Source organism: Theropithecus gelada, chromosome 2 (assembly GCF_003255815.1).
Source record: "Theropithecus gelada isolate Dixy chromosome 2, Tgel_1.0, whole genome shotgun sequence".
Classification (NCBI taxonomy): domain Eukaryota; kingdom Metazoa; phylum Chordata; class Mammalia; order Primates; family Cercopithecidae; genus Theropithecus; species Theropithecus gelada.
The window spans coordinates 89,912,405-89,969,737 of record NC_037669.1 but is presented as its reverse complement, the minus strand read 5'-3'; the positions used below and the strand labels follow the sequence as shown (position 1 = coordinate 89,969,737).

At 57.5% G+C, this 57,333-nt stretch overlaps 3 protein-coding genes and 1 long non-coding RNA gene across 11 annotated transcripts in view; 3 read left to right on the top strand and 1 right to left on the bottom strand.

Annotated features, from left to right (window-relative positions):
* The first annotated feature begins 6,076 nt into the window (after positions 1-6,076).
* On the top strand, positions 6,077-35,489 carry GNAI2 (G protein subunit alpha i2). 4 transcript variants are annotated; one of them, XM_025376705.1, is made up of 9 exons: positions 6,077-6,297; positions 27,930-27,972; positions 28,229-28,370; positions 28,854-29,014; positions 32,374-32,502; positions 32,871-33,000; positions 33,085-33,238; positions 33,651-33,865; positions 34,508-35,489. In XM_025376705.1, the coding sequence occupies exons 2-8, from the start codon at positions 27,968-27,970 to the stop codon at positions 33,839-33,841; spliced, it is 912 nt and encodes a 303-aa protein (XP_025232490.1). In that variant the 5' UTR covers positions 6,077-6,297; positions 27,930-27,967; the 3' UTR covers positions 33,842-33,865; positions 34,508-35,489. The 4 variants fall into 4 exon arrangements, with proteins under 4 accessions (XP_025232490.1, XP_025232488.1, XP_025232491.1 ...); XM_025376703.1 differs by lacking the exon at positions 6,077-6,297 and adding an exon at positions 11,385-11,889; XM_025376704.1 differs by lacking the exon at positions 6,077-6,297 and adding an exon at positions 22,332-22,513.
* Positions 35,490-42,675: 7,186 nt separating this feature from the next.
* On the bottom strand, positions 42,676-43,399 carry LOC112618990. The gene is made up of 2 exons (XR_003118154.1): positions 43,310-43,399; positions 42,676-42,918 (listed from the first exon to the last, which is right to left on the bottom strand). It is a non-coding gene; the product is annotated as an uncharacterized LOC112618990 (long non-coding RNA).
* Positions 43,400-43,596: 197 nt separating this feature from the next.
* Positions 43,597-53,189, top strand: SEMA3B (semaphorin 3B). Of its 4 annotated transcripts, none has more exons than XM_025376701.1 (18): positions 43,597-43,801; positions 45,197-45,385; positions 46,161-46,318; positions 46,472-46,534; positions 46,928-47,047; positions 47,126-47,219; positions 47,410-47,529; positions 49,321-49,466; positions 49,558-49,669; positions 49,782-49,851; positions 49,938-50,079; positions 50,383-50,602; positions 50,863-50,954; positions 51,034-51,075; positions 51,324-51,481; positions 51,585-51,640; positions 51,729-51,868; positions 52,322-53,189. In XM_025376701.1, the coding sequence occupies exons 2-18, from the start codon at positions 45,277-45,279 to the stop codon at positions 52,724-52,726; spliced, it is 2,247 nt and encodes a 748-aa protein (XP_025232486.1). In that variant the 5' UTR covers positions 43,597-43,801; positions 45,197-45,276; the 3' UTR covers positions 52,727-53,189. The 4 variants fall into 4 exon arrangements, with proteins under 4 accessions (XP_025232486.1, XP_025232484.1, XP_025232485.1 ...); XM_025376699.1 differs by having other exon boundaries at positions 49,935-50,079; XM_025376700.1 differs by lacking the exon at positions 43,597-43,801 and having other exon boundaries at positions 44,729-45,385; positions 49,935-50,079.
* Positions 53,190-55,359: 2,170 nt separating this feature from the next.
* LSMEM2 (leucine rich single-pass membrane protein 2) overlaps positions 55,360-57,333 on the top strand; it is an 8,139-nt gene continuing 6,165 nt past the window's right edge. Inside the window, exon 1 of one of the 2 annotated variants that reach the window (XM_025377560.1) lies at positions 55,360-55,504. In XM_025377560.1, coding sequence (XP_025233345.1) covers positions 55,447-55,504 — 58 coding nt within the window. In that variant the 5' untranslated portion in view covers positions 55,360-55,446. The remainder of the gene's footprint in view (positions 55,505-57,333) is intronic. The other variant, XM_025377559.1, reaches the window with a different exon arrangement.

Genomic DNA, 57,333 nt, shown 5'->3' with positions numbered 1-57,333 from the left:
AAAAAAAAAAAAAAAAAAAAAAAAAAAAAAAAAAAAAAACATTGACTGGACATCAAAGTGGAGATGCCGAGTCAACTGCTGGGTGTATGTGTTGAGTTCAGTAGAATGGCCAGTGATGGAGCTTTGGATCTGGGAAGCAAAGCAAGTGGTGTTTAAAGCCATGGGATGGAAAGAAGCTAAGTTTAGACAGAGGAGGGCAGCAGTAAGCATTGAGCCCTGGAAGACGAGGGAGAACCAGCAAAGGAGCTGGTCAGGAGTAGCCAGGAGGTGAGAGGAAAACTGGGAGAGCATGGGCACCTGGAGCCAGGTAACTGTCAGATGCTGCAAAGGAGGTAAGGGTACAGGACGGACCACTGAATTCAGACACCTGTGGATCCCTAAGGACCCTGACCAGGGCACTTTTGTGAGGGAGGGACAGGCCTGTCTGGAGTGTGCAGAGAAGAAAGTGAGGTAGAACTGGAAAGAGCCAGTGTAAACAACTTGTGTGAAGTGAGAGGGGCAGAGCCAACAGTGGCTCTTAAGAAAGACTGAAAAGTTGGCCGGGAGTGGTGGCTCACGCCTGTAATGCCAGCACTTTGGGAGGCCGAGGTGGGCGGATCACAAAGTCAGGAGTTTGAGATCAGCCTGGCCAACATGGTGAAACCCCATCTCTACTAAAAATACAAAAATTAGCCAGGTGTGATGGCGCACACCTGTAATCCCAGCTACTCGGGAAGCTGAGGCAGGAGAATTGCTTAAACCTGGAAGGCAGAGGTTGCAGTGGACTGAGATCACACCACTGCAGTCCAGCCTGGGCAACAGAGTGAGGCTCTGGGGGCAGGGGGAAGAAAGACTGGAAAGAAGAAGGTACTGAGGGTGAGAGAATGGAAGCAGCTGGTAGGAGGGTAGGTTGGAGCTTGGTGAACGACTTCCAGGATCAGGGTGCTGGAAACTGAGCTGGAAAACAGTAGACAGAGATTGGATAGTGGAGGTCTGCATATCAGGGAGTGTGCAGGGTGGCCACTGATCTGCCTGGCCAAGTGCTGGTGGCTAGGGACACAGCAGGTCCAAGACGCAGGCAGGGATGGTAAGGAGCCGTGGAGAGACCCAGGGGACCATTCAGATGTTTGCCTAGGCCAGGTGCGGTGGCTCATGCCTGTAATCCCAGCACTTTGGGATTCACTTAAGGTGAGGAGTTCAAGATCAGGCTGGCAATATGGCAAAACCCCGTCTCTACTAAAAATACAAAAAGTAGCCAGTCATGGTGGCACACACCTGTAATCCCAGCTACTCTGGAGGCTGAAGCAGGAGAATCGCTTCAGCCTGGGAGGCGGAGGTTGCAGTGGGCCGAGATCGCGCCATTGCACTCCAGCCTGGGCTACAGAGCAAGACCCTGTCTCCAAAAAAAAAGACAAGAAAAAAGATGTCTGCCTGGACCCTAGTTTAAAGTCACCCAGCAACTGACTTTCCAACAACTCGGAGCAGTAATGATTGACTGAGAGTTACTTAGAAAGAAGAGCAGCCCTGGAAAAATCTGAAAGCATAAAACTACTTCCCAACCACGTAAATCTGCAAACCGCCTGGCTACACACCGGATTAGCCAGCCACCTAATCCGCCGAGCTATGCAGAAGGAGGCCTCTGCTGACCCCTGGCGGTCACCAGCCGGAGTCTGGCTGCGCGGGGACCCACCGACACGTTGCCCAGCCGTGGGCGGTCACCCATGGCCGTGCGGTCGAGCCTTGAGGCTCCAGGACAGTCCTGGAAGGCTTCCTGGCAGATCCGTGGGAGGAAAGCAAACAGAAGGGCGGGAGGCGGGAGGGGAGAGATCCCCCGGGATGGGTAGGGCCTCGACGCTGGGCATCGTGCGCAGGTGTGTACCGTAGGGAGCCAGCCAGACCCCCACGGACTGCCTGACCTTGGGGGAAGCCCGGCGTAGAGGAAGGGGCTGGACCCCGAGAACCGCCCTTGACTATGTGTTCTGAGAGCAAGTTTTACCCAGTTCCTCTCTATCCTCCCGACGACTCTGGGGTCAAACTCAGCAGGGCATCCGAGCCCCCACGGCGCAGCGGGCCTAGGCTGGCATGGGCGACGCGGAGCTACGCCGCCCTCAGGAAGCAGCGGAGGTGTCCAGCGGGAGAATGACCCAAATCACCGTCTAATCTCTGCTGTGAAGTGGAAGCGGGAGGAGGGAGCGTCTCATGACGGAGGGTGTGAAGACGCTAGACTGGAGGAAGCAGAAAGGCGGGTATCACTGGGGACGTTCTGAAGGTGAGCCGAGGGCGGCTACCGCGGAGGAGACCCTGGCGAGGTGGGGCCCCGCGCGGGGCAAGGGCGATGGGGTGCCACAGAGGGCTCGTTGCAAGAGGACGCGGGACGGCTGCAGCCCTGCGGAGACCGTGCCTCGACGGCCAAGGAGTGGCAGGTCGGCGGAGGCGGGAGCCAGGACCGGAGGCAGAGCGAGGCAGGAGACCAGGCAAGGTGGGGGCCACAGCGAGTAGGGGCCGCCAGGCGGGGGCCGGTGTGCGGCTAGGTGCTAGGTCGGCCTCGGCTCCCGCGCTACACCCCAGGCCCGCCAGGAGGCGCCGCTGCCCCACGAAGCCGTTCCGGCCTCTCCCGGCCACCGAAATCCCGCGCTCCGGCCTAGAGAGGCCCCGGAAGAGGCGGTGCAGCGCACTCCGAGGCCGCTTCCGGCTTTGGCTCGGCAGGAGAGGCCAGAATTGGGGGAGGACGCTGAGGGCGGGGCGTGGGTGAGAGAACCTGGGGGAGGTGAAGAACTAGGAGATTGCCCTGGGAGTGGACAAGGGGGAAAATAAGAAGAATTAGGGAGGGGCTGCGGTGGGCAGGGCCGAGGGCAGGTGGCACCCTGCAAGGTTGCACCCTGCGCAGGTCTCGATCCACTGCTGGGCCTCCTGTCTTTTTACCTCGCAAAATGCCGTCCTGGTGAGGTCCCTGGGGAGCCCACCGCTGGCCAAGACCCGGGGCAGGGCAAGGAAGGCTTCCTAGAGGTAGAGAGGTGCACGAAGGCGGGAAAGCAGATATGGGGACATTGGGAGCCCCTTTAGACCGATCTTTAGGTGTCTGAGCCACGGCCATTTGGAGGGAAGGCTGAATGGGGATCAGCCCGCCCAAACCTGCTGGAGGAAACAAAAACTCACTCCCGTTATAATTGCTCCCCGCCCCCCCCCCCCACCAGCTCTCTTCTCCCAGGAGACAGGACAGCCCTGTCCCCACAGGCTTCACTCCATTTCCCTCGAATGGTGCCCACCTCCTATCCTCCCATCTCTCGTATCCTCAGGTTCTACTCCTCATAGCAACCAGAAGGAACTTCAAAAATCAGATCATGTTGGCTGGGCGTGGTGCACGGTAGCTCACGCCTGTAATCCTAGCATTCTGGGAGGCTGAGGTGGGCGGATTACCTTAGGTCAGGAGTTTGAGACCAGCCTGACCAACATGGCGAAACCCTGTCTCTACCAAAAATACAAAAAAATAGCCGGTGTGGTGGCGCGCCTTGTAATCCCAGCTACTCGGAGGCTGACGCAGGAGAATCGCTTGAGCCTGGGAGACAGGCTGCAGCGAGATGAGATCGCACCACTGCACTCGAGCCTAGGTGACAGGGCAAGACTCCATCTCAAAAAAAAAAAAAAAAAAGTCAGATGATGTCATTCTGCCTTCAACACCCTCCAGTTGTTTCCTTCATACTTGGAATGCAATTTAAACTTTCTTGCCCCATGGCCGGGATGATCTGGCCCCTGCTGACCTGTGCCCCTTGGTGCTAACCCACAGCCTAGCCTGTTGGCATGGGACGCCATGCTGGCCCTCACGTTAGGGCCTTTGCCCTGGCTGATGGCTTTTTTTTTTTTTTTTTTTTTTTTTGAGAGGGAGTCTCGCACTGTCGCCCAGGCTGGAGTGCAGTGGCCGGATCTCAGCTCACTGCAAGCTCCGCCTCCCAGGTTTAGGCCATTCTCCTGCCTCAGCCTCCCTATAGCTGGGACTACAGGCGCCCGCCACCTCGCCCGGCTATTTTTTTTGTATTTTTTAGTAGAGACGGGGTTTCACTGTGTTAGCCAGGATGGTCTCGATCTCCTGACCTCGTGATCCGCCCGTCTCGGCCTCCCAAAGTGCTGGGATTACAGGCTTGAGCCACCGCGCCCGGCCGGCTGATGGCTTTTCAAAAGCTTTTTCTCCAACAGCCTGAAGTCACTCCTGACAAGGCCTACTTCCCTAACTGTCTGCTTGGCCTTGGTCACAGTATTTGCTTCATACGGTACAGGCAGAGCAATGCTTGTGCGTCCAGAACTCAATGACCAGCTTCCCTCCCGCAACAGGTCCCTCCTCCCCTATTACTCCCTCGCTCCTAGTCACAATCTACAGGAAGCCCCTGAGCCCAGCTGGCAAGGTGCACCTTGCTTGGCTGCTTGCTGTTGCATCACCTTCATTAGGGCTGTTTTTGCTCCTTCATTAAATTAAATTCCAGGAAGCAGTGCTAATGACAGCCCTAACGAGTCGCCGGAGAGGCTCCCAGCCCCAGCCTTTGGAAAGCATGGCAAGGAGGACTAGGCAATAACATGAACAAAGCAGTAGCTCCTGGGAATAGAATTGATTATCATTTCCCAGGCCCTCCAAGGACCCTGGGCTTCCCAGGGTAGGTGGCCTTTGGAGACTGCCTATGCAACAGGCACAGTGACAGGTTGTACCATGAACTCTTCAAGGACAAAGAGAAGGAGGGAGGTTAAGTTTAGTCCTTGGCCCCAAAGCCCTGAGAGCTCCTGAGTTCCCTGCAGGGCCTGGGTAGCTCCTCCCCCGTCATACAGGAGCACCCTGAATGCCAGAACCAGTTGGGTTTGTAGGGCTAGGCATGGATCACTGGCTTGGAGATGCTGATGCCCCTACCTCAGCATCCCCTGGAGACTTGGGAATCCCCTGTGTGGCTTGTTCCTCCGTGATGCCTCATGGCAGTCCCGTCTCACACCAGTGTTTTCTTGCTCTCACTATTGTGGCCAGGCTGGGCTCCTCTCTGGTTCGGGAGCATTCAGCTCCTTCCCAACACAGGGCCCTTGCACTTGCCGCTGCCTCTGTCGTCACTCTCTTCTGGCTTGTTACAAGACTGGTCCTTCCACATGATTCAGAGATCCCCTCCTCAGACTGTCTTCTCCTGCACACACCTCCCAGTGGCTGTAGAGTCACCCTATTGATTTCCTCTGAAATGGTGAAATTTATTTCCCTGTTTGTTTGGTGTGTGTTCCTCAAGGACAGGGCCCAGCTGCCTCTTTTACCATAGTGTTCTCAGCACATTGACAGGCAATATGTTCAGGGAACAGTGGTTGAACAGATGACCCCTTCCTCTGGATCCTCCCGCACTGACCCCCAGCCTCCACCCCTGTGTCAGGTTGGGCCCCCTTGCCTAATCCAGATGCCTATGAGGAAGGGGTGCTGGGGCCTGAATTCTCCAGGTCAAAGCCAATGATCTGTGAAGAGGGTGGATGACCACTGGGAAGAGGGGTCTGCCAGGGAGCAGGGAGGGAGGGCAGGATGGCTGACTCGACTTTCAGAACTTCCACTGGGCTAAGAAGCAGGAAGGGGAAAGCGCAGGAGATGCACCAGGAAGTGGAGTCTGCCCCAGGGCAGTAAGGAGGGAGCAAGCTGTGGCCACCCAGGTCTAAAAGCAGTAGCTGCAAGGCTGTGATTGAGTTGGTCACAGGTCCTTGGCGGGGGACTCCCTGTCACCTGAGACCCATGGAGGTAGGGTGGTCAGGATCCTGAACTCCGGGCATCCCTGTGGGGTCCTACCTGGTCCTGGACTCTGGGCAGGGACAGGCACACCCACCCCGAAACTGCCTTTGGGGAAGTGCTAGCAGCTTCCCCTTCCTGGAGCCTGCAGGCAAGCATGTCACAGCCCACTGAGAGGGTCTTCGTTCCTCACCCTGCTCAGGGCTACTGCTTGATAGGAACTCAGGCCAAACTGGACCTGCCGTGCTGCCCGTGGTGAGCCCCAAGGCTATTCTGGTGGTAGGGGTGAGCCAGCAGCTGCCACTTCTTCATTTCAGCTGAGATGCCACCCTCATGTCATTGTATTGTCCTTTATGGTCTCGTCCAAGTGGTGCTGGGCCTGGTGGCCATGGGGACAAGTCATACCTCCCCCGGTGCTCATGAGGCCCTGGCTAGGCAGCTTCCCTCTGCCCCCAAAATGACCTCTCCTGAAAGGACTCCTGGATTCCTGAGTATGAAGAAACCGGGATGCCCATGATGTACCTCACCAATGACTGTGACTGGGTCCTGGCCCACTCTGGACCTCAGCTGACTCAGCTGCAAAGCAAGGGGTTTGTTTCTCCAGCTCTCAGCCTTGATTTTCTCACTGGCCCTTCCCCAGACCCCTGCCTCTCAGTCCTACTGCCCTTCCTTTGCATGTACTCTTCCATATTCTTGCAATATTCTTCCTCACTGTTCTTCTCCCTCTAGCACTCCCTGCATCACCTCCTCAAAGAAAGCTTCTTGACCTTCCCAGGCACCACTGGTTTCTCTCTTGTCTGTGTATACAGCTACATGAATATTTCCATAGGGGCAGCAGCTCCCAGCTCCAGGATGAAGAGACTGATTGATTGATTGATTGATTGATTGATTGATTTTGAGACGGAGTCTACCTCTGTTGCCAGGCTGGAGGGCAGTGATGCGATCTTAGCTCACTGCAACCTCCGCCTCCCGGTTTCAAGCGATTCTCCTGCCTCAGCCTCCCAAGTAGCTGGGATTACAGGCATGAATTGCCATGCCCAGTTAATTTTTGTATTTTTAGTAGAGATGGGGTTTCACCATGTTGGCCAGGATAGTCGATCTCCTAACCTCATGATCCTCCCACCTCAGCCTTCCAAAGTTTTGGGATTACAGGCACGAGCCACCGCACCCGGCCTTATTCATTTAAATTGACATGTATTTACCTGCCACCCTGCAAGAAGCCTGGAATTAGGGATGTGAGTGGGATAGACCCACCACCAGAATAGTGGGATGTGGCTGGGGAAGGGGAAGCCCCAGGACAATGGGACTCAGAGAGGCCCAGCTCACAGCCAGGAAATGAAAGGTGGGGAGGAGGGATTAATTTAACAGGGTAGAGGGATGGGAGGGAAGATCCAGGGATGGAGAGAGCAAGGGAAGCCAGATGGTTGGAGTGCCAGTGTGTTGCACGTGGAGGGACATGAGGTGGACCCTTGAGTGGAGACAATCATAAAGCCTTACAGAAATCGCTATTATTGGGCCAGGCACGGTGCCTCACGCCTGTAATCCCAGCACTTTGGGAGGCTAAGGCAGGAGGATTGCCTGAGCCCAGGAGTTCAAGACCAGCCTGGGCAACATGGTGAGACCCCATCTCTATTTAAAAAAAAAAAATGGGCCGGGCGCGGTGGCTCACGCCTGTAATCCCAGCACTTTGGGAGGCTGAGGCGGGTGGATCACGAGGTCAGGAGAACGAGACCATCCTGGCTAAAACGGTGAAACCCCGTCTCTACTAAAAATGCAAAAAATTAGCCTGGCAGTGGGCGCCTGTAGTCCCAGCTACTTGGGAGACTGAGGCAGGAGAATGGTGTGAACCCGGGAGGCAGAGCTTGCAGTGAGCTGAGATCCGGCCACTGCACTCCAGCCTGGGTGACACAGCGAGACTCCGTCTCAAAAAAAAAAAAAAAAAAAAAAAATGGGGGACGGCGCATGGTGGTTCACGCCTGCAATCCCAGCACTTTGTGAAGTCAAGGCGGGCAGGTCACCTGACATCAGGAGTTTGAGACTGGCCTGACCAACATGGCAAAACCCCATCTCTACTGAAAATACAAAAATTAGCTGGGTGTGGTGGCGGGTGCCTGTAATCCCAGCTACTTAGAAAGCTGAGGCACAAGAATCACTTGAACCCGGGAGGCAGGGATTGCAGTGAGCTGAGATCGTGCCACTGCACTCCAGCTTGGGCAATAGAGCAAGACACAGTCTCAAAAAAAAGAAATCGCTACTATAACACCTCACCCTTATTGAGAGCTTCCTATGTGCCATGTACATTCTGTATGTTTTACATGTTTCCTCCTGAAGTCCTGTCCTCTGCCTGTGCTTTGGGTATGTGTAACCATCAGGCCCATTTTACTGATAAGAAAACCGAGGCACAGGGAGTTTCTGGTACTTGTCCAAAGTAACAAGTAGCTGGCAAGTTTGCAAACTGCTCCTCAGAGTCTTTGCTTCCAACTGCCAGCCTACAGCCTCCACCTGCTGCAGAGTCCAAACCAGTGTGTGTGGGGACTTTATCTATCGTCAGGGCATTGGGGAACCACAGAAGGTTTCTGAGCATGGAGGTGATGTGATTTCTTTCAGTAGGATGCCCTTGGCTGCCATGTGGAGGATAAATTGTAGGGAAACAGGAGAGCCAAGGAAGAGGCTAGAGTCCTAAGCTGGGAGATAGTGGTGACAGAGAAGAAATACAGATTGAAGGGGAAATTGAGGTAGGGAAGAGGCTGGCGGCATATAGGGGTAGGGGAGGGGAGTCATTGCTGTGGCTGGTGGGGGGACCATGAAGTGGTGGAGAACCTCGGAACAGGGGCCAGTGGGATAGGATGTACCCAGTTCTGGACAGTGTGGGTTTGAGGTGCCTAGATGTCTCGGGGAGGCTTCAGAGCAGTGGTGGACATGGGGTTGGCAATCAAAGAAGTCAGGCTGGAGAGGACCTTGTGGGGTTCTGAGCCCCCGGAGTGGGAGGTGTATGACTGGAGTGGCAAGCAGAGGCCTGGCCATAGCCTTGGGGACCCCATGGAGATGGAGAGGGAGCAGCTAGCAGGGTGGAAGCAAGGGTTGCTGGGCTCCCTGGGAAGAGCATAGGACTGGAAAGGAGCAGCTAACTGGTGGGAAGGGTGCCATAACCACAGGACCTGGCCTGGGATGGGGGAAGGCCATGCCTTCCAGTGGCCGCATCCTGCCCTGCCTCCATAGATTGGGGTCTGTGTTGTGCCCACCTACTGAGAGCAGGGCCTCCAAGGGGCTGACAGTTTCTCCCTGTTGCCTGGCAACTGTGAGAGCTGTTGGCTGTTGCTAGGAGCAGGCTAGAGAGGCCAGAGGAGCGAGGATCAGCTCTCAAGCCTGGGGTGGGGTGACGGGTGGAGGGAAGGGGAGGGGCCCACCTTGGAAGCCAGTCTGTGCGTGGACAGACTGTATTCTTGGCCATATGTACCCATTTTTGTAGTGAGTTCTGTGGATCTGAGGCACGTTGGAGGCTGACCTATGTGTAGGTGTATACAGCGTATCTGTGGCCCTGGTGGGCGTTATGTGTCCTCAACATGTTGCACACCCATGGCAGGGCCTGCTTGAGCTTCAGAGCAGTGGTGGACATGGGGCATCATATCCCATGTCTCAGGACAGGAGGGAGCCCTGAGGGAGTCATTGGAGGACTTCCAGGTCAATGACTCCTCAACAAGAGAGACATTCAGATAGGGATATGCAGACACTCCAGGGAGAACAGCCAGCCTGGGGATTGGGAGCTGGAACAAAATGTGTACCAAGGTTCTTTTTTTTTTGAAACGGAATCTTGCTCTGTTGCCCAGGCTAGAGTGCAGTGGTGTGATCTCGACTCACTGCAATCTCCAGTTTCCAGGTTCAAGCGATTCTCCTGTTTCAGCCTCCTGAGTAACCGGGATTACAGTCACATGCCACCACGCCCAGCTAATTTTTTTTTTTTAAATGGGGTTTCGCTCTTGTTGCCCAGGCTAGAGTGCAATGGCGTGACATTGGCTCACTGCAACCTTCGCCTCCTGGGTTCAAGCAATTCTCCTGCCTCAGTCTCCCAAGTAGCTGGGATTACAGGCACCCACCACCATGCCCAGCTAATTTTTTGTGTTTTAGTAGAGACAGGGTTTCTCCATGTTGGTCAGGCTGGTCTCGAACTCTTGACCTCAGGTGATCCGCCCACCTCAGCCTCCTGAAGTGCTGGGATTACAGGTGTGAGCCACCGCACCCAGCCTAATTTTTGTAATTGTAGTAAAGACAAGGTTTCACCATGTTGGCCAGGCTGGTGTTGAACTCCTGACCTCAAGAGATTTGCCTGCTTCAGCCTCCCAGAGTGCTGGGATTACAGGCATGAGCCACCATGCCCAGTCAAAATGTTTTCCAAGGTTCCAAGGACGGGGTCTATGCTAAACACCGGCCTGTTGGTGGCAAGCACCCTGTCTTGCGTCAGGGGACTTCCCTGTCTTTGGGCTGGGGCCTCCTGGCCTGATGGCACTGGGGCCACACAAAATGCCTTCGTGGTTCATCTTTGGCAGCCCCTTCAAATGTCCAGTCGAGGTTGGGGCTCTGGGCACAGGATCAGAAAGACTTGAAATGTTCAGCTAGAAACACTGCTGCCTCCACCCCACCTTTGCCTGGCCATAGGGTTGCAGCCATTGCCCAGTGGGGACAGGCCACAGGAGGGTGGGATGTGGGATCATGGCCACCTCCAGACGTGGACAGGCCATGGAAGAGACAGGTCATAAGATTGTGGCCACTTTTGTTTCTAGAAGTCCAGTGGCAACTCCTTCCTCTTTTTTCCCTCCCAACCCCCTCACCCTGCCTGCTCGCCCTCCCCTCTTCCTCCCTCTCTACCCTCTCACCCTCTCTCCCTTTCTCCCTTGGGTCCTGATTGCCTGGTCCCAGATTGGAGTCCAGGATGGCTGCCTACAGAAGAATGCCTCCTGGTAGGTTGGGGAAGGATGGATATGAGAAGTCACCCAGCTAAAGGAGACAGCCTAGGCAAAGGTGTAAAGATGGAAATCAACTTTTTTTTTTTTCTTTTTAGATGGAGTTTTGCTCTGTCGCCCAAGGTGGAGTGCAATGAATGGCGTGATCTCGGCTCACTGCAACCTCCGCCTCCCGGGTTGAAGCAGTTCTCTTGCCTCAGCCTCCTGAGTAGCTGGGATTACAGGCGCCCACCACCACGCCCAGCTAATTTTTGTATTTTTAGTAGAGACGGGGTTTCACCATGTTGGCCAGGCTGGTCTCGAGATCCTGACCTCAAGTGATCCGCCCGCCTCGGCCTCCAAAAGTGCTGGGATTACTGGCGTGAGCCCCTGGGCCCGGCCTTTGTTTTTTCTTTTTCGATTTGCTGCAACCCAGAGGGAGAAGGCGGTTTACCGCCTTAAGACAGAGAAAACCGCAGTCCAGAAAGGCTCCCGAGTTCTGTAGATTCCAAAACAAGTTTATTGGACTCATTAACTTTAACAAATGACAAAGACACGCCTCCTCCACCTAACTCGCCCAACTTGCAGAAGCTCAGAGCGCTGGTTCCTGCTCTGTCCTCGAGGGCACCGGATCCCCACCCTCGGGCTAACAGATCCGCCCTCACGGCTGTCCAGCAACTGAGCTCCCGGCGCTCCGCACCCAATCACAGCCCGGCCCCGCCTGCAACCCGCCCAGTGCCGGGTCCCTGGGTTTGGATCCACCCCTATTGCCTTTGCTCCGCGTGGCCACGCCTGCAGCCGAGGCCCGAGCCTGGGCTGCGCCTAATTCGCCCTTCGCCCCGCCCTCAAGCCAATCACCAGCCTCGAATCTCCTCTGGCCCCTCCTCCAGACCCGCCCCGGCCCAGTCCCGGGCTTGGTTAGCCCAGGCCCCACCCCCGGCCCGCCCCGCCGTCGGTGCGCGGCGGTCGGGAAGGCGCCTCCTGCAGACGCTCTGAACTGCCGACCCGAGAGCTTCCCGCAGAGGGCTGGTAGTAGGAGCGGAGCGGGTCGGGCGGGGCCGGGCGGGGCCGAGCCGGGCCGTGGGCCGTGTGGGGGCCGGGCGGCGGCCGGGCCGGCGGACGGCGGGATGGGCTGCACCGTGAGCGCCGAGGACAAGGCGGCGGCCGAGCGCTCTAAGATGATCGACAAGAACCTGCGGGAGGACGGAGAGAAGGCGGCGCGGGAGGTGAAGTTGCTGCTGTTGGGTGAGGCCGCGTCCCGCACTGGGATCCTTAATTCCCAGCTCGAATCCCCAGACAAGGACTTTGACCTCTCATACTAGGGCTTCGAACTCCCAGACTCGGGCTGTCTGGGACCCCACACCTGGGCCAGGACCAGGGTTGAAAACTCTAGGTTGGGCTAGACCTTCGATCCTGCCCAGACTCTAGACCAGACCCCTATCTCATCCCAGACCCCAGACCTCCAAATCCAGTCAACAGTGCCCCAACACCCGCGGTCCAGTGCCCTGCTTGGCCATCCCCCCTTGCTAACCAGCTTCACAGAACTTCAGAGACCCCGCCATCCTTCCTTACACTTTACCCAAACCCCCAGGATGCCCGCCACTTGTTCCCCAACCCTCAGGCTCCACTTGTTTTCCTCATCTGCGCCTTTTATTCCTGTTGGGCATGAGCATCCCGCGGAGCCCCTGCCAGGCCCCCTACCCACTCCCTCCTTCTCCCTCTGTGCCCCATCCCTAGTCTGGAATCTGTGTCTTCCACCTGTACGTTCTGACCCAAGGAACCTCTCGAATGGGAAACTGCTCTTGACCCCGCTCTCCAACTGGAACCCCTTCAGCGAGCCCTGCTCCCTGCTTCCTGCCCTCCAGATGCTTCTCTGCAAGCATCACTCCCGAAACCTTCTGCTGATCCTCCACTAAGTCCTCTTACACTCTGGCCTTCCCCAATCCTTCCACCTCTCCTACACCAAGTGCGCTGGGCTAGGATGAGGGAGCCCCGGATTGGAGAGGGCCTAGGCTGCCTTACGCAGAACCCCCACGGGGCTGGACTGAGGCTCCACTGGTCAAGCTGTGGGAGGGGTCCAGGCCTCAGGCTTCCCAGGGAGGCTCTGCGGGCTCTATGTTTTCCAGTTTCGAAGGCCAGTCTGGGAAGTAGGAGAGAGTGTGGAGGAGTTAGGGTTGTGGTCGCCTCCAAGGCCAGGAAAGATGGTGGCTGCTAGAGGGGTGGGGGGAAGTGGAAGTGGTGAGATAGCCGACATATTGCTGCCCCTGCGGGTGAGCCCAAGAGATCTGCTAGTAGGTGCTGGGCTGCCCACACCCCTTCTGGGCTGCAAGGCCTGGGATGTAGCCACTGAGAGTTCGGGGGTTTGTTGGATCTTGGGACACTGTGAAGGGGGATGGTGGACTAGCTGAATGAGGAGTTGAGGGGCCAGCTAGGGGTGGGCCAGGGTGCTTCTGAGCATCCTAGCTGGCCTTTTGCAAAGACAGTGGGCCTACTGGCTGTCCCCATCCAACCTCCCACTGGAAGTAGGGGTGGTGCCCAGTGGCAGTCTGATTTTGATTTGGGGGTTTTAGAGTTGGGGGAGGGAGGCCCTTGCAACAGCACAGCACTGTTGTAGGCTGAGCACTGCCTGGGGGGGTGTGGCCCCTCAGCTTCAGAACTGTCATGGGGCTCCCAGGCTGTGAAAAGCAAGGCTTTTCGTGCTGGGCCTGTGGCCGAGGAACAGCATGTATGTTCATTATGGGCCCATCTGTTGACTGTCCCTGCGGACCCAGCCTCCGGGGCACAGCCTCGGAGGTTTCAAAATGGCATCCGCTTCGCTGCTGCCTCAGGGAGGAAGAGAAGGGGCGGGAAGGGGCGGCGGCCCAGCCTCCTGGGCTGCTTTGCGTTGGGCGCTTGCCTCTTCCTGTCTCTGCTGTGAGTGCAGCAGCGGCAGTGAGTGGGTGTCGACGCGGCGGAATGCCCATCACTGCTGCTGCTGCCCGATGGGCCTGGGGAGGGCACTTCCGGTACCGCTGCCTCCCAGTGCCCAGCGAGGAGTCTCTAGCCAGCCTCTCCCTAGGCTGATTGCAGCTACTGTGGTGACTGAGGAAATGCAAGACTGGACCATAGAGCTGGGGGAACGTAGGGCTTCTGGCTAGTTTTGTGTCCCGACACTAGAAGGGTCCCCGATCCCACCAGACTTGCTCCTTGGAGCCCAGCTCAGCTTTTGGGCTAAGTCAAGTGAGACCCGGCAACTCCTCCCACACTGGGCTGGCAGCAGCCAGGGAGGCAGGGTCTGGCTTAGCACTTTCTAGCCTGGGGAGTTCACCCTGGGGTCCTGGCCTTCTGGCCTTTGCTTACTCTGTGAAATGGGCTTCCTGGGTTTGGGCCAAAGGAGTATCCCAGCTCAGGGTGGGGAGAACAAGAGCCTCCTGGTGGTTCTTGTTGGGGATGTGGGTTGGGAGTTAAGACCCTGCAGTGTGCTGCAAAGGGCTCTGACTAAGCTCTGCCCGATATTGACGACCCAATCTGCCATGGCTGCCTGGGGAGGGATCCTGGCTTGAGCCATGCCTTTCCCATTCAGGTGCAAGGTGGTGATGGGAGCCCAGCTGTGGCAAGTTCAGAGTTCTGGGCGCCTGTCCCATGTAGCGGGAGACTTTGTCCAGGCAACGGGACTCAGGTTGGGCAACTGCCAGGCTTCCCTCCCAGCCAGAACCACGCCTGCTGCCCCGCCTGCACACCACCTCCCTCCATCCTGGGTAGCTCTGCCAGCAGGCGGGCACAGTTCTTGTCACCAGGGTAGAGGCTGATGTGGTACACACAGGCAAGAGAGTATTTCCTGGCAGCTTGGTAGGGGGAGCAGATAACCAGTCCTGCGCTAGGGATGCTCACCACTCCTACCCAGCTCAATGTGATTGACCAGCTAGGCCCAGGTGGAATCTGGGCACTTAAGGGAAAGGAAGCCAGAGTGTGTGTGAGCGGGGAGAGTCTCTGATTTGGGATGGGCTTGTGTGGACGGCTTCACAGAAAAAGGAGACAGTGTCCACCACTGGCTCCATAACGGCTTCAGAATGTAAACAGAGCAGTTCTTTCTTGCCCCTGGAACTTTGCGGAACTGTTGTTCCCTACTTGATTGTTCTTTAAAACTTTACTCCCGGATCACCTCCCAGGATCCTTCCTGGACATCCTCCTTCAACCAAGGTGAAACATCTGGCTCCCAGCGCTGTTGTTTCCCCTCTCAGATGCCTGGAGACTGCAGGGCAGGGCTAAGTCCTCTTCATTTCTGTGCCCAGCATGGAGCCTGGCATCTACTGGGTGTTTCTCATCTGTTTGTTGAATGAAGGAAGTATCCTCTGAACCTGATTTTGGGTAGATGGAGGAGTAAACTGAGTGGCAGTTTGCGTACTGTGGGCAGGTGGCAAGGGCCCACAGGCCCACCGCAGGGTTGGTGACCAGCACTGAGGGGACCCTGAGAAAAGTTCTTCAGGCTGTTTCTTCCCAGCCCCGCCACAGGCTATGCTGGCACCTAAGAGACAGTTCTTACCCCACCCAGTGTGGAACTCCTGCTGAGCAGAGTGGCTTTGGATTCTTCCTTCCAACTCAGGCTGTTGGTGCGCTGCTAGAGGGCTGCTGTCTCTGACACTCCAGTAGCCACAGTTGAGCTTGAGCTGGCTGGTATAGCTGGGGCTGCCCTGCAGCCCTGGGGCTCAGACCAGAGTAATGCTGTGAGGGTCCTGGTACTGGCCAGCGCAGAGACTGCACATAGCAAGGGCTCAATGAAGTTTACCAAGAGAAGAAAGGGGGTTTTGTGACCTCTCTCCTGTCTGTGTCTCTTGCAAAGGACTAGCATACTGTAGATGCCTAATGATTGTATATGGACAGAATGAAGTGATTGAACATGTCCATGAACAGGGCAGAGCTCCTGGGAGAGGGGTAAGTATAATCCTGGGGCAGCCACTGGAGCCTGGTCTAGCTGGAGATAGATGGGAAGGGCTGGCCTGAGATTCTGGCTGGCTGGCTGGGTAATGGGTTAGACTCTAGTGGTGCCTGTGAAGGTGGGGGGGGGCTTCCTGGAGGAGGCGTCTGCTGGGCAGCTGTGAAGGATGAACACCATTTGCTGGGGCTAGGCACTGGGAGGCAGAGGGACCAACTTGACAAGAGCACTGCAGCGGGAATACAAGACTTGGCCTGTATTCCCAAGAGCTTGGGTGGGTGTTTCCTGGCCTGGGGGGAAAGGGCCACCCTCCCTGGACCAGCCCATGGGGTAATCCAGACCTGAGTTCGAATCCCAGTTCCACCTATGGCACTGGCTGAGAAACTCAGCATCAGGTGAAGCCCTGGCAGGAGTCCTGCTCTCCACTCATAACCTGGGGGCAGAGTGCCTCCCTGCAGCCACAGGTGTTACAGGGACAGTCCACCAAAGCCTGGAGGTATGAAAAGTGGGTGAGGAAGGCCAGGCGCAGTGGCTCACGCCTATAATCCAAGCACTTTGGGAGGTCGAGGCAGGCAGATCACCTGAGGTCAGGAGTTCAAGACCAGCCTGGCCAACATGATGAAACCCCATCTCTACTAAAAATACAAAAAAATTAGCCAGGTATGGTGGTGTGAACCTGTAACCCCAGCTACTCGGGAGGCATGAGAATCGCTTGAACCTAGGAAATGAAGGTTACAGTGGGCCGAGATGGTGCCACTGCACTCCAGCCTGGGGGACAGAGCCAGACTCTGTCTCAAAAACAAAAAACAACAAAGAAAGGAAGAAAGGAAAGAAAGAAAAAAATGGATGAGGGACCCACTGCTGAGAGTTTGGTGAGAAGGAGTCTCCCATCCTAGAGGCTGCCTGGCCCCGGTTTGCGGCCCTGGGGAACCCCCTCCTCTGGCCTCAGGCAGCTGTTCACAGCAAGTGGGGAGCCCAAGGCATGCAGATAGTTGGTGCCAGCAGGAGTGACAGACTGCCCTGGGGACCTTCGACCTCTGGGGGTCTAGGTTTGGAGATGTGGCAGGGCCCTGGGTGCCAGGTGGCCAGTACCCACCCAGGCTGGCCTCCAGCCCCTACATTCTACCCCAGCCTTCTCCTTCACTGCTGGAGCTCATTAGCACTTGAATGGGGGGCGGGGCGGCTTGGGCCTCTGAGTCTCTTCTTCCCACCCCTCCCCCAGGCTTGGCGGGGCTTTGTCTGCAGGAGCAGGCAGGGATGGAGCTCCCACACCAAGGAGTGAACAGGGGTCCAAGCCATAGCTGACCCCCTCTGCCTGCATCCTGCCCAGTTCTGCTAGGTTCAGCCCCTGCCTGTCACGCCAGTGTCAGCACAGCCAACATGAGGTCATACCTCTAGGGTAGGAGTGAGACTAGGTCCTTCAAGGGATACCTCTGAGCTGAGAGACTAGGTGAATCAGGGCAGCTGGAGCTAAGCTGGGGACATCCCAAACAGAGTGGGGGAGGGGAACCCCAGATGAGGGCAGAGCAGGTGTGAGGACAGAGGGAATGAGCTGCGCTGCTGTGGCTGGAGGTGGAAGTCAAGCCAGTTGCGGGACATGGGCTTCCATGCCAGAAGCCCTGAGGCAGCATCACCACCCACTATGTGTTGGAGCCTAGGCTGCCGGGTGGGGCCTGGGGATGGTCCAGGACCTCTTTGGCCCTGGGCAGCTTGTCAGGGGTTGGCCCTGGGTGGCCTGAGAGGTAGGGTCACTGAGTGGCATCACTGATGTCCCAGGCCCTTGAACATCTGTTTGCCTAGCAAGTGGCAGCAGGTAGTGCTGAAGGTGGGGTGTGGTCAGATCCCAGCAAGGTCCGTAGGCCTCCAGAACTGCAGGGGTGGGGCAGTAGGTGCACTTGGGGCTACTGGGGCCACAGGCAGACACACAGGTCCTGTATACTCTGCCCTTGATCTCAGTTCTTGGTCCCTGGCTGTGTCTCCTCAGTCTGTCTCTAAAAGCCAGCCATTCACTTGGCGGGAACAGGATGAAGGAAGCTTTGTCCACCCAAGCTCTGAGCCACTGAGGAACCAGGGACTCCCCCCACCCCACCCACAGCAGAGGAGGAGACTGTCACCCCAGAGCCTGAGTGCGGCCTCTCCTGCATCCCGTTGTGCTGTGGGGGAAGGCAGGACTGGGCAGATGGGGGCAAGGTACAGGCCAGGGAATAGTCTCATCTTCCCAGCATCTCAGGCCAGGAGTCTTGTCCTAGGAGTTCGGCGAGGAGGGGGAAGGGGTCAGCAGGTTCTGGACAGGCCACTGGTGATGCACCCAGCCTAAGAGTGCTCTGCAAGGTGCTTTGGGGAAGGCAAAGGATTGGGCCCTTTGATGGTGTCCCTGGTACCTGATGCTCTCAGGCAGCCCTTCCCTCAGCTACAGGTGCAGGGTGGGGCCCCATCTGCCCAGCCCCACCCGGCCCTTCTAGCCTGAAGCTCTTGTTCTTACTAAACTCCAACCCCACCCTCACCCTGATGTTACTTCTTGGGGCTGTGGCTGCTCTTGGTGGCTGGGGAGGAAGAATCTTTCTGGAATAACCAAACATTTGCTGGGCTGGTTCTTCTGTGTCGGCCTCTGTGCATATTTACAAGGCTTAAAAGGCAGCACCACACCAGTCTGAGCAAAGGCCTAAAGGTGGGGTCATCTCAGCCTTGTTGGGAGAAGATATCCTTATGGCTTGGAGGAATCTGGGGGCTCCAAGGCTGCTGATAGCCTCAAGATATGCAAAGGAGGTGTTGGTAGCACCTATTGTGTGTGCCCCAGGCGGGAAGGAGGAGGTAGTGAGGTCTGCACGACTTGGCAGGGCAGGGCTGGGCCTCTCGGGGAAGTGGTGTCCACACCAGAGGAAAAGGAGGAAGCAGCTGGGGGAGGAGGAGCCCAAAAGAGGAAGAGGCCAGAGGGCTGCCTGGTGCTAGGGTGGGGGTGAGAGCCCAAGGGCCCCCCAGGGCTTTGCCAACTGGAAGGGTCTAGGAGGTGAACACCTGCCCAGGCTTATCTGTGCACTCCTGTGCACTCCTGTGGGCCATTCTAGTGGCGGTCACTGAGTTGGAGCAAGTCCAGGTAGTTGTCCCCAGCAACCGTCAGGCCCAGGATCCCAGAGAAGGTGGTGCCTCCGAGAAGGATTCCAGGCCCCTTCTTTGGCCACAGGAAGTTGTGGCTGGGAGAGGGACGCTGGCGGGAGGGCTAGCAGGAAGGCAGAGGGCCGCTCTTAGATTCCCGAGCGGCCATTGCTCTCCAAAGCCGGAAGGCCAGCCACAGGCTGAGATGAATGCCTGGAAATGCAGCAGCAGCCCCGAGATGAGCTCACTCTGGATTTCCCCTGCTGGGGGCGGACAAAGGAGCCCTTGCCTCAGCCTAAGGATTCTCCCCTGACAGCACCCACTCACTGGGTCTAGGGCTGCATTTACTGGGCCTATTTCCCCTCAGGTGATAACCACAGCTGTCTCTGATTGAGCCTTGACTGTTGTGTGGAGCCGAATTGTTCATTATCTTGTCATATTTAATCCTGTGAGGCTGGGACTGACATTATACCCATTTCACTGATGGGCAAACTGAAGCTCAGGGATTTTACGCACTTACACAAGAAACAGAGACGCCAGGACATGACCCATGTGGTGGCCAAGCGCTTGCCTCCAACTGCCATGGCCCCTTGGGAGTCTGTGCTGGCTGGAAGTAACGGATCAGGCAGGACAGCAGGCAGACAGTGTGGGTGCATGTGTGTTCTGCATGTGTCTATGGTCCCTGGCTCGCAGGCCTCAATTCCTCTTTTAGGAGACAGAAAGGAAGCTGTCTGACCTGGAAGGTGGGACCGAAGACTGTGTATGAATCTTTCTACAGCCATGTGGTCATGGGGGAACCCCCCGCTTTTTTTTCTTTTTGAGATGGAGTCTCACTTTGTCGCCCAGGCTGGAGTGCAGTGGCATGATCTCCGCTCACTGCAACCTCCGCCTCCTGGGTTCAAGCGATTCTCCTGCCTCAGCCTCCTGAGTAGCTGGGACTACAGGCACACACCACCACACCCAGCTAATTTTTGTATTTTTAGTAGAGATGGGATTTCACCATGTTGGTCAGGCTGGTATCGAACTCCTGACCTTAAGTGATTCGTCTGCCTCAGCCTCCCAGAGTGCTGGGATTACAGGTGTGAGCCACCGTGCCCGGCCACAGCTGCACCTTTTGACTTCCCGCTTTTCCTCCTCCGTATCCCCTCACAGTGATGCTCAAGTTATAGCTGGCAACTTAGGACTTCATTCTTTCCCTAATATTATGCTTGTTCTCCCACAAGCCCCAGTCTTAGACTGAGACCAAGCCTGAGGAAGGTTCAGAAGCTACTGAAGTGCATGATGAGGGCCCCTGAGACTGGGAATTGTCCAGAGGAGTGAAAGGAAAGCATGTTCCTTAGGGCTGCACCGTGAGCACAGGCTCAGTGCTGGATGCATGTGTGATGCTGTGTGGCGGCGGAATGTGGCCATGGTGTCGGCTGATGACTGCATGATAGTTGATGAGGCTGGTTCCTCTTGCTCCTTGATCTCTGAATCTCAGTGTTGTGGCCTAGTGAGGCCTTGCCCTCTCCTGTAGGGGTTCCTAGGGGTTTTGCTGTGTTGCCAGGTCAGGCCTTAAGGGGCTGAGGGGGCTGAGGGAGGCTTAGGAGAGCCAGAGCAGAAGCGTCCAAGCCTCTCTGGGCCATGAGTGAGGCCATGCACAGAGTAGAGGCCTGTGCATCCTCATGGCCACCGAAGACTCTGGGTCCCAGAGGGTCCAATTCCTTACCGTGAGACCTCAGACTGGCCTCTTCCCTCTCTGTCCAGTACTAGAACCTGTGATGCTGTGATTCTTTTGTTGTTTTTTTTTTTTTTTTTGAGACTGGGTTTCGCTCTTGTTGCCCAGGCTAGAGTACGATGATGAGATATGGGCTCACTGCAACCTGCATCTCCCAGGTTCAAGTGATTCTCCTGCCTCAGCCTCCGGAGTAGCTGGGATTATAGACATGTGCCACTACACCTGGCTAATTTTGTATTTTTAGTAGAGATGGGGTTTCTCCATGTTGGTCAGGCTGGTCTCTAACTCCTGACCTCAGGTGATCCGCCCACCTCAGCCTCCCAAAGTGCTGGGATTACAGGCGTGAGCCACTGCGCCCCGCCAATGCTGTGGTTCTTAGCATGGTCTCCTGGCCTCTGGACACAGCTGCTGGTTTGGGTTGGGCCCTGAGGCAGTTTGAGGTGACTTTGAAGATCTGAGGGATGCTACTCAGGGCAGGCCTTGGGTTTGGCACCCTCCCTCAAGGGGTGCATTTCATAGATGAGGTCTAGGCTCCCGTTATCTTTCCCAGAGTCCACCGCTGTGAGTCAGAAGGGAAGAGAGGTCATTCAGGTGCCTTGGGAACAGCGGAGGGATGCCTGAAATGAAGAGGCCTCCGGGGAGACGGTGCCAAATGGCCCAGCTCCGCATGATCTGGGTCTTGTCCAGCACCTCCTGGCTCCTGCACAGAGCAGTACCTGGGGCCTGAGGGGCCAACGATGAACAGGTCTGGAGCCTCCTTTACATCAGGCCCGCCTTCCTCACCCGGTGCCTGAGTTTCCCTCTGCAGTGGAAAGGGCTCCACTGAGGGAGACACACCTTGCCCCAGAAAGCCTTTCCCATGTGTGGGCAGGACCTCAGGCTTCAGTTTCCCTAACACAGAGATCTCTGACTTGGCAGTAGCAAGCCAGAACCCGGTTGGTAGTGCTCCCCTTATGGGCACTGTGAACCCCTGGAAGCCGCTGGAGGCAGCCGAGTTCCAGAGACTGGCGGGAGGGAGGTGTGGAGTCCGCTGGTCTGTTCAGGCATCCGTTATAGGGCCATGCCACACACACGGGTGGGGGTGTTGCCGGTCCCTTTCAAGACCTCGAGTCCCTGCCTCCCAGTGCCGGACCGGGGCTGAGCCTCCTCGGAGGGAATGACTGGGGCCACAGAGCAACACCTGGAGGAAGGAAGAGACGCCAGGGGCGGGGCTCAGAGGGCCTTTGTCTGGCCGGGCCTCTGCCCCTCCCTCCCGTTGCCATGGTTTCTGTGTGTGCGGAGTCTGCAGGCTGGGGGCTTCCCAGGGACGGGCTGATGGGTGGGGCACCTTCCCCAGCCTCCCCTGGCTGTGGCTGCTTTTCTGAAACAAAACGCTCCCCGGTGTTTCCCAGCCCCCACCTCCTTCCATAGTGTCTCTGGCTGCCGGGCGCCCCCTGGTGGTGGCGGGACCTGGGTCCCTAGGACTGCGGGGGACGAGGGGGTGCGCGGGATCTGAGAACCACAGGCTGAGCTGGAGATGTGGCGCCTTCCTTGGATGACAGTAGGAGGTGGTGTCCGGGCTGCCTTTGTGGTGGGCTCAGGGCTACCCCCACCTGCCCCACCATGTCCCACTGGGATAGGCTGGGGAGTTGTGGCAGTGTGGGCGGGCCTGGTGCTGTGGGTTTGAGCTGGGCCGCTGCCCAAGTCTACCCTGTGGTCCCAACCGCTGCTGCTTCTGAGAATCTCTGCCCTCGGGCCTGCCACGTCAGCTGGCTGCTCTCCCTGGCCCCACGTGTTCCCACGGAGCCCACCAGTATGGGGGTTCTCTCCAGGGAGGTCTTCTGCCCGGCTTTCTGGGTGTGTGGAGCCAGGGAGCAATGTCAGCAGTGAGGCTCCTGGGCATGGAAGGAGGCCCCAGCTGTGTGGGAGTGCCCGGTTATACGGAAGGGAAGTGACGACACAGAGCGGAAAGCCAGCAGAGGAGCCAGTAGCTCTGACTCCTGTTCCAGGTTATGCTGAGTCCCAGCAGGGAACCACCAGAGCTCTGAATCAGCCTGTTAGCTGCTGTCCATTGCTCTTCATCTGCTCTTTATCTGAAAGCCTTCAGAAGCTCTCCTTCAAATGAGATGACCACAGCAGTCTTCTCTGCAAGTTGCAGGAAATAAGAGGTTTGGGGAAATCTGTACTCTTTCAAAAGGTAGAAAAATAGTGATAACTTTTACCTGCATGCTCACCATGTGCCCCACACTGTGAGAAGAGCTTTGCATTTAATCCTTACCCATCTCTCAGAAGGAGACAGTGTTGTCCCATTTCACAGATGAAGTGCCAGAGAAAGGGCAGGAAAGGAGCTGAAGCTCTTGGGGATCTCAGGAAGCATTAGAGTGGACATCCGGGCTGTGGCAAGTCTGGACCTCCTTCTGGGAGAGGATCTGAAAATGGGAGGTGGGCTGGCTGGCCATTTGAGGCTTGACAGCTCTGCCCAGAGGAAACTGAAGCCAGAAAGGACAGCAGCAAGTCCCAGCCTCCCAGCAGATCAAAGCCTATTAAGGAGTTAGAGGGTCCAAGATGAACAGATGCTGTGACTTGAATGCTGGGGCCTGGAATAAGCATCAAGCGACCAGACCTGTGGGCCTGTCTCTCCTGCTGCAGGGGCCCTGCTGGTCTTGTTCGCGCAGGTGGAGTGGTACTGTCTCCCTTCTCTCATCGGTTCCCTCCTCTGGGGCTCAGCACTCCCAAAGTGGAAGCAGATGTTCTAATGCAGAGCAGCTGCCACCACCCAGCACATCACTGCGATTACTGCCCACCTGCTGTGGGCCCAGCAGCTGCGTCACAGGGCAAAGGCTGCAGAGGTTTCTTCCTTGGTGGGAAGAGGTGTGACTCAGTGGGGATATCAAGGCCACCCCAGGAAACCTCTGCAGGCCTCTCTGGTCTTACCCAGCTGGGGATAGAGCACTTGGTGGAGCCCTCTGCGGGCAGGAGGGGCTGACTCATGCCACCTTCTATTGCCTCAGTTCGCCTACCCAGCATCTTTGCAGAAATCTGGACTCAGGCTGGACACGGTGGCTCACTCCTGTAATCCCAGCATTTTGGGAGGCCGAAGCAGGTGGATCACTTGAGGTCAGGAGTTCGAGACCAGCCCGGCCAACATGGTGAAACCCTGTCTCTACTAGAAATACAAAAATTAACCAGGCGTGGTGGCACATGCCTGTAGTCCCAGTTACTGGGGAAGCTGTGGCAGGAGAATCGCTTGAACCAGGAGCCAGAGGTTGAACTGGGAGGCAAAGGTTGCAGTGAGCCGAGATCATGCTATTGCACTCCAGCCTGGGCGACGGAACGAGACTCTTGTTTCAAAAAAAAAAAAAGAAAAACCTGGACTCAGCCACTCCTCTGAGAGGCAGGTGGGAGGGGAGCTGGATGCGTGCAAAACTCACAGATAATGAGTGGCGCGTTGTCAATAAAGCACAGCTGGCTGAGAAAAAAAAAAAAAACTCACAGATAAGCCTCATGCCATCTTATCTGGTAGGGGATATCCATCAGGTCCTGATGGAAAGAGGACCCAGCCAGAGATGTGGAGAGTGAGGCTACTGCCTCAGCTGCCAGAGCACTTAGCCTGTGGGCTGCCCAAGAGCTCTTCACCCCACCCATTCCATCCAGATGCCATACTCCACCCACCTCTGCTCCTGGCCCCCTTCTTTGCTGGAGCTGCTCCTGGGCTGTGCCCCTGCCTCTGTCCCGTTGTTCCCCCTGCTTCCTGCCTGACTGCCAGCACCACGCCCTTGTCCTGCCACTCACTACTTCCCGCCTGAGTCACAGCTGCTGGAAAGACAAAGAGACCAGCCTGAGTCTAGGGATAGAGGCTCCATGACCTTGATTTGCTTACCTGTCAAGTGGAGGTCTTTTTTCAGTGACCCCTGCTAGGGGTAGAGAATGTTCTCTTAACATTTAAGAGGCCTTAGGAGGGGAAACTGAAACTCGAGGGGGACAGGGAAGTGGGCCCTCCCAGGGCTGGGGCAGGGAGCAGATATCCTGGCTCCTAGCATGACTGGCTCTGTGCTGCCTACCTCATGTCTACCAGGTCTAGCTGCTGCTAGGAAAATCAGATGCAAAGCAAGTTTGTACCCTCATCACTGCCCCTCGGCAGGGTCACAAAGCGGCCCACATCACCTACTAAGAGTGGTCAAAGGGCCAGACTCCCTCTTCACTCCCAGTGGCCAGATAGGGAAACTAATGCCTCAAGTGGGCAGGAGTCCTGAAGTCACACAAGAGGGGGCAGCTTTCACCCTAGACCTCAGGTCCCCCATCCCCTGGGTAGCTTCCCTGCTGAGTCTCGGCTTGCCTCACTGGGGACTGCATGGAGACTCATGACTTGGCATCCTTGGTCTCTGCTCCTTCAGTTCCCCCTATCCTGGCTGTGACTGGCTCCTGGTTCTTCCTCCTGCTCTGGAGGAGCCAGTGGGGAGGATAGTCAGGTGGCTACTGCTGCCTTCCCTGCCCCAGTGGGTGCTTTGAGCCCCAGGGGGATGGGCCTTGGTGATGGGGCATCACTGTGAGGCTTTCCTGGGACCTTTCCCTGTGTCCTCATTGGCAGGTGGAGGAGTGTTAGTATGGAGATCCTGGCTGCCCCTCTGCCATGCACAGCCCAATGGGGAGGGAGTGGTGCTAGTATATACTCTGGTATACACCCCAGTGAAGATAGTGGGCCTGGCACCTGTAGTGCCCAGGGGCTAAAGCAATAGAGGGGATTGCTGCCCCAGCCTGCCCAGGGCCTGCACATTTGTATGTCCACAAGGTTGTGCAACCATCACTGCTCTCTAATTCCAGAATATAATCACCACCCTCAAAAAGAAATCTCGTACCCAACTAGCTGTCACTCCCCATCTCCCCACATCCCCTCCCCTCATCCTGGAAAGCAGGCCTGGGACAGTCAGAAGTTCAGTGATTGCAGACACCTGGTGGCATTTGTGAGGAGGGCTCAGGCCCTTCCCCTCAGGGTGGTCTCTGGCGTAGGGGGCTGAAGGTGGGCAGGGGCCTTGGCATGGCCTGCCACCATATCCCAATGCCTGCTGCTGCTTGTTGAGCACTGCACACATGGCCCAGAGTCTGCCTGGGGAGACAGGGAGTGAACCCAGTGCCAGGTGGACTGTGTGGCTCCGCTGCAGTACCAGGTACTCAGGACAGTTCTAGGAGGGACTGCATGGTGGACAGATGCGCTCCCTGCAGAGGGGACTCTAACCTGTGACCTCAGCCTCCCTGGACCTCAGTTCCTTCATTGGTTAGAGCGGGGTGAGAATGGAACCCACCTCCCAGGATTGCTGTGGAGGTGGCAGTTGGTGGGTGTCATTGATGTAGAACAGCATCCGGCACATGGTGGGCGCTGTTTTCATATAGCTTTGCTGTCAATATTGCCGATGTTATTGTTACTGCTTGTGTTTGTTTGTGTGTTAGCACCTTCATTCTTCTGAGGTAGTTTTGACCAGCCCCGAGGGATACTGGTGAGGTTGGCCCGAGTCCCCAAGTTTGACCTCTGCACAGACCGCAGTGCCCACCCAGCTAAGCTGTACAGAGGAACAGACGTGCCACAGTGATCAGAATTGAAACACTGTGAATGGGGCATGGGGCACATATTCCCAGCAAAGAGAACAGCATGAGCAGGGTGCTGGAGGTGGCTACAGGTAGTACCTGGCAGCTGCAGGTCTGACTGGCAGTGATGGAGCAGGAGCAGAGGGGTCTGGGAAGAACAGCAGGGCCCAGCTGGGGGCCATTCAACCTGGAGCTCAAGACAGCCAGCAGCAGGGGAGCAAGGTCAAGGTGAGGCCTTGCCTCCACTCCCTCTGGCCCCCAGCCAGGGAGTTGGGTGGCCCTCCTGGTCCTTCTTCACACAGACTCCCTGGGTAATACAGGCTCCTGGGCTGCACTCCTCAAGATCTGGCTGTTATCTGGGATGGGACCTGGGAGTTTGCTTTTTTTTTTTTTTTTTTTTTTAAGACCAAGTTTCGCTCTTGTTGCCGAGGCTAGAGTGCAATGGCATGATCTCAACTCACTGCAATCTCCACCTCCCAGGTTCAAGCGATTCTTCTGCCTCATCCTCCCGAGCCTCTGAGATTACAGGCACCCGCCACCATGCCCAGCTAGTTTTTGTTATTTTTAGTAGAGATGGGGTTTTTTTTTTTTTTTGAGACTGAGTCTGGCTCTGTCGCCCAGGCTGGAGTGCGGTGGCTGGATCTCAGCTCACTGCAAGCTCCGCCTCCCGGGTTCACGCCATTCTCCTGCCTCAGCCTCCCGAGTAGCTGGGACCACAGGCGCCCGCCACTTCGCCCGGCTAGTTTTTGTATTTTTTAGTAGAGACGGGGTTTCACCGTGTTAGCCAGGATGGTCTCGATCTCCTGACCTCGTGATCCGCCCGTCTCGGCCTCCCAAAGTGCTGGGATTACAGGCTTGAGCCACCGCGCCCGGCCGAGATGGGGTTTTGACATGTTGGCCAGGCTGGTTTCGAACTACTGACTTCAGGTGATCCACCTGCCTCGGCCTCCCAAAATGCTGGGATTACAGGCGTGAGCCACCGCGCCGGTGGAATCTGCTCTTTTAAACACCTCCCCAGGGCATTGTCCTGCAGGGTCTTAGCCACATTTTGAGAATGGCAGGGTGGACCTGGCATCATGGGTTCCCTCCACCCTCTTGCCCTTCTGAGTCCTGGCTACATTATCTTAGATCAATATTTTATTTTTCTGAGCCTCAATGTCCTTGTCTGTAGAATGGGAACAGAAACAATATCTTCTGTGACTAACACGAGAGAATGCAGCAAATCTCAGTACCAGCTAAGGAGAAATATGGGCCAGGGGTGTACCAGGCCAGGGGTGTACCAGGCCAGGGAAAAGCTTGAGTCAGTATGGGCGGGTGTGGGTGTGGGTGTGTGAAATACATCGCAGGTCTCCCAGATTCATGAGTCAGTACGTTTCTGTGTTAAACTGTAGGTCTCCCAGATTCTAGCCTTCTAGCCTCCATCTGCTCAGGGCAGACCTGGGTGCCGTGAGCAGAGGACGGGGCATTGGGCCACGTCCGGAAAGCTGAAGTGTGACGCTGTGCTCCTGCTTAGGGCCCTGATTGCTAAGGCTCAGAGTATGGGGAGAAGAAGGGCTGCTACTCTGTTGGATGGAGTATGCAGGGCATCTTCCTGCCAGCTCTGCCCAGGGTACCATATTGGCATGCACCAGCTGCACAGGTTGGTGAGCCTATGTATGTGAGAACAGGTTGACTCCTTCAGGTCTGGCCAAGTCTCCAGCCAAGACCCCTGAACTCAACCAGGACAATGGGGAGCCATGGTGGGCAGCAGAGCTTGTGGGAGGCAAAGGCCTGCAGAGAGTCTGCCTTGGGGCACAGGTGCTCTAGGTTACCTTGACCACTGTGGCCCTGCCAGCTGCATTCCTGGTAGCTCTGCTGCCCACCAGGCCCAGCTGCCTCCATCTCACGGTGCAGCTGGTAGGATGGTTAGTTCTGCCTCCTGGGCTACAGGTGTCTGGGCATTTGTTCTGTGCCTGTGGAGCCCCTCTGGGCCTGCCCCCTGACCACCTGTGCCCTCTGTTCCAGGTGCTGGGGAGTCAGGGAAGAGCACCATCGTCAAGCAGATGAAGTAAGTGCTGTATCCCAGAGGCAGTGCCCAAACTCCAACTTCCCCTCTTCATTCTCTGGGCCTGTACTGCCCCCGACTACAGGCCCAGCCAGTCTTAGCCAGGCCCAGAACCTTCTCAGAGGCAGTCACTTACCCTCAGGTCCCAGTGGGTCAGGGGCAGTTTTTTCTTCTCTGAAGCAGGTCCCAGCAGCCCCAGGCAGCTGTGGGAACTCCCAGTGCCCTGGGGACACTAACCTTCCTGGTCCCTGGCTATCAGGATCATCCACGAGGATGGCTACTCCGAGGAGGAATGCCGGCAGTACCGGGCGGTTGTTTACAGCAACACCATCCAGTCCATCATGGCCATTGTCAAAGCCATGGGCAACCTGCAGATCGACTTTGCCGACCCCTCCAGAGCGGTATGTGCCCTCCGCCCCACCCTCTCCCACCTCCCAAAAGGTTTCAGGGTGGCTGGGTGTGGTGGCTTATGCCTGTAATCCCAGCACTTTGGGAGGCTGAGGCAGGTGGGTCACCTGAGGTCAGGAGTTCAAGACCAGCCTGGCCAACATGGTGAAACCCCATCTCTACCGAAAATACAAAAATTAGCCGAGCATGGTGGCACATGCCTGTAGTCCCAGCTACTTGGGAGGCTGAAGCAGGAGAATCGCTTGAACCCAGAAAGTGGAGGATGCAGTGAGCCAAGACTGCCCCACTGCATTCTAGACTTGGTGACACAGCTAGACTCCATTGCAGAAAAAAGAAAAAAAAAAGGTTTTAGGGCAAGTCTCATCCTAGGGAATCCAAGAATACCCTAGCCTGGGCCCCATTCCAGAGGTTTCCCTGCCTCTGGCAGGGTGGGGGTACATTCCTTCAACTGCCTGACCACCCGCCGCTGTGCCCAGGACGACGCCAGGCAGCTATTTGCACTGTCCTGCACCGCCGAGGAGCAAGGCGTGCTCCCCGATGACCTGTCCGGCGTCATCCGGAGGCTCTGGGCTGACCATGGTGTGCAGGCCTGCTTTGGCCGCTCAAGGGAATACCAGCTCAACGACTCAGCCGCCTAGTGAGTGCTCTGAGGGGCTGGGCTGGGCAGGGCAGGGGCTGGGGGAGGACTAAAGGCTGGACTGGAGGGCCTGAGAACCCCCAGAAGGACACTGCTGGTCTTTGCTCATGAAACCGAAGACCATTAACCAAGGCCTTGGTGTTTTTTGGTTTGGGGGGTAGGTGGGTGACACGTTATTGAACGACCAGGAGGAATGACAGGCAGGTGGCTTATACAGTACATCTCTTCCAGTTGAGTCTGATCTGTCTTGACATACAGTCTTCTAAAGAACATTTGCAGCCGGGCGCGGTGGCTCACACCTGTAATCCCAGCACTTTGGGAGGCCGAGGTGGGCGGATCATGAGGTCAGGAGATCGAGACCATCCTGGCTAACACGGTGAAACCCCGTCTCTACTAAAAGTACAAAAAATTAGCTGGGCGTGGTTGCGGGCGCCTGTAGTTCCAGCTACTTGGGAGGCTGAGGCAGGAGAATGGCGTGAACCCAGGAGGCGGAGCTTGCAGTGAGCGGAGATCGTGCCACTGCACTCCAATCTAGGCAACAGAGTGAGATTCCGTCTCAAAAAAACAAAAAGAAGGCCGGGCGCGGTGGCTCATGCCTGTAATCCCAGGACTTTGGGAGGCCAGGGCGGGTGGATCACGAGGTCAGGAGATCGAGACCATCCTGGCAAACACGGTGAAACCCCGTCTCTACTAAAAATACAAGAAAAAAAAAATTAGCAGGGCATGGTGGTGGACGCCTGTAGTCCCAGCTTCTCGGGAGGCTGAGGCAGGAGAATGGCGTGAACCCAGGAGGCGGAGCTTGCAGTGAGCCAAGATAGTGCCACTGCACTCCAACCTGGGTGACAGAGCGAGACTCCATCTCAAAAAAAAAAAAAAAAAAAAATTTGCTGCCACCTGTTCTGTGCCAGGCCCTGTGCAAGGCTTCAAGGACACAGTGATGAGTGGAGCAAAGTCCCCATGCAGTGACAATTTAGGATGTTGGTGAAAAGGTTGAGGTGGGGTTGACCCAGAGGCAGGATTGCTGAGCTCTGAAGGAGAGTCAACCAGGGGAGGAGTGGATGAGGGGATTCCAGGCAGGGGCATAGCATGTGCAGCATCCTCGGGGTGGTGGAGAGCTGGCTGTGCTTGAACATAGGCTGTGGAGGCTGGCTGGCGGGGGCCACAGGGGAAGAAGTTATCTGGGAGGTGACAGGTGTGTGTGTAGGTCGGAGCCCCTGGACCTCACCTCTGACCCTCGCTGGCTCTGGGCTGAACCCAGGACTCAGCTGAGGAATTACAAGGGGTCCCAGGAATCCCAGAGGCATGACAGGTCTGCACCCTTTCCACAGTTCTGAACTCCTTCCCTGTGGTATCTGTCATGTACTCGGACTGGTGGAGGGTGCTGAGGAACCCACGGGGAATAGGACAGACAGGCTGATAGCCATTGAGGATGGCTGCAGGGGACATCCACAGGCTTTGGATGGTGTCACCAGATAGGCTGCTGTCCCTGTTCTCTAGTCTTCCCCGATCTCTGCTTAAGCCAATCCCCTCTGTCTGGAACACCCTTTTGCTCCTATTGTTCATCCAATCCTGAGCCCACCCAGAGGGTGGATTTCAGCAAGGGTAGGTGGGAGGAGGAGGGTCCTGAGCCCTGTCCCAGCCACATGAACAGCCTCCTCCTACCCTCCTTACATGGCCTGAATGCTATTGTGAATACGTACCCCCTACAGGAGCTATGCAGTCACAGTTAAATGCTATGGGGGCCCCAGGCCTCACCACTGCCCCTCCCTGAGATCTCTGGCCCAGCCACCAGCGAGCTTGGCGCTCAGAGCAGCAGGGACCTTGGTGCCCGTGATACTCAAAGGGAGCAGGGATAGAGCCAGCTCCAGGCCACCTCCCGCTTCTCCATCATTCTCTTTCTTCATTCTCCAGACATTAGGCACCCACTGTGTGCCCAGCACAGTTTTGGGAGTGAACACAGGCTCTGCTCTCCCGGGCAGGTTTATGCCTTGACAGTTCCCCCCAGGGATGAGTTGCGGATTGGAACACCACAGGAAGCAGGGCTCCTCCAGCCCCTCATCACAGCAACCCTCCAAGATTGCAGTGAGGCAGGGGGTCCCTGGGGTGAACCCACCTGTTGGGGAAAAGGGAGAGGCTGGTGTGGAATGCACCATGGTGCCTCCACACTGAGGGCTCTGTCAGTAGGGGGCGGTGCGTGGTATGTGGGTCACAGCACATGCGTCATGGTTCCCCATGGCCCTTCCTGTTTTTCTGTTTTGTCCCTGCTACTCTGAGATCATTTCCCTCTGGCCTGGTTTGGCCTGGTTGCTGGTGGGAGCCAAGGGCCGGCCCCAGCAGCCTTGCCCCAGGAATGAGAAGTCGGCTCTGGGCAGCAGCCTGGAGGCCTCAGACCAGCCTCCAGGGCATGGCAGGGATATTGAGGCAGGCAGCAGAGGTAGGACCCTGCAGGGGTAGCCTTGATACTAATTAAGGGAACCTGGTAATGAGGAGCCCCTGGGACCCTGGCCAAGCAGGTGTCTGTGCCCTCCCCCTGAGGAGCCCAGATTTCATTGGGTACTGGGCAAAGAGTCCACTGGGCCTGGCAGGCCCTAACCTGTCCAGCACCACATCGAGGGACCGCACCAGGCTGCTCTGCGGCTAGTGCCGTAATTGCGCCCATTAGCATCCTGAATCCTTCACTGAAGGACTAATTTGCCTCCTCCCACCCTCTTTGCCTATAGCCCCAACATCCTGGATCCTGTCCGAGGCAGGCCTGGCTCAGACCCTGAGTACTAGATCTTCACTGGCTAGCTGTCCACAGAGCTGCACCTCCTCCCATTCCCATTCTACAGGTGGGAGGCCGGGGGCTCTGAGTTCAGGTTTCTTCATTTGAGCAATGAGGTAATGCAGGCAGGGGTTAAAGAAGCAAGGGCTGTGCCTAGGCTGGGCACGGTGGCTCACGCCTATAATCCCAGCACTTTGGGAGGCCGAGGTGGGTGGATCACCTGAGGTGGAGAGATCAAGACCATTCTGGTCAACGTGGTGAAACCCCATCTCCACTAAAAATACAAAAATTAGCTGGGCTTGGTGGCTCGCGCCTGTAGTCCCAGCTACTCAGGAGGCTGAGGCAGGAGAATCGCTTGAACCTGGAAGGCGGAGGTTGCAGTGAGCCAAGGTCAGGTCACTGTACTCCAGCCTGGCAACAAAGTGACACTCTGTCTCAAAAAAACAAAAAAAAAAAAAGAAAGAAAAAGGGAAAAAAGCAAGGGCTATGCCTGAGAAATGGCATGGGAGGAAAGGGGCCTCTTCCAGCTGGCCCAGGGTCCAGGTAAGGTGGCCCCATATTGGCCCCCACTGACCCTCCCACCCCCCACCCCCAGCTACCTGAACGACCTGGAGCGCATTGCACAGAGTGACTACATCCCCACGCAGCAAGATGTGTTACGGACCCGCGTAAAGACCACGGGGATCGTGGAGACACACTTCACCTTCAAGGACCTACACTTCAAGTGAGCGAGCATATAAACAGATGGGAGGGGCAGGACCTGCCAGCCTTTGGGGTAGCAGAGGCAGGGGCTGGTTCAGGATCCCCCAGCCCCACTGAGGTTTTGCAAGGCTCACATGTTCTGGGCCAGCACATCCTCACCACCTGGTGAACCAGCAGTCAGGATCCATGCCACCTCTGCCAACTGCTCACAGCCTCTGCTGCTCCTGCCTGATGTGGCTGCAGCCTGTCTGCTCTCCAAGCCCCAGGCCCAGAACCAGGGGTGAGGTGGGCAAGTGTGGATGATTCCAGATGTCAGCCAACCTGGAAAATGGGGCAGAAAGCCTCCCCCAGCGCTCCCTTCCTGGAGCTAAAGTGATCCTATATCTGCAGGATGTTTGATGTGGGTGGTCAGCGGTCTGAGCGGAAGAAGTGGATCCACTGCTTTGAGGGCGTCACAGCCATCATCTTCTGCGTAGCCTTGAGCGCCTACGACTTGGTGCTAGCTGAGGACGAGGAGATGGTGAGAGGCTGAGAGAATGCTGCGGGTGGAGGCAGCGGGCTTGGGGAGTGGTGGCTAGTGTTGACCTCGATATTCTGCCCCTAGAACCGCATGCATGAGAGCATGAAGCTATTCGACAGCATCTGCAACAACAAGTGGTTCACAGACACGTCCATCATCCTCTTCCTCAACAAGAAGGACCTGTTCGAGGAGAAGATCACACACAGTCCCCTGACCATCTGCTTCCCTGAGTACACAGGTGTGGGGACTGTGGGGACAGGGCCTCCAGAGAGTTGCTGCTTGTCCCCAGTAGCCCCTGGTGACCAGGTGGCCCTCAGGCGCCCCCCACTGGACAGAAGTGTAGCCTTGGAACATTTGCAGGGGCTGGTGCCTCACTTAGGCTTGTATAGTTATGTGTCCACATGTGGAGCCCTTAACACACTCAAGCATGTACCCCTGAACATGTGCACCTGGGCATCCTCCTTCACACAGTAGGGTACCCCTTTGCACATCTGGCATATATGGGCAGCCACACACATTGTCATATTGTGCACATGTGTGCACAGGTTGTATGCCTGGCCATCCACACGCACAGACCCTTGCTGCACATGTAGGATGGGGCTTGCCTGCCGCATATGCAGCACAAGTCTTCACCATTTTCTCTTCCCCAGGGGCCAACAAGTATGATGAGGCAGCCAGCTACATCCAGAGTAAGTTTGAGGACCTGAATAAGCGCAAAGACACCAAGGAGATCTACACGCACTTCACGTGCGCCACCGACACCAAGAACGTGCAGTTCGTGTTTGACGCCGTCACCGACGTCATCATCAAGAACAACCTGAAGGACTGCGGCCTCTTCTGAGGGGCAGCGGGGCCTGGCGGGATGGTGAGCCAGAGGGGCTGTGGCAGGGAGCTGGGGAAGAACTAAGCAGGCCTGGAGCCCCAGCAGGGGGTTCTGGGGGTGGGTAGCGGCTTGAACCTGGAGGGGGAGGGGCAATAGGTGACCAGGGGACAAGGGAGGAGGAGGCACAGGGTGTGAATCAGGAGGTCAAGTGAGTGGGGTGCAGGGCATGGAGGAGGTCATACAAGCAGGCCTGGCCCAGTGGTCCAGACAGAAGGGCCTGGCCTTGCCCTGGGACAGAACCAGAGGCCATTCTGATGTTCCCTGGAGAAATCTCACCTCCTCACCCACCAGGCCATTGGCCCAGCCTGGGCCAGCGGAGCCCAGCCCTCCTGCCCACTACCACCAGCTCTGTGCACACCTCCAGCTCTTGCCCTCCAACCTGTCTGAGCTTCCTGGGCTTAGGCTGGCCCCACTGGCCCTGGTAGAGGTGGGGATGACTCTCCCAGTGCCACAGACTCCCCTCCCCCATGTAACCCAGCAACAGAAACTGGCTCCTGGGCGGCAACTGTGTCCCTGGTAACAAATGGGTAGGAAAAATGGAGAAGGGTCATTGTCTAGGGAGGTGGGAGAGAGGCGCGGCCTGGCTGCTTCCCGATCCATGCTCTGCTTTCCCCCCACCTCCAGGGCCACCGCCAACTCTGTACCCCCCAACCCTTGAAGAAGATGGGGGCAAGAAGACCACGCTCCCCGCCTGTTCCCCGGCCGCTTTTCTCCTCTTTCCTCTCTGTTCTCAGCTCCCCCTGTCCCTCAGCTCCAGATGTAGGGGAGGGGTTGCCACGGGCCTCCCTGTTTGAAGCCTGCCCTTTTCTGAGGTGCTGGTAATGGCCATGGTACCCCCTTTCTGGGCATCTGTTCTGGTTTTTAACCATTGTCTTGTTCTGTGATGGGGGGAGGGGGGCACATGCTGAGTCTCCCAAGGCTATGTCCGGAGGGGCGCCTGCTTCTCCAGCCTGGACCCCCAGCTTTGCCCAACACCAGCCCCTGCCCCAGCCCAAGTCCAAATGTTTACAGGGAGCCTCCTGCCCAGTCCCCTACCCCCCAGCCGCTCGGAGGCCCCAAAGGAAAAAGCACAAGAAGCGTGAGACACCACCATTCCTGGAGACCACAGTCCACCTACTCATTCTCGTAGCTTTTTAAAAAAAATATGAAAGTAAAGGAAAAAAAAAAAAAAGAAAACTGCAAATCTAGAAAACTTTTTAGAGAAAAACTATTTAAGACTGTCAGATCCTGACCAGCAACCCCTCCAGCCCCCCTTTCAAGTGACTCCGTGCCTTGAGTGTGTCTGCGTGTTTACACCCATCCCTCTGCTGGCCGCCCCTGTGCGAGCCGCAACCCTGCCCTGCCCTCCACAGAATTGGGTTCCGAGGGCTGTTCCAGACAACTGCCAACATCACTGAGGGCCCTGCCCCAGCGGCCCTGGGCCCAGGCTCCATTAACCTAAAATGTAGCTCCCTAGCGCTAACCTAGGAACCGCCGCTGCCTGCTGGGGGGCCACACCCCTCATTCCCTTGTCCCAGGCCCGGGGCCTTCAGCGTTGAACACTTCCTTGCTTTTTTCACATGTTTTACGGAATTGTTCACCTGGTTTGAAATAATAAAATGTAGAAAGAAAAAAAATACCGAGAACTGATGGGTATTCTCTCCCAGGGGCAGAGGCCCCGGCTAAGGTGTGCCAAGGTGATGGTGGTCTTAACCTCAGTCCTCAACCTGGGCAGGGCCCTGACTCAGCTTTCCGGGCCGTCCTGGAGCCCGAAGCTCTGGGTTTCATTTCTCCCACCTGGACTAGGCAGCATACATGTGGGGGCCGTGTGTCCCCGCCTTCCCAGCACTCTGCAGCTTTGGGTCTCTGGCAGCTGGACTGGCTTCTAAGGAAACTGTTGTAAGGTGCTCTTCCACACCGGGAGCAGGAGGGGTGTCCGGCACGTCTCTAACATGGAAGGAGAAAGTGACTTACGACTTAGGTACCAAAGCCCGGAGAGTGTGCGTTGCCAAGGCCACACAGCCAGGTGGGCCGGATGCAGTCCAGGCTTGACTAAACCGAAGGCCATTAGGGGCCTTGAGACGTATTCTGAAATTTCCCTGCCCCAGAGGGCCCCCGTCAAACCTGAAGGGTAGTGACAGACAGGCCCCGTATTACCATGTGATGGTTGCCACAGGCTGGGCCTGGGGGGCTGCAGATCATTGAAGATGGAAAGCTCCCTGAGGCTGTGGGAAGGGCCCGCGCGTTGCTGGGGAAGGGAACTGCAGATGACAAGGCTGGTGATGCTTGTGGGGCGGGCCCTGAGTGCCATCGAGGCGCCTAGACCTTCTCCTATGGGCAGCAGGGACAGCCGCGGCCTGAACGTGTCGGGGCGGGCTGGGGGAAAAGCCGGCCTCCACAGGGGGGGGGGCTCCGGGGTTAACGCCTCCGCCTCCGGCCGCCAGGGGGCGCCGCCGCCCGCGTTCGGCCCTGTCTGGCTGGTCACGGAGGCTGACGTCAGCGGGTCTCGCGGAGGCCGCTGGACACAAAGGCAGCTTTGTGAGGAGGCGACGGCTCCGCGGCCACCCCGAGACAGAGCTGCTTGGGCAGGGGGCGGGCCGGGGTCGGCGCCGCGGAGGCGGGGAGGGAGGGAGGGAGGGTTGAGCCACAGCCGCGGGACCCCGCCCCCGCACACCTGCCAGTGCCCCGTACCTTCGGCCCCTGGCACTGGCAGGAGATGAGAGGCTGCTGCCGCCCGGTCGGAAGGACATCGGCGCCCCCCAGGCCCGGTCCCCACCCCTGCCTGCGAGGGCCAACGACACGGAGAACAGGATCCCGCGCCCAACCCAGGTCCCCCGCCTTCTTTCAGAGGCCCAGGCCTGGACCCCGCTGAGCCGCAGATGTGCTAGCAGGAGCATCAGAGCCCTGATGCCCGCCCAGCAGGAAGCGGGCGGAAGATGGTTCCTTCCTTCTGTCCTGAGGGGGAACCCTGCACAGAGGGACCATTGAGGGACTGGCATTGTCTGCCTAACTCACCCAGTGCCTCCCTCCCTGGGTGGGCCATGCGGGGCCCTGGCAGGATGGACCTGGTGCCGTCTTGGCAGTGGGTCTGGGTGGGATCCTGGGGGCAGGGCTTCCGTGAGTGCAGACAGCTAGGCCTCCACCTGCCCTGGCCTCCCACCCAGGCTCAGATTTCCAGGGCATAAGGCTCTATTGTCCCAGCACTGGTGGAGGCGGCCTGTCAATTCAGCCTTGTGTTTGGTGGTTGGGAAATTCCCAGCTATAGGGGGCTGCAGGCAAGAACGGGCTGCCCAGGTGTCCTGCACCCCAACTGAAGGGACTCCATGAGGTTGGCTCCTGGGCATCACCTGCTGCCTGGAGCTGTCCCAGGCTGGACCTCAGCCATTCATCAACCCTCAGGAGCAGTTGGGTGAGGAGCACCAGAAATTCAATGCTTGCTGGCCCTGAATCCCCAGAGCCCTCCCAGCCTAAGAAGCCCCATCTTTCTGTCTCCACTCATGGGCAGCTGCAGCTGTGAGGCCCAGGATCCTTAGCAGGACATGCAGAGCTGGGCAGGGACCCAGGCTCATGCTCCCAGCGTGGCGGGGCGGGGGTTGTCTCCAGCCTGTGGAGACCGCCATGAAGCTGATCTGCCTCCCAGAGGGCCTGGCCCGTTTGAAATAATTGCTCTGGCTACTGATGTGGTGGGAACGTTGGTATTTTTACCCATTTGTGGGGTGGGGGAGCAGCTGGGAAGAGAGAGGCAAGCTTTCAGAGTCAGGCCTGAGAGAGGAGAGTAGAGGGACATTCTGTGAGGAGGAGCCAGTCAGGCTGCCTCTCAGTAGTTCCCCAGGCCTAGACACCCCCCGTCCCATCCCCTGTCCCAGCAGATAGGTGCAGACCCGGATGCCCGTTGCAGAAGGGGGAAAGGGCCCTCTCCAGGGTTACAGCAGGGATCACTGAGGCTGCAGGAGCTGCCAAGGCCTGGAAGAAGTCCCATGTTCCAGGGAGCCCCATGGCTTCTGATGTCAGGAAAACTTAGTTGTCTCAGTTCCCCAGAATCATTTCACCCCACCCCACCCAAACTGAGTGCCAAACCAGTTGGGTGGAGAATACAAGCCCTGACTCTAGCTGTCTGGTCAGTGGCATGGCCAGCCAAGTCCTAACGACCCTGGGAGTCAGGGAGGAGGCAAGGATAAGACTACAGCATTGTTTGGCTGAGTTCTGGGTCTGGCCCCACTCCCCAAAACTGACCCCAATCTCTGGGTCTGCTGCCCTAAAAAGAGACCCTGGGGCTGGGCGCGGTGGCTCATGCCTGTAATCCTAGCACTTTGGGAGGCCAAGGCGGGCAGATCACCTGAGGTCAGGAGTTCAAGACCAGCCTGGTCAACATGGTGAAACCCCGTCTCTACTAAAATACAAAAATTATCCAGGCATGATGGTGGGTGCCTGTAATCCCAGCTACTCAGGAGGCTGAGACAGGAGAATCGCCTGAACCCGGGAGACGGTGGTTGCAGTGAGCCAAGATCATGCCACTGCATTTCAGCCTGTGGGGCTGAATGAGACTCTGTCTCAAAAAAAAAGGAGACCCTGGCTGTGTAGCGGCTCATGCCTGTAATCCCCAGCATTTTGGGAGGCCAAGGCAGGAGGATCACTGGAGGCCAAAAGTTTGAGACCAGCCTGGGCAACATAACAAGACCCCTTCTCTTAAAAACAAAAGATCCTAGTGGTCCTCATCTCTACCATGGACTACCAGAGGGAAGGCAGCACCTCTCATCACCCAGGAGGATGGCCTCTAGTCAGCTGGGGTATGTATGCAGGTGTGTGGCAGCAAATGTGTCCATGCCTGCCACCCACTCAGCCCTCAGTCACACGGTGATGGGCACTAATATCCAAGAGGAGCAAAAGTCAAGGCCATGGGTCCTTTTCTCCCCTTGCCAGAGATGCAGCCCCACAGCCCCTGGTAATCTTGTTGGGAGAAAAATCAGAGTTTGACATCTCATCCCATTGCCTTCTGCTTTCTGACCTCACTGAGGTCAGGGTTGTCAAGGCCTGGGGGACTGGGACAGGGTTAAGGGGTGTCCATTCTCCATCCATCCTCCAACCCCATGGAGACTCAGCATGCCTAGGAAGGTGGAAGGGCTTCCTATGGGCACACCATCTCCTGCCTCCCTGTGCCTGTCCTCCGCTGGGTCCTGGGGTCACCAGTGATTGTAGCCCTTATTGCTTCCCCCACAGTGGGGAACCCAGAGCCCTGCCCAGAGGCTTGAACCTGACACCACAGGTCTGGAATTACACAGAAGACTGGAATTACACAGAAGACAGGTGACAGCCAGGTGGATCATGAACGGTGAGGAGGAGTCCAGCAGGTGACAAGGGGAAGGGTCTAAAGGGTGAAGGACACAGCGCAAACAAAGTCTTGGCAACAAAAGAGCGAATGCATCCCAGAAACGGGGCAGGTGGAGCACTGGAAGACTGGCCCCCACCAAGCTACAAAGAGTGGTCCTGTGGCCCTGGTGTGGTGGCTTAGGCCTATAATCCCAACACTTTGGGAGGCTGAGGCAGGAGGATAACTTGAACCCAGGAGTTCAAGATCAGCCTGGGCAACATAGTGAGACCTCCATCTTTACAAAAAATACAAAAATTAACTGTGTGTTGTGGTGTGTGCCTGTAGTCCCAGCTCCTCGGGAGGCCGAGGTAGGAGGATCACTTGAGTTTAGGAGTTCCGGAGGCTGCTGTGAGCCATGATCCTGCCACTGCACTCCAGTCTGGTGACAAAGCAAGATCCTGTCTCAAAAAAAAAAAAAAAAAAAAAAAAAAGAAAAAGAAAGAAAGAAAAGAAAGAAAAAAATAAAAAGAGAGTGGCCCAGTGAATGCCAAGCTAAGAGCCTGCAATCCTACCAAACTTCAGCAAGCTCTCCGAGTCAGGCGTCAGGGACACGGTCCTGCAGAGGGGAGGCATGGGGAGAGAAGTGGCAGAATGACCCCAGGGATACAACCTGGGGGAGGGTAAAGGGGTCAGTGCTTGTCCTAAGACAGACAAAATGTAGGGGCTCTCAGGAGAGTAGGCTTGGTAGTGCCAGGGGTGGGTTGGGGCCTTGGGAAGTGAGAAGACTGAGGAGTCTTCACCCAGGGGAGGGAGGGAGCTTCGAGTAGAACCCTGGGCACAGGGGTCAGAGGGTTTAGGAAGTAATTGTACTGCGGTGGCCGGGAGCGGTGACTCATGCCTCTAAACCCAGCACTTTAGGAGGCCAAGGCAGGAGGATTGCTTGAGCCCAGGAGTTCAAGACCAGCCTGGGCAACATGACAAAACCTCATCTCTACCAAAAAAAAAAATAACAATAATACAAAAAAATTAGCCAGGCACGGTGGCACATGCCTGTAGTCCCAGCTACTTGGGAGGCTGAGGTGGAAGGTTGAGGTTGCCGTGAGCCATGATCCTACCACTGCACTCCAGCTTGGGTGACAAAGCAAGATCCTGTCCCAAAAAAAAAGAAGTACTGGGGTGAGGGGCACAACAAAAGGGGAAAAGAGCTGAGCCTAAGAAGGGGCCTTGTTCAGCTGGGATGGAAGAGGCAGCAGTGGAGGGTTTCTCTGAGGCCTTCATAGGCCTGGGTGCCCAAGATGCCCAGAGCTAAGGTGGCAGCAAGAGTGCATACCTGTGGTACCCCCACTGTGTGCCAGACCTGCCTGGGCGCTGTCTGCAGCTGCAGAGAAGATGAGAGGTGCAGACTCCAGCTAGGGAGTCAACCACGCCTCCTGCTGGACTAACAAGAGGGTTGATCCCTGGGGCTGACTCCAGACTCCCCAGCCCTCCCCAGAGCATTCACAGCCCCCTACCCAGCACTCCTGGGAGGCTCTCCCCTAGCCAGTTAGGAGAATGCAGTATTTATGTGAATGTCTGTTCATGAGTGCAGTGTGCCCTCAGAGTCCACTTTCCAGCATTCCTGGCACAGCCCCCTCCACCCTGCTGGGCTTGGGAGGAGGGAGGGAGAGGGAGGCCCCGCCCCCAGCCCTCCCTGCTGGGCAATGAGGAAAACAGGAGTGAGGGAAGAGCTGTGATGTGGCTGGTGGGGGGAGCTCCTGCATCCCAGAGGGGCTGACCTCAGCCTGGGAGGAATGTGCAGGGGGGGAGGGCAGGGGTGGGGCGGGTGGGGGTAGGGCCACAGCCAAAGGCCCAGGGTTCTTGGTAGCCCCTCCCTCAGCACCTCCATCTCAGTTCTGACAGGGCCCTCAGAAGGGAAGGGGAACAGGAAAGGAGGGGAGGAGCTTATCTTTCAAAAAAGGTGGGCCAGGGTCCCCTGGGAATGTGGAGACCAGGCTGGGGTGAGGACATGCCTGCAGATGCTTCCCCAGAAGATGCCTCTGGGGCGGGGCCTTAGAGTGTCTGGGAAGTTAGGCCTCAGGTGATGATCCTATGGCCGCCCACGCCTGTCCCTACTGTGCCTAAGTCCTCTGGGCAGCATGACCTGGTTTCTACGTGGCCAGAACAAGGAAGAGTTCATTGGAGCCACCAGCCCTGATGACTAAAGCAGGTATGAGTGGGGCGCCCAAGATCCCATCCAGCCCAGGCTGCACTGGGAGGGTTGCCACAGCCTTCCTCAGATGGGTATCCCACACCAACCACACCACCCGGAGTCCAGGCATGGGCAAAGCGGCAGGCTCAGCTGGTGGCCAGGGGTGGGGAGGCAGGTGCTGAGATTTGGCACAACAATCCAGGTTTTTCCAGAAGGAAAAGCCAAGGCTGTGGCAGGCCATGCCACTGACAGGCAGCCCCAGAGCAAGAACCCAGACAGGCCTCTGTCAATGGAAGCTCTCTCAAAAGAGAGAGGCCCAGGGAAGGAGTACAGGCAGGAAAAGGGACCCCAGCTGCCTCCCCCGTTTTGCCCCATTCTGTTGAGATTCAGGCCCAGGCTGCCTGATTGTAGAATCCTCGAGGAGCTCCAGCCCCCAGTGTGATCCACAGGCAGTGACCCTGCTCCTGGAATGCTGGCCTCCATGGGGGCCCCTACCCATGGCCTGGCACACTGGACCTGGGGCTGAGGAACAGAAAGGGGACCATGTGGAATCAGGGACAACTTGGCCTCCCATATCTGGGGACCTCCATTCCTACTCAAGGGAGGGTACACATCTAGAGGACAGAGGACAGGGCACAGCACTCAGTGGGGACAGAGACAGCCCAGTCCTTTTGGCTGGGGGTTGAATCCCAGGCTATTGGAAAGATAATGGTGGGGGGTGGTCCTGGTCCCGTTTCCCAGAGTGAACGCAGCGCTAGTGGAGGAAAGTGCAGGGTGATGAAACGGAGACCAGGCCCCTGGGCCTGGAAAACATGGCAGTGAGGGCCTATGGGTGCACGGTGGGAGTGGATGGGGGCCTCTGAGGTACTTGCTGATCCTGGCTGCTTGGGTAGAAAGCTGTAAACAGCCAAAGAATGTTGTTTGCTTGCATGGGGCCAGGAGAGCCTGCCCAGGTCCAAGACTACAGGTACCTACTCCCGGAGTGGGAAAAGGCCACATCCAGGAAGCCCACGAGCCCAGGCAGGGATCTGTCCTTCCACTTGCCCTCCTGAAGGGCCCTGCGGCTCCCATTGGCCCCTGTTATTCACCTGCCAGCTGGCCAGGCCAGGCCAGGTACACCAGGTCCTCAGGCTCAGGAAGGAGAGCATGGCCCCACTTCCACTTCCAGGGGACCTGCTCCCACCTCTGTCCCTGCTTGGCTGGAGGCCTCCAGGGCTGGGCAACAAAGCTGCAACACTTAGAATACCCACACTGCCCCATCAGCCTTGGGAGGTGGTAGGAAAATGCCTTTTTCAGGGATGGAAGGATCAAAGCCCATTCTCAAGCCCTGGTATATTCACTCAGGTGGACTTGAGGGCTCCACTCTGCCACTGTCAACATACAGTCCCTCCAGAGAAGTACCCCTCATGCTACAAATGGGGCATGTTCACCAGACTAAGCTTCAGGACAAGACCCCAAGTCATTCCCAACTGAGGCTCCGAGTTACAGGAGCTCCATCCTGTCTGTAAAACTCCCTCAGGTTTCGGCTCTGGGTTTGGTGGGGGTTGTTCCACCTCCAACCTAGAAAGAGAGGTCAGAGGAAGGGAGGTCATAGGCCACCCCCCAACCTCTTAGCAGTGATGCAGAGCTACCTGTCCAGGATGGGGGACTCCAGATGGGCCCCGCCCTGTGGTGCAGAAGTGAGATTTGCTGCTCCTCCTGCATCTGCCCTTCTCCTGCCCTCCTCTCCCTCCCCGATCTGGCTGTCGTGGAAGAAGCCACTGCTTGTCAGGTCGCTGAAGTACTAAGTGGCCCAAGTGGTGAGGAAGGACCGGGACTGGGTCCCGAGGGCCCATCCGACCTCCAGTTGAGAGCCCCTCCCCTGACCTCTGGCTGCCCGCCCACCCCAGCCGGTCCCTGGAAACTGAGGTGGCAGCTGAGCTCCCCATTATCTCTCCCCACAGCTCCCCACCTGTGGAGGGACAGGTGAGATATTGGAGTCCCCAGGTGGTGCCCCCACCCAGTGATTCCCTTTGCCTGCTGAGCCCCTGGAGCTGGGGTTTCTTCCTCCCTTGCCTTGGCTGGTCACCTGGCTTCTGGGACCACCACCTGGGGCACACTACTGCCTTGAGACCCAATAGGGGAGGGGTTGTCCCTACCAGCCCCTCCCTCGTGCCCATTCCACTCCCGCCTGGCCGCCTTCTCCAGCCCATCCGGCTGCCTGCCCGGCTGCCTGCCCGGTCACCCGATCCGCCCTCTAAACTTTACGGCGCAGCGCGTGGGGCGGTGGCTGGCCTGGTGGGGGCGGGGGCTGCTCCTTAAAGGAGCCGTCAGAGGGTCCCGTGCGGCCCCAGGGTGGGAAGGGGCCAGAGTGGAGAGGTGCCTCTGCGGGAGTCCTCGGTGGAGTGTGAGAAGGCAGCCTGTGGTGGCCTGGAAGACCTCTAGAACCTGAGAAGAGGCAGTGGCAAGTGTCAGCAGGGGGAAGGAGGGAGGTGGGGGTCCTGGCCTGGGACGGGGCCAGGAGCTGGGCAGGAGTGTGGGTGGAGGGGCCTGGAACCTGCCCCAGCAGCCACTCCACTTGCTTAATCCCACCTGGAACCTTGCCCCACTCCCTGGGCTCCTGTGTCCAGCACCTGCCCAGCTGGCCCCTGGAAAGGAGACTGGGCATGGCAGCCAGGTCTTTGCCCCAGCTGAGGGCCCGGGGGAGGTGTCTGGCTCCTAGAGTGAAGCGGCTCAAAGACGGGGAAACCTCAAGGGTTGAGAGAAGTGAAGGGAGAGGCTCAGAGAGGCTGTGGAGGCACTGAGAGGGAAGGCCAGCTCAGCGAGGCCAGGAGGCTGGGGCACAAGTGAAGGGCTGCCTCACCTTGCCCCTCTTTGATTCCTCAGGGGTGTGGAGAGACAGCCCTCAAGCTCAGATGCAGAGGCTGCTTCAGCTGGGTTGGGAGCAGTCCCCAAGTCAGAGGCTGAGGCTTCTGCCCAGGTCCTGGGTCTCCTGGGTGGCACTTCTCCCTATGGAGTGATTGATGCTGCAGTTGGATTTGCTCACTTGCATGCCCGGAGACACGTCCACCCTTATGGGTGCACACGTTTGCACATGCACAAATGTGCAACACATCTGTGTGCAAAATATGCACATATCGCACATATGCACTCCATAGATTGCATGGTGCCACATGCATGTGCACACCAACCCATATCCACACATGTGCAATATGCCACTATATATTTGCACACAGACATGTAAACATGTGCATACACATGTGCATACACACTACACACATGCGCACATCACAAGGGGACACTCGGAAACACATTCACATTCACAGGCACCCACACCTTTGACTCCAGCCTCAAAAGTGTCTCTGTGTTTTTCTGCGGGACCGTGGGGACACTGCCACCTCCAGAGGCCTGACCCGCTCCTGTCACTCTCTCTCTTTTGACTGGCTTGTTTTGCTCATTGCACTTGGCACCCTCAGCATCCATCCTTGTTGGTGCTCTGTCCTCTCTCACATGGGGACCTTGCCTATGTCTCCCAGTATCCCTCCTCCCAGGCCGAGGCTGGCATGAAGTTGGTGCGCATGGTGAATTAATGTCTGTGAGTGTGTATACAAGAGGGGAGGTTACTGAGAAGGGTGACGTGGTGAGGCGAGCCTGCCAGTGCAGGGTGACCCTGAGGGTGTGCCCAGTGGCGTGGGTGTGTCTGTGATTGTGGCCAGGCGGGGCACCCTCGGAGGGGAGGGTTCGGAAGTGGAATGTGACCCCCCAGCCTCTTTCCCCTAGGGGCTGTAATCTGATCCCTGGGGACTCCCCCTCCCTAGCCTCCCGCCCTCGCCTTCACTGCCGACTCCTTCTCTTCCAGATCCTGGGGCAGAGTCCAGGGCAACTCAAGGCTCCTCCACACACACACCCGCTGAACCCTGAGCGCCCCGAGCTGCTGAGATGGGGCGGGCCGGGGCCGCCGCCATGATCCCAGGCCTGGCCCTGCTCTGGGCAGTGGGGCTGGGGGGTGCCACCCCCAGCCCCCCACGCCTTCGGCTCTCCTTTCAAGGTAGGTGCACCTGGCAGGCAGGAGGGCCCAGCTTGAGGTGGGCAGGAAAGGGTCCCGGTATGGCCAGGGGGCTCTGTGTTGGTTGTTGCCCCATGTGCGTGCCTGTCACCAGACTCTGGTGATTAGTGGGCACTCTCAGGCCACCTCCAGTTAACCCTGTCTGGGCCTCAGCCCCCAGCCTCTGCCCACATTCTCTTCGTGCTTTCTCAGGAAGACCCCTCCTGTCCCCATAGCAACAGACCTTGTCTCTGTTCCGTTCAGTAACCCCAACAAGGCGATACTCCTTCAGCAGAGCAACAGGGAAGTCAGAGCCCCCTTCTCATGCCTCCGGTACAGGAGGGTGGCCCCTGGGCAGTGGCAGTGAATAGGCAGTTCTGCTGAGCTCAGGCTGGTGGTGGAGTGGCAGGAAAGGAACTATCAGCCTGACTTTTGGGAGTTGGGGTTCTGGCCATCCCTGCATGCCGGTCTCCCCCAGGACTCTGGTGTCCATGAGCCTGGCCTCCCAGTGTGCCCGCCTGGAGATACCACCTGTCTGAGCGTGCCCAAGTTCAACCTGCCTTCCTCTTCCTGGGGGGGTGTACCACCTCCCCTGGCAGCTCCACACGTGCACCTGGGTGGGCTTGGGTTTGCGTGTGTAAACTCACACACATGTAAACTCACATGTATACAGGCCAAGTCCTAAGGACAACCTTGGCCCATAGAGTCCCCACCAGGCAAGACCTAGGGGAGGCTTCCAGCATGGCTGGCGAGTCCTCAGCAGTGTCCTGCCCTGCAGAGCTCCAGGCCTGGCATGGTCTCCAGACTTTCAGCCTGGAGCGAACCTGCTGCTACGAGGCCTTGCTGGTGGATGAGGAGCGTGGACGCCTGTTTGTGGGCGCCGAGAACCATGTGGCATCCCTCAGCCTGGACAACATCAGCAAGCGGGCCAAGAAGGTGCCAGGGTCCCCCAACCCCAGCACTGCCCAGGGAAGGAGCCCTAGGACCCCACTCCAGCCTACCTGGAGAGACTCAGAGGAATGGGCTCCCTGAGGTAGAGAATATCCCAAGTCCCTGACCTGTGTCCCCTCTCCCCCAACCTCCCCATAGCTGGCCTGGCCGGCCCCTGTGGAATGGCGAGAGGAGTGCAACTGGGCAGGGAAGGACATTGGTGTGAGTGCTGGCTGTCCAGGCTGGGAGTGGGGAGGGTCAACCCCTCACCCCAGAGACAGGGCAGGGCTAAAACAGAGGCCTGCCTGTTCTGGCTGGGATGAGGGCAGGGAGGTCGAGGTGGCTGGGGTCTGGGGGTGGTGAGTCAGGGTTGGGGCTCGTGTAATTCTTCTGGGGGGCCTCTGAGTCATGGAGGCTTTGCAGGCCTGTGCTTCCCCAGACGCCCATCCTGGTGAGGCCTGGGCTGGTCAGCAAGGGCCCCCAGTTCCCTGTGGCCCATGTTAGTACTTGCCTGGGTGGATGCCAAAGAGAGAGAGGGGTGAGGATGCCACTGGTGAGCTGGGACCTCTTAAGGCCATGTCCCTGGGGGAAACCTCACACCTCCAAACCTACTAGACTGAGTGCATGAACTTTGTGAAATTGCTCCACGCCTACAACCGCACCCACTTGCTGGCCTGTGGCACGGGAGCCTTCCACCCAACCTGTGCCTTTGTGGAAGTGGGCCACCGGGCAGAGGTAAGGCCGTATCTAGGCAGGGAGGGAGGTCAGGAGGGTAAGAAAGCCCTGGTAGTCACAACTTGCCACACCTCCCAGGAGCCCGTGCTCCGGCTGGACCCAGGAAGGATAGAGGATGGCAAGGGGAAGAGTCCTTATGACCCCAGGCATCGGGCTGCCTCCGTGCTGGTGGGTGAGTCCAAGGGCTAAGGCCCCAACAGAACCCCTTAGAAACTGCCGAACCTCACAAAGTCCCAAGACCCCCAAGAGCTCCAGGAATTCCCCCATAGCCTCACTGACTCCCTGAGAGCTCCCAGAGCTCCCCAGGACTTCCTGCCCCAAGAGCCCTCCGCTTGGCTGAGCAGCCCTTTCTCTGTCTGTAGGGGAGGAGCTATACTCAGGGGTGGCAGCAGACCTCATGGGCCGAGACTTTACCATCTTTCGCAGCCTGGGCCAACGTCCGAGTCTCCGAACAGAGCCACACGACTCCCGCTGGCTCAATGGTGAGAGGCTGGTGGGGTTGGTGGGAGGAGGCCGTCACCCTCCCACAGGGCAGGTGCCAAGCAAGGCCCATATAGTAAGTGAGCAGTGGGTGTGGCCAGGTCTTACCAAATACCCTCCTTAATCAGGCACTGGTGTCACAGAGACAGATACGACAGGTATGACTGTGACCTCTTTGAGTTCACAGATCACATACATGATAAGATCAAGTCCAATGGCCATGAGGCCAGAGAGAGACAAGAGAGGAAGTGAAAAGGAGACTGGGTGGGTGGAGGGGGTTGGGTAAAGGAAGCTGCTGTGCTGAGGGGAGTATGAGCTAATTCCCAAGCACAAGAGAGCCAGCCAGCAAAGTTCAGAGATGAGCATTCCAGGCAGAGGGAGCAACTAGTGCAAAGGCCTGGATGCAGGAACAAGCAAAGGAATAGACTTGCAGAGCTAGTAATGATAAGGGGGTCTGGACTGTCAGGGGCCAGAGTTATTTATTCTAAGAGCCATGGGGGCTGGGCACAATGACTTGTGCCTGTAATCCCAGCACTTTGGGAGGTGAGGCAGACAGATTGCTTGAAGACAGGAGCTTCATACCAGCCTGGGTTACAAAGCAAGACCCTGTCTCTGCAAAAAAGAAAATAAAATTAGCTGGGGGCAGTGGCATGCACACACCTGTAGTCCTGGCTAGTCAGGAGGCTGAGATGGAAGGATCACTTGAGCCCAGGAGTTGGAGGCTGCAGTGAGCATGATGCTGCCACTGCAGAACACAGCAGACTCTGTCTCTAAGTAAAATAAAAATTAAATAAGGGCTAGGGGCTGGTGGGCGCAGTGCCTCACACCTGTAATCCCAGCACTTTGGGAGACTGAGGCAGGCAAATAGCTTGAGGCCAGGAGTTTGGGACTAGCCTGGCCAACATGGTGAAACCCTGTCTCTACTAAAAAATACAAAAATTGGCCAGGTGCAGTGGTGTGCACCTGTAATCCCAGCACTTGGGGAGGCCGAGGCGGGCGGATCACCTGAGGTCAGGAATTTGAGACCAGCCTGGCCAACATGGTGAAACCTTGTCTCTACTAAATATGCAAAAATTAGCCGGGCGTGGTGGTGTGCATCTGTAATCCCAGCTACTCAGGAGGCTGAGGCAGGTGAATGACTCTAACCCAGGAGGCTGAGGTTGCAGTGAGTGGAGACTGTGCCACTGCACTCCAGCCTGGGCGATAGAGCAACACTTCGTCTCAAAAAATAAAATAAAATAAAATAAGCCAGGTGTGGTGGTGGGCTGTGTCTGTAATCTCAGCTTCTCGGGAGGCTGAGATTGTAGTGAGCCGAGATCCAGCACTCCAGCCTAGGCGACAGAGAAAGACAGTCTCAAAAAATAATAATACAATAAAAAGCAATGGGACCCAGCAGAAGGATTTGAAACAGGAGTGGGGAGCATCTGGTTATGCTAGGGAGGAAGATTCATGAGTGAAGGTGAAACCAGATTACCTCATCTCCCTCCTACCCGAGCCTAAGGTGCTGGGCGACTGTGTGGGGTGAGATCGGAGGCTAGCCGGGCTTCCCGCCTGGGCCCCCAGGTAGCCACGGTCTCTGCTGCCCCCTCGCGGCTGCTTCTTGCCTCGCAGGCCCTGATCCTTTGGATTCGGTCGGCGCAGAGCGCCAACTGAACATGGTCCTAGAGGTTGGGTGGTCAGACACTGTGATCCCGTGTGCTGTGCCCGCGCAACGGGAAGGGGAAGCAGCGCGTGGGTCTCGTATCAGGAGGCGAGGCCAGGACCCGCTGACCCATGCCTCCTGCCGCGGTCAGAGCCCAAGTTTGTCAAGGTATTTTGGATCCCGGAGAACGAGAACCCAGACGACGACAAAATCTACTTCTTCTTTCGTGAGACGGCGGTAGAGGCGGCGCCGGCACTGGGACGCCTGTCCGTGTCCCGCGTTGGCCAGATTTGCCGGGTGAGGAGTCCCTGGGCCACACCCGGCGACCCTGCCCCTACCCCTTTGCCTGCCCTGATCTCGCCCTCATCCCCTCTGATCGTCCCGGCAGAACGACGTGGGCGGCCAGCGCAGCCTGGTCAACAAGTGGACGACGTTTCTGAAGGCGCGGCTGGTGTGCTCAGTGCCGGGCGTCGAGGGCGACACCCACTTCGATCAGCTCCGTGAGTGCGGGAGTGGGTATGGGGTTGGGGAGGGGGGCAGCGGTGCAGACTCCAGGAGCCCCCGGCGCAGCGGGGCTGTGCGCCCTACCCCAGCTAGGCCCGTTCCCCGCAGAGGATGTGTTTCTGTTGTCCTCGCGGGACCACCGGACCCCGCTGCTCTATGCTGTCTTCTCCACGTCCAGGTGAGGGGCGGGAGGTAGGGAGCGCCTGAGCAGGCTGCTGGGTTCCACCGGGCCCCTCACCCCGCCCTGGTCTTCTCCTCCAGCAGCATTTTCCAGGGTTCTGCAGTGTGCGTGTACAGCATGAACGACGTGCGCCGGGCCTTCCTGGGACCCTTTGCACACAAGGAGGGGCCCATGCACCAGTGGGTGTCATACCAGGGTCGCGTCCCCTACCCGCGGCCAGGCATGGTTCGTAGCCCAGGAACTTTTGCTACAACCCACTTCAAAGCCTCAAGGGTTTGAGAACTTGGCCTGGGGTCTTCTTGGTGAATGTGCTTTCTTCCTTTGGTTATGGGTGGGAAAACATTTCCATAAGACAAAGCTTGTTTCCTGCCTCTGACTTCCCAGGGCAAGGCTGCATCTCCTCTCTAATTCTCAGGGCAGGGTTCTGTCCCCATCCCCCTTCATGTTCCCAGAGGCTTGGCATGGAGGGCCGCCTATCAAGCCCCCATATCTATATCCCTACTGCACCTTCCTTCCCCCCGCCCCCAGTGCCCCAGCAAGACCTTTGGCACCTTCAGTTCCACCAAGGACTTCCCCGACGATGTCATCCAGTTTGCGCGGAACCACCCCCTCATGTACAACTCTGTCCTGCCCATTGGGGGGCGCCCTCTTTTCCTACAAGTTGGAGCCAATTACACCTTCACTCAAATTGCCACGGACCGGGTTGCAGCCGCTGACGGACACTATGACGTCCTCTTCATTGGCACAGGTCAGGGTCCCTCCACAGCGACCCCCAGGATCCCATCCAGGCCCTGTGGGCTGCTGGTGGAAGCTCTCCCTGTTCAGTCCCATCTCCACATCCTTTCCCGGGCTGTGTCTCCACCTTCTGGAAGCTGCCCAACCCACACTCTTCCAGTCCACACTCTTCACAACCCAAATATGCTGAGGGTAGAAGCCTCAAAGGCGAGGAGACCCTAGCTCCAGCTGTCCGGGAGCACCAATGGTCATTACCCCTTCTCATTCCTGCAGACGCTGGCACGGTACTGAAGGTGATCTCGGTCCCCAAAGGCAGTAGGCCCAGCGCAGAGGGGCTGCTCCTGGAGGAGCTGCACGTGTTTGAGGTGAGGCCTCGACCCCAGTCGCCCGGGACCCCTCCACACCCCACTAAGCCCTGACCCCGTCGCCCCTCCTCCCTCTCAGGACTCGGCCGCTGTCACCAGCATGCAAATCTCCTCCAAGAGGGTGAGTGACCAGGATGGGGGTGGGGGTGGGATGGACTGAGCTTGTGCCTGGAGTGTCCCCAGCCTCTGGTCCCTCTTGGTAGTTCGCAGTCCCGCGTTTGAGTACAGGCTCTGGCTTTGCCAGACTGTGTGACCTGAGGCGTAAGACCTCAGTGTTCCCATCTGTCGAGTGGGAGAAGGGATCCCTGACCGATGGGTGGCAGGCGTGGGGTCGCCCTCGGTCAGCCCAGAGCCCCTCGTGCCCCCTAGCACCAGCTGTACATAGCCTCGCGGAGCGCGGTGGCCCAGATCGCGTTGCACCGCTGCGCTGCCCACGGCCGCGTCTGCGCCGAATGCTGTCTGGCGCGTGACCCCTACTGCGCCTGGGACGGGGTCGCGTGCACGCGCTTCCAGCCCAGTGTCAAGAGGTGGGCGGGGTCGGGGTTGGGCCGCCGGGAGGGAGGCGAAGGGTCTTTCACTGCCTGGGGCTGAAAGAAGAAGGGCTCATGGAAGATCCGATGTTCCCCACAGGCGGTTCCGGCGGCAAGACGTAAGGAATGGCGACCCCAGCACGCTGTGCTCGGGAGGTGAGTCTCCCAGCTGTCCCTACCCTCAGCCCCAGAAGACGCCCCACCTTCCCTGCCTTGCCTAAATCTGACGTTCTTCTGCCCCAAGACTCGTCTCGTCCCGCGCTGCTGGAACACAGAGTGTTCGGCGTGGAGGGCAGCAGCGCCTTTCTCGAGTGTGAGCCCCGCTCGCTGCAGGCGCGCGTAGAGTGGACTTTCCAGCGCGCAGGGGTGACAACCCATACCCAGGTGAGCCTTACTCCACCCTCCCTGCCAGGCTCCTGTCCCACCCCCTGCATCCAGGAGAGGCCCCGCCCTACCCAACGAAGCCCCGCCCAACCAGACCCACTCCCCGCCGCGTCGTTTGGTCCCTCACCTGCACTCCACAAGCTGCGGAGACCCCATTGCTTCCAACCGGGCTCCTGACCCGTCTCCCCTGAATTCGGGAGAAGACCCGCCCTCCACCTGCCCATTGAGGTCCCTGACCCACCCCGCACGTTCATGTAAACCCCGCCTCGTTCGGATTCTCCCTTGAAGACCACCAACTCCCTAACACTCAGCCTTAAAATGTGCGCCCGGGGGCACCCCTTTCCCGCCCCACCTCGGTTCCCAATGACTCTTTGCTTCTTCCGTCGCGTGCTAGGGCCTGGAAGCCCTGTTCCCGGCCCGACACTCCCGCCTCACGCTGTCCCCTGCCCGCAGGTGCTGGCACAGGAGCGCACCGAGCGCACCGCCCGGGGACTACTGCTTCGCAGGCTGCGGCGCCGAGACTCAGGCGTGTACTTGTGCGCTGCAGTCGAGCAGGGCTTTACGCAACCGCTGCGTCGCCTGTCGCTGCACGTGTTGAGTGCTACGCAGGCCGAACGGCTGGCGCGGGCCGAGGAGGCTGCGCCCGCCGCGCCGCCGGGCCCCAAACTCTGGTACCGGGACTTTCTGCAGCTGGTGGAGCCGGGCGGCGGTGGCAGCGCGAACTCCCTGCGCATGTGTCGCCCACAGCCTGCGCTGCAGTCACTGCCCCCGGAGTCGCGGAGGAAGGGCCGTAACCGGCGGACCCACGCTCCTGAGCCACGCGCTGAGCGGGGGCCGCGCAGCGTAACGCACTGGTGACCGGACTGTCCCCACGCCGGGAACCAAGCAGACTACAGGCGGGAGAGGAGCCAGATAGACCCTGAAAAGACAGACGGGTTGGGGCCGGGCACATTGGGAGTCCCAGGCCGACGGAGACACCAACCGACAGGCCCTGGCTGAGGGCAGCTGCGCGGGCTTATTTATTAACAGGATAACCCTTGAATGTAGCAGCCCCAGGAAGGGCGGCACAGGCCGGGCGCAGGATTCAGCCAGGAGGGAAGAGAGGGGGAAGATGGGCTCCAGAGCAACGACCAGGGCCGAGGAGGTGCCTGGAGTGCCCACCCTGGGGGACAGACCCCACCTCCTTGGGTAGTGAGCAGTGAGCAGAAAACTGTGAACAGGCTGGGCTGTTGGAAGTGGGGCGAGGCAGGCCGACTGTACTAAAGTAACGCAATAAACGCATTATCAGCCAAAGCTGGAATGGCCCCAGCAGACAACCCCAGTTCTAGGCCTTGCTATGTGGTCTTGGGCACCTTCCTGGCGGTGTCAGGGCCCGAGTTTCTCCTGTCCAAAGTTGCCTGGTGAGGATTAAAGGTGGTTCCGGCCAGGTGCGGTGGCTCACGCCTGTAATCCCAACACTTTGGGAGGCCAAGGCGGGCGGATCACGAGGTCAGGAGATGGAAACCATCCTAGCTAACAGTGAAACCCCGTCTCTACTAAAAATACAAAAAAATTAGCCTGGCGTGGGGGCACGCGCCTGTAATCCTAGCTACTTGGGAGGCTGAGGCAGGAGAATCACTCGAACCCGGGAGACGGAGGTTGCAATGAGCCTAGATGTCGCCCCTGCACTCCAGCCTGGGCGACAGAGCGAGACTCCTCAAAAAAAAAAAAAAAAAGAAGAAAAGAAAAAAGTGGTTCCACATGACTGAATAGGTTCTGTAGGGACTTTGAGAATAGTGACACGCAGGGCACATTGTGCATAATATAACTTCAGGACTAAGTGCTATGAAGAAAATAAAACTGGGCCGGGCACGGTGACTCACTTCTGTAATCCCAGCATTTTGGGAGGCTGAGGCAGTCGGATCACAAGGTCAGGAATTCAAGACCAGCCTGACCAACATGGTGAAACCCCATCTCTACTAAAACTACAAAAATTAGGTGGGTGTGGTGGCACGCGCCTTTAATCCCAGCTACTCAGGAGGCTGAGGCAGGAGAATTGCTTGAACCAGGGAGGCAGAGGTTTCAGTGAGCCGAGATCGCCCCACTGCACTCCTGCCTGGGCAACAAAGCGAGACTCCGTTTCAAAAAAAGAAAAGAAAACTGGGTGATGTGGAAAAGAATGTATGCGGCCCAGCCCGGTGGCTCATGCCTGTAATCCCAGCACTTTGGGAGGCCGAGGCGGGCGGATCATGAGGTCGGGAGATCAATACCATCCTGGCTAACACGGTGAAACCCCGTCTCTACTAAAAATACAAAAAATTAACTGGGTGTGCGCCTGTAGTCCCAGCTACTCGAGAGGCTAAGGCAGGAGAATGGCGTGAACCTGGGAGGCGGAGCTTGCAGTGAGCCGAGATCATGCCACTGCACTCCAACCTGGCCGACAGAGCAAGACTCTGTCTCAAAAAAAAAAAAAAACAAAAAGGAATGTACGCAGAAGGCCTCACTGAGGGGGTGACATTTGAGCTCCCTGACAAGAAGGGGCCCGCCACAGGGCTATCTGGGAGCAGAGCATTCCAGGAGGGAACAGCCACCGCCAAGCCCCTGAGGTGGTAACGAGCTTGTTAACTTTGAGGATCATCAGGGAGGCCAGTGTGAGACAGCGGAGTGACAGGTTTGAGGTGTGTAGGAAGTAGAGCCCACAGTCTTGCTTTGCCCCCATTGGGAAGGAAGGGCACAGGGATCCAACCACAGAGGGAAAGCTGGAAGCTGGACCACCTCCTCCCTTCAAGGTAAGCAGTAATGTGCATCCTTACACAAACTTATGCAACCTGTCTGCCCTTGTGGAGATGGCAGCAGGGGAGGACCAAAACCGTGGATTGTGATAAATGCTCCAGATGTGGTTCTCAGTGTACACTGCCAGGGAGAAGCCACTGTTATTCCGACTTTACACATGAGCAAACTGAGTTCAGGGAGGAGAGATCCTTTACCTAAGGTTGTAAGCTTAGTAACAAACGAACCAGCCTCCAACCTAGGTCTACCCACTGGCCAGCATGGGTGCTGTGGGTATATCTGTCCACTTGTGAGGCTATCAGAGCCCTCATCAGGCTTCAGTTGTCCATCACCCTCTATAAGACACACACAACAACAGTATTGTGTGGTAGCAGGTCATGCAGTGGAGGCTGCTTGTCTTGTGTTCGCTGGGAGGAGAGATGACTGGGCTGTGGGTAAGAGTCTGCAGGGGTGGAGGGGTGGCCGAGTAGAGATGCACAGGGGTTCCTTGTCTGCCTTGGCTGCCACGTGGGGCCTTGCTGAGCCTGGGGTGGCCATTCTGGATATATAGGGAGGTGCGCTTCCCCTTGAAGGTCCCTGGGCACCTAGACTAGTGGAGGCAGGCTCCTGGCTGGCTCCCTCACCAGGTAGATAGTCCAGGCTGGCCCACGTGGATCACTCTGCCCCTTCCCATGGCTGAGGGCTGCCCCCTCTAAATATAGCCCAGTGGGCTGAGCTCAGGCCTATTTTAGGCCAAGACTGGGAGGCAGCCAGGCCTTCCCTGGGCTCTCAAAGGAGCCACTGCTGCCTTTGTCCAGTCCTGCTACTGGATGCCATCATCGGCCCCCGACTGCCCACTGTTTGCCATGCCTGAGGAGACCCAAGAAGGTAGGAGAGGGTGACCATGAGGGAGGGCAAGCCCTCAGTCCTGTGACCTTGTGGACCATGGAGAGACCCACCCTCTGTCCCACTGACCTCATTGTCTTGAGTAAGTTAGTTACCCATTTTCATTCCCCAGCTCCAGTAAAAGGACCTGCCCCCTATGCAGGAAGGAAAAGCCTGCCATGCTTGGAACCCCTTGTCACCTCAGGCCCTGCTTCAGTTTCCCCTGCTAGGGACATTAAGGAGGAATGGGGGAAGCTACCCAGTTAGGAGTGGATCAACTACAGGCTGTGCTCAGGTGGGTGTGGGCATCCGGGCAGCTGCCTGGCCAGTTCAGCTCTTAAAGGAGGAAGCTGGGATTGGGGTGGGCAGTGGTTCCAGAAAGCATTTGGGTACCTGTCCCATGGACTGAAAAGTAGATAGGCCTCTGGCCTCCCCTGACTTGGGTCTAAATATCCCTAACTGCCTAGGGTTGGGGGTCCCTTGGCCCGGTCAGACTGAGACTCAGCTAGTCAAGAGCTTGGTGGCCACTCGCCTAACTGCACCACTGCATATAAGAAGTACTGATGCGGCCGGGCGCGGTGGCTCAAGCCTGTAATCCCAGCACTTTGGGAGGCCGAGGCGAGTGGATCACGAGGTCAGGAGATCGAGACTATCCTGGCTAACATGGTGAAACCCTGTCTCTACTAAAAATACAAAAAACTAGCCGGGCGTGGTGGCGGGCGCCTGTAGTCTCAGCTACTTGGGAGGCTGAGGTGGGAGAATGGCGTGAACCCGGGAGGCGGAGCTTGCAGTGAGCCGAGATCACGCCACTGCACTCCAGCCTGGGAGCACAGCGAGACTCCGTCTCAAAAAAAAAAAAAAAAAAAAAGAAGTACTGATGCTCAGAGGAGCCAGGACAGCAGAAATCTAGGAAGCTATAGGTCCAGTACTGGCCAGGACATAGGACTGTCTGCTCCATGGCTCCATCTTATAGCCCATGACAGAGCTAGCAAGCTCCTCTTATCACATTTTCAACTTTTTTTTTTTTTTTTTTTCCTGAGAAGGAGTCTCGCTCTGTCATCTAGGCTGGAGTACAGTGGCGTGATCTCGGCTCACTGCAACCTCCGCCTCCCAGGTTCAAGCAGTTCTCTGCCTCAGCCTCCCAAGTAGCTGGGATTACAGGCGCCTGCCACCATGCCTAGCTAATTTTTGTATTTGTAGTGGAAACAGGGTTTCACCATCTTGGCCAGGCTGGTCTTGAACTCCTGACCTCGTGAGCCACCCGCCTCAGCCTCCCAAAGTGCTGGGATAACAGGCGTGAGCCACCACGCCCGGCCCCAACTTTTTTTTTTTTTTTTTTCATTTTATTTTTGAGACGGAGTCTCGCTCTGTAGCCCAGGCTGGAGTGCAGTGGCCGGATCTCAGCTCACTGCAAGCTCCGCCTCCCGGGTTCACGCCATTCTCCGGCCTCAGCCTCCCGAGTAGCTGGGACTACAGGCACCCGCCACCTCGCCCCGGCTAGTTTTTTGTATTTCTTAGTAGAGACGGGGTTTCACCGTGTTAGCCAGGATGGTCTCGATCTCCTGACCTCGTGATCCACCCGTCTCGGCCTCCCAAAGTGCTGGGATTACAGGCTTGAGCCACCGCGCCCGGCCCCGGCCCCAACTTTTTAAAATTTTTTGTCACCCAGGCTGGAGTGCAGTGGTGTGGTCTCGGCTTACTGCAACCTCCACCTCTCAGGTTCAAGCGATTCTCCTGCCTCACTCTCCTGAGTAGCTGGGATTACAGGCATGCACCACCACGCCCGGCTAATTTGTTTTTTTGTTTGCTTTTTTTTTTTTTTTTTTTTTTTT

Excerpts from the sequence above, each read along its gene's own strand:
- GNAI2 (XM_025376703.1), top strand. The coding sequence starts at position 11,772 with ATGGGCTGCACCGTGAGCGCCGAGGACAAGGCGGCGGCCGAGCGCTCT. Across the intron at positions 11,890-27,929 it reads GGTGAAGTTGCTGCTGTTGG|GTGCTGGGGAGTCAGGGAAG; the intron begins GTGAGGCCGCGT and ends CCTCTGTTCCAG. Across the intron at positions 28,371-28,853 it reads TTGCCGACCCCTCCAGAGCG|GACGACGCCAGGCAGCTATT; the intron begins GTATGTGCCCTC and ends CGCTGTGCCCAG.
- SEMA3B (XM_025376699.1), top strand. The coding sequence starts at position 45,277 with ATGGGGCGGGCCGGGGCCGCCGCCATGATCCCAGGCCTGGCCCTGCTC. Across the intron at positions 49,467-49,557 it reads GCGTTGGCCAGATTTGCCGG|AACGACGTGGGCGGCCAGCG; the intron begins GTGAGGAGTCCC and ends TCGTCCCGGCAG. Across the intron at positions 50,080-50,382 it reads CCTACCCGCGGCCAGGCATG|TGCCCCAGCAAGACCTTTGG; the intron begins GTTCGTAGCCCA and ends CCCCGCCCCCAG.